The 72,089-nt window shown below is 39.7% G+C and overlaps 1 protein-coding gene across 1 annotated transcript; it reads right to left on the reverse strand.

Moving 5' to 3' along the window:
* Positions 1–2,501: 2,501 nt before the first annotated feature.
* On the reverse strand, positions 2,502–39,762 carry SEC14L1 (SEC14 like lipid binding 1). Its single transcript, XM_083352363.1, has 16 exons — positions 39,588–39,762; positions 36,087–36,176; positions 23,629–23,778; positions 23,415–23,546; positions 22,610–22,738; positions 21,632–21,863; positions 21,161–21,270; positions 18,258–18,447; positions 16,235–16,323; positions 15,217–15,287; positions 13,519–13,690; positions 13,036–13,170; positions 11,422–11,556; positions 9,030–9,284; positions 7,370–7,548; positions 2,502–5,709 (listed from the first exon to the last, which is right to left on the reverse strand). Exons 2-16 carry the CDS (start codon positions 36,147–36,149, stop codon positions 5,604–5,606), a joined length of 2,148 nt encoding a protein of 715 aa, XP_083208489.1. The 5' UTR covers positions 36,150–36,176; positions 39,588–39,762; the 3' UTR covers positions 2,502–5,603.
* Between the last annotated feature and the right edge of the window lie 32,327 nt (positions 39,763–72,089).

The following is a 72,089-nucleotide window of genomic DNA, read 5'->3' on the forward strand; positions in this document are numbered from 1 at the left end:
AATAGAACAGCAGTCAGCTGCTAAAGATTACTTGCATCACCTAGTGGACATTTCTGACTCTGCACCATCTACATTAGCAAGATTACTGAGTCAGTAACGGTCTGAAGAGATGTCACAGGCATATACATCCACACTTCAGGAGAACAGATTGAAGACATAGAAAACCTGCTTGCTTTTCCCAGGGGGGATTTTATAGTCAAATATTCATATTACCATATCACAAGACTAGGTAAGAAATATTCAACAATGGGAATGCTTTTTAAAATGGCAAATTTTAGGCTCGCCTTCTGGATGTTTCTAGATATTTCTATGTATGAAATTGCATCTCTGTCTCCATCAAAGCAGTTTCTCTGACTGCAGACCTCGTCCGCAAAAGTCTTCATCTATCTTTCTGATGTGTTAAATTTCTTGCTTATCAACAACTTTTATAAAATACATAGGTAGGATTGTTTACAAACACAATATGGCAAATCAAAGTGTGCGTTAATCCTGCTGTCACACTATAGGAAGTGCAGGACATTAGGTAGGCCAGATCCCTTTTAGAAAAGGCAAAATGTAAATATTTAGCCAGTTTGGTGTAAAGGCACCAGGCCAAAAACCAGGAGACTTGTGAGTTCTAGTCCTACCTTAGAAAGACAGCTGAATGAGTATGAGGCGATCATTCTCATTCAGCCCTAGGGAGCAGACAATGGCAAACCACTTATAAAATCTTGCTAAAAAAACTGAAGTCAACTGATCTGAAGGCATAAAAAAAGCTATTTATTTAACGTATTAGTTCATATGCTCAAAATTTTCCTGCTGACCTTTCCATTGTGAGCCCTGGTGGTACAGGGGTTAGAATGCAGTACTGCAGGCTAACTCTAACCACTGCCTGGAGTTCGATCCTGACAGGGCTCGAGGTTGATTCAGCTTTCCATTGTTCAAAGATCGGTAGAATGAGGACCCAGATTGTTTGGGGCAATATGCTGACATTGTAACCATTCAGGGTATGCTGTAAAGCACTATGAGGCGATATATATAAATTCAAGGTGCTGGTTATTACCTATAAAGCCCTACATGGCCTGGGTCCGGGGTTGCCAGCATCAAACGCCCTTCGCCCAGTGCGCTCCCACAGGGAGGGTCTGCTCAGGGTTCCGCCGGTAAGAGATTGCCGGCGGGTGACACCCAGGGATAGGGCCTTCTCGGTGGGAGCGCCTGCCCTCTGGAACCAGCTGCCGGTGGAGCTGAGGACTGCCCCCGACCTCCGATCATTCCGCCGGGGCCTGAAGACCTGGCTCTTTGAGCTCTCGGGCCCAGGCTGAGGAGTAAATTATTTTAATTGGGGTTTTTAATAATACAGGGTTGATTTAATATTTTTAAAATTGGTTTTTAACTTTTGTATGCTTGATTTTTAACTCCCTGTAAACCGCCCTGAGTCCTCAGGGAAAGGGCGGTATATAAATGTCCATATATATATATACACACACACACACGTTTTTTACTCTCTTGTGTACTTGTCCATCTCCTTTGGGCTATTGCTATTATTTTTCTACAGGTTATTGAAAGGAGATGGACAAGTACACAAGAGAGTAAAAAACATGTAAATTGTACTTGTGCAAAGTAGTCCCCAAAGCATCTACACTGCCCTGTTAAAGTATGACCAGCAAGTGACATTAATGGAGAACTGGCAAAAATAAATAAATAAGAGTTGGCTGCCACTTCTCTAGAATTGTCAGAACTCATCAAACTTCAAAGCTTAAAAGGAAAAGGTAGCCAGGACTGATTCAGAAAACTGTGATGGTGCACTTGGTACCTCACAGTCTGCCCACAACCACATTGGATCATGTTTTCCCAGCCTATTATGACCTTCTTCAATTCCAATACAACATAAAAATAGATGTAATTGCATGTTCACAGTATATTTTTTTTTATTTCAGTGTATCTTCATTTAGGAAGGTGAAGATTTTGAGGGAGTGCTTGTAATCTGCTCCACTACAATAGCAATAGCCCTAAGACTTATATACCACTTCACAGTGCTTTATAGCCCTCTCTCAGCGGTTTACAGGGTCAGCATATTGCCCCCAACAATCTGGGTTCTCATTTTATTAACCTCAAAAGAAGGCGGAGTCAACTTTGAGCGGGTAAGAATCGAACTGCTGGCAGTTGGCAGAATTAGCTTGCAATACTGCATTCTAACCACTGCACCACCACAGCTCAATAAAAACAAAAAACTAAGGGAACCTGGTAGAACAGCCTGCTTATCCAGAAGTCAATGCCGTGAAGTTTAATTGGGGTTACTCTGTAAGAATATGGAATATTGTAGTCAAAGTGTATTATATACTGTACATACCATTTCTATGAAGTATTTGATAAGTTAATCTTTATTGTTGTTTTTTTACTGTGGGCACAACGGCACACATTAAAAATGAAATTTAGTCTGAATGACAGCATTTCTTTGACACCAAATGCTATCCAACTTCATATAGGATATAAAGGGAGTCCAAAAGAACAAACACTTATCCAATTTTGATCTTTGCTTCATTTATTCCATTAAAAAAAATAAAGTACACAATATGCTTGGGTGAGAAAGTAATCATCCTGTTAAATTCAGTAAATGCCTGCGCTCTTTCAACTATAATAACTGAACCAAATGCTGTTTTTACTGACCCGTGACTCACATCATGGACAAACACCGTCAGTTCAGAAATATCTTTGGGATTTTCTTAGCATGGAAGGAGTTTATATCAGGTTCGGCTACATCTTTTCTACTGGGCTGAGATATGAACTCAGCTGTGGAAAACACTGAAGCTTATAGACTTGCTTTCATGTTTGGAATCATTATTTTTCTGCATGCCCCAGCTGAACATCAGCTTCAGCCGACAGGAAGACGGATTATTTCTGTAGATTTTTGTTATAAAGCAATATTTAAACTTCCTTAAGATAGTCATCTGGGGTTCTTAATATGAGTTTCTGCCAGCCCAAACAGCCTAGCCTGAACAGTTTCCTTTCTAGCTCATCTGCCCATAAAATATTCCTCCAGAAATCTGCAGGGTCTTGACTGCATAGATGGAACCATTAGGAATAGTTTTCTGATCTCCAGATTGATGGGCATCAGTTACATTTCAATGAGGTCTTCAGAAGTATTTTTTGGATGCACAATGGGTGTCTATAAAATCCGTGGTGACACCAGTGACGAGGGGACCCTATGTGAGTGTCATACTGCACACAGACCTAATCATTTAATGAAATAGCCACACAACCATCCCTACACTAAGCACTCTTGTTGTGTCTTGTAGAAAATCACCACTTCTGAAGCATGTTGAGAATAAATCGATTCAGACACTTTTCCCATATCACATTTATTACTGATACAAATAAAAAAAAATCTTTAAAAGACTGTTACCTTATTACCGAGATTGAGGTAATATGTTTAGAAAACATTTACAGAAATCAATATGAAGTTGAGGAATATAGAGAAGGTGGGAGAAAGTTGCTAAATTAAGTTAATAGAAGGGAGGTTTATGAGTTCTGGCAGAACAGAGACAGAATACTACTAGTAAGATCACACACTAAGGAGAAGAGCAAAGGGTTAGTTGGGCCATAGCTGGGAGCTCATGCTTTTTATGAGGGCTAGCAACTCCTCCACTCCATTTTTTTGTGCTTTGAGCTCTGAAATGCACTTTCCTCCCGAAGTCTAGTGTATTGCCCTCCAAGGGACATTGCTGAGCAAGCAGACATCTTAAGATAGGAAACGGTGTTCCAATTGTTAAACATTCTCTTTACAGCTGCCAGCAAAATTGCCATGGGGGGAGGAAACTATCTTTTACAGAACCCCTGTTTTGGAGAGGGAAGACTGTACCATCTTGCAACCAGGCATGGGGGACAATAATTACAAGATGATGAACATGGCACAATGTTTCTGAGGCTGGGTACCATGTTCATGATTACATACCAACAATTAAAAACTGCTACTGAAGATACTAGTGCTCTTAGAAACTTATCACAAAAAAGCAGCAGCTGGGTGAAATATAGCATGGGTGGATCTGTGGAACAAATCTATACTCTTTCAACTCCATTTAACCAGTATTTAGAATGATCATCTAGATTTAATATTTTAAACACGGGTTTTAGTTTTATAATTCATATGACAAGTCCTTTGAATTAGCACATAAATACTCTTGACCTTAAAACAAATTCCTTGACCTTAAAACAAATTAATAAATTAGCAAGTTGCATTCATCATTTACTTTCCTTCCTCCAAAACAGTGTACGTTAACCTCCTAGAAGATATGTAAGCATAGAGTCTTCTCTAAACAAGGGTATAATTATACACTGGAGGTGTGTGTGGTGTCTAGAGCTCTAATTGGGAATGAATGAATCCAGCAGATACTATTTCATCAGCTACTGTCGGCTACATGAACAGATTTGCAATCCTTGTTGTATCAGCAAGACTAGTCTGGCAGCTGGCTGTTTTAGCTCCCAAGGTTTCCGAAAAGCATGCTTCAAATACTAATGAAGCAAGTGCTGGAGAGTTTAAGCAACCTTTAGCAAATTTACTATTACAGAAACATGTGGATGTCTGCAATGAATTATTGCCACAGCCTGGCTGTGCTCTGGTAAGAGGGTAAACATCCTGTCTGTACTGCAGAAGCGCAGGATAATTTCTCTTGGCATTCACAGGGCAGATCAGGAAAGTGGAGAAGGGCACAGGAAGGAAAGGACTCATGCAGCCACTTCTCCAGGAAGGTCTTGGCAGAAAAGACGCCCCTCTTCAAAGGGTATTTGTCGAAGGTGAAAAGAAGCAAACGAGGTACAATCAGGTGCACCTCCGGGAGAAACAAACCTGAGGACTCAAAGGAGGGCCAGCCTTTGGGTTGAATTGAGGGGAGCCTGCTCTGCCCTCTTCCCTCCCACCTTCGGCGCTCAGAAGTGTACGTTCTAGCTTAATGCCCTTCAATGCCCCCCAAAAGGAGTCTGTCCTTAATCATGTGAGCTAGCAGAATGAACTCATGTTAAAAGAGCTGTCTGACAAGGATGAACAGCTCGCCTCCGTCTGTCAGGGCAGCATCTCTCGCTGAGAAAAGGTAGGGGAAAGGGTTCAGCCAGTTCACCAGCTGGCTTTTCACACAAAATGTCGGGTACCCGGCTATTGCACTCCTTAATGCTGGGCCGCAACAGACTCAGGAGAGCAGGAGCAGAAAGTGTGTGTGTGTGGGGGGGGGGAGTGTACTTAAACTTTGAGAAAGTCTCACTGGTAAAAGCTTTAGGACAGACTTCTAATGCGTTACAAATATATCAACAGGAAGTTAAATAAATTCTCAGCCATACAACCATTGATTGAGTCTTCCTTTGCAAAACAGCCCTTACATTTCCCAATGTGTGGATTTGTGCAAGCGTATGTATAAAAAACTATGGCTATTAAGATTGGACACACTCTTTCGGCTCCAATTCAAAACGAAACCAGAATATTTAAATGCACACAGCTACTTTTACTATCTATAAAAAGACCTTCCATTTGTGTGTCTGTTTTTGCAACTGTCACTGATGATTATGCTGTATTGCAGGTGACTGCCATAGACGAGGGTCCCGCCGTCTCATCAGCTGGCTTAATGTAGGCAGCGGCACTACCTGGATATCATGGAGCTGGACTGGGATTGGCTGGAGGAAGTTGTAGCAGCACTGAGCTGAGAAAATCCACTGTGACTTGATTCAAGGCTGCTCATGGATCCCCTGTGGAAAGATGGACTTACGGTAAGGATAAGACACCTTCACATGCTGAGCTGTATGAAAAAAATGTACACCGGGGCGGGGTGGGGAGGGGGAGGGGAAGGAAGGAAGAAAGAAAGAAAGAAAGAGAGATCCCAAATGGAACTGGCAATGTTTACTGATAGCCTTTGCCAGAGGCTCAATGTATAGTGCTGATCATGGAGTCTTTTCATTAGCTTTAGCTTCTACAGCTTCCTGGCCAACCTGAGGAACCATATGGCACACAGCAGGTGGAGAAGGGCTGGTTTATATAGCCGGTAAGCCAAGGAACCAGAACGAACCATCCATGTATATGCCAGCTTTCTAACTTCCCAAAGCAACTCCCAACTATTACAATAAACAGTCAGCCTCAAAGATGCCAAAGCCATCTTTAAAATAAATAAAATAAAAATAAACGGTACTAGTTTGCCATATATCTTTATAGCTAACACCACCATTTAAAAATCAACTATAATACCTTGTTTATGTACCTACAGTTAAGAAAATAAATTGTTCTTCAGGAGTTAATTGAAAGTCTGCAGTGATGGGACACTGACCCACCCCCTACTAACACTGAAGAAAGGAGTACTTCTTACCTTCCAATTCCAATTTCTTATTCAAGAAACTAAAAAAAAAATAAGTTTCTCTAAAAAAAATAAGCATGTAGTATGTGGAATCCAGAAAATTCCTTAAATTGATTCAGATTACAAATGATTAATCTGAGTCCTTTAAGTAATCTTCAAGATTTTATATACTAAAAACGTTCACATAAGCAATTGCCACTTATAACCAAAAAACAGATTTGAAGAGACAAAATGCCAACACCCACACTCGTAGTGAATAGCATCAAAAACAGTCATAAGTTCATTTACAAAAGTATTTGGCTTGTTGTTTTCTTTCTCTTCAAACCAATAAGCAAAGGTTGCCACTGTCTGATGTAACTTACTAGTGTAAGAAAAAATTCTGGAACCACACAGCCACGATTGAACTCTTTACTGTTAAAAAAAAGATCGGTAAAGCTACTTAACTAGTCCAGGATTACTGTAGTTTTTGAGACCTGCACTTATGTTTTCATGATAACAATTTGCCCCTTATCTCTGGTCTAAAAGATGATCTAACTTTTTTCCTCTCTCTCTCTCTCTATTTATCAAACCAATGTTTGTTAGTATCAGTCAAGTGTACTTATTGTTTAAAGACCAGTAGATATATTAGCTACCCCTAGCGATTATCAATTTTCCTATAGGACAGAAACAGTTAAAATCGTTTTCCAACTTGGTGAAACCAGTCACCCAAGGCAAGAAAACTGGACAGCAATATAATATATGCATTTTTGCTGTGCAACCCAGCAAGTAATGTGAAGAATAGAGATAAGAGAAAGCAGTTAAGACAGAGGAACCACAAACATCAGATGAATTACTTTTAACCAAAAGTGTTGTCTAAAGCTCACAGGCGTAGTACTTTTAGGTATCATCTTGATGACTCTAAAGTCTCTAGGAAAACCAACTCATGAAAATGCTGCTGTTCCTGTAACCATTCTGGGTAGCCTTCAACTACTTGCACTTAGGCTTAGTGAATCCTCAGAAATTTTCTCTTTGTGTGTGTGTGTGTAAAAGACTAGCATTTGCAACACTACAGTTAACCTCACCTGAAATCTTCTGAACCAATTACTTCTGTGTAGTACATCACTTTGCACTTGTGAGATGAGACTTGTAGAGATGCCAGTACATCATCAACACGAGGCAGACTGGTGGTAGCGCAGGCAGGCATACTGTGGAACCTCCACTGGAGAATGTAGAAGCCAGGCCATCTAGTCACATGAGACCCCTTAAAGCAAGAGTGGAGGAAATCAAAATAGCCTGAAATGGCCATCAGTGCTAATAAACGACCACTTGGGTATAATATTAGGGCACTTCTTCAATCAGCAGCTGTAGGTCGGCTCTCCCTTTCATGCTCAGCCTACTTGATCTATTCAGGGAGGCTGGTAGGCAAGAACGCAAGAAACATAGTTCGATTAAACCCGATTCGGTTTTCTTGAGTTCATGGCTACTGATCATCATGGCTTATCACAGATATAAGATATGAAAAATAAGGGTTAACTGGCAAGCATGGCATACATAATACCTCAGTACCAGATCCTGACTTGGTGGTAAGTCTCAATGTTTACACCAGGTACAAAGTTGTAACAAATTATGTAGCCTACCATCCTGCAGATGGACCTATGCATAGTTTTGAACATACAAACTTGTTACCATTGTAGAATTTGTATATCACCCTTTTAAAACGCAGAGATGTACTTTTCAGAGATTCTGAAAGTTGGGAGATCTCCCCTAAAAAGCAGCTATTTCCTAGAAGAAGGTTGCAAAATTTTAAGGAGGTGCAGAAACCCAAGAGAGAGGGACCAATCACCAACTAAAGCAGTCCAAGATTGAAAGGTACATCCCCCTGGCAGAGCTTCCTCACTGACGTACAATTGAAGTACATGACTGACTAAAATATCACTTTCCCCTTGCCCTGAAGGAGCAGTTACTTTTAAGGTTTGGTTGGCTGAATTGGTATCCCAGTTTACAGAACTTTAAAATGAGTAATTGGCCAAGTGTTCTGGTGTGAAGCAGAAGGCAAAATAGGTTTAGTGGGTGAAACCAAACTCAAAACTATTTAAGAAGGACTTAAGATCTCTTCCCCTCCTATAGCCACATTAAGGCAACCCATTTTGGAAATGAAAACACGTGAAGAAGCCCTCACTTTCTAAGGATTTCACACTGCTGCGATGATACATTAGGAATTCTATTAAGACTGGCTAATGACATAATAAGGGACGCGGTGGCTCAGTGGGTTAGGACGCTGAGCTTGTCGATCAGAAGGTCGGCAGTTTGGCGGGTCGAATCCCGAGTGCCGCGTAACAGAGTGAGCGCCTGTTACTCTTCCCAGCTTCTGCCAACCTAGCAGTTCGAAAGCCCATAAAAATGCAAGTAGAAAAATAGGGACCACTCCGGTGGGAAGGTAACAGCGTTCCGTGTGCCTTTGGCGTCTAGTCATGCTGGCCATGACCACGGAGACGTCCTCGGACAAACGCTGGCTCTTCAGCTTTGAAACGGAGATGAGCACCGGCCCCTAGAGTCGGAAACGACTAGCACGCATGTGCGGGGGAACCTTTACCTTTAATGACATAATCCCAAAGAAGCAACACAAGAATGCTGCTGTGAGCATTCAAAACATGCTTGAATTAAAAAGTCCATTCTGATACATTCTAAAAGCATTTTGCTAGGAGTCAAAGTAGGGACTGTGTTTAAAAAAAGTGTTCTCACCTGCACGCTTTCCCCTTCCTTGCAGGTGAGTGGTGATTCCACCATACTGTAGTCTCTTCCCAGTTGCCAAGCTTTGTCTATCAACTGTACGTTATTGCCGCCAGGAGAGGTAATGCTATGTGCTCCTACCAAAGAGTCCTTTTTTGGAGGCTGAGGGGCTCTCTTGGAGTGATAGATGTTGAAAACAACATCACCTTTACAAACATCAAAATCCCAGGTGATCACAGAAGAAGATTCCACAATCTGAATGAAAATCTGGAAAGAAAAGCAAGTGGCTATATTAGAAACTCAAGCCACGACAGGTATCTCTACCGGCCAAGGCTCCCCTCTCAGCCTTCTCTCTCTGGTTGGGAGCCTGCTATTTGTATCAGTTACGGTACCAATAAAGGAGAATATTTGTAGCTCGGGGTGGAAACGAGGGGCCCTCTCTGAGCTTTTTTTTTTTGCAGATGTTTCATTACCCAAACAAGGTAACATCATCAATGCTTAGGAAGGAGTGGTGTTTGCTCTCAGTGTCTATTCTACTGGCTTGCCCTGTCAGTGTTTGTGGGGGTGGTCATTTGGTTGGGCTGCTTACCGTTGGCTTGTTTGGCAGTTCCCTGATTGGGGTATTGTTTACTTGATTGTTGGTCTGATTTATTTATTTATTTATTTATTTTATTACATTTATATACCACCCTTTCCCGGAGGATTCAGGGCGGTTTACAGGGTAATTAAAAACCAAAAATACAAAAGTTAAAAACCAAGTTTAAAAAAGATTAAATTTATCCCTGTATAAATAAAACCCCAATTAAAATAAATTAATCCTCAGCCTGGGCCAGAGAGCTCGAAGAGCCAGGTCTTCAGGTCCCGGCGGAATGAACGGAGGTCGGGGGGCCGTCCTCAGCTCCACTGGCAGCTGGTTCCAAAGGGCAGGTGCCCCCACTGAGAAGGCCCTACCCCTGGGTGTCGTCCGCCGGCAATCTCTTACCGGTGGCACCCTGAGAAGACCCTCCCTGTGGGAGCGCACAGGACGAAGGGAACTTGATGCCGGCAGCAGGTGTTCCCTCAGATACCCCGGACCCAAGCCATGTAGGATGATAATCTTGGAGTTAATCTATGGTCACCTGGGTGCAGATTGCTGGTGGGGAGGAGTTTGGGTCTTTTTGTTCCCTTTTTGGTTTGTTGATTGTCTCTTTTGCATAGTATGCAGATATTGTTTATGTCTATTGATGGCCAATTTGTCAGGGTGCCAGGCTTCTAGAAGTTCCCTTAGTGGACTTGCGTTTGGTTTAGGATGGTCACAGCTTCCCAACTGAAACTATGGTTAGGTCTGACCATAGTTACAGTACCTCCCATCAGAAATCAGATTGAAGAGTTCATCGAGCTACAAATGTCCATTAATAGTGTCACATACTCAAAGCAATAAGAGTTTGCTATTGTACAATTTTAATCTTCAAGTTAGATGACTGTTGAAACCTTAACACTGCAAATCAAAATTTGATGCCCCAAAGCCATAAACATAGGCTGTGGTCAGGTGAGACCTATAGTTATTTAAGCAAAAATAACAAAGAACTAGAAACAGAAGCTAGGAAAATGCAGTGAGGCAAGCATTAGCAGAATTGTTAAAAACATTCAGATTACAGAGGGTGAGAACCAAGGAGATTCTGCTCCTCTTCTGTAACCTTTTAATTACAGATGATGGAATGCTGCATCAGTCAAGAGAAAGTGGGGAAGAAAGTCAAGGGCTAGTGTAGGGGTAGGCAACCTTGACTCTTTTATGACTTGTGGACTTCAACTCCCAGAATTCCTGAGCCAGCCATGCTGGCTTAGTTGCCTACCCCTTGGCTAGGGACTTCCCATATTTCACATAAGGTCTCTTTTCCTTAGAAATAAAGCATTACCATTACAAATACATAGATAGGATTTTGAGGCCATTCAGATGATGCTCAAGATAGCATTTTTGCCCAAAATTGTCATGCAAGATTGAAGCACCTAATGGAATGTACAATTTTTTTTAAAAAGGGAAAAGTTTTATGGTATGATTTTTCCTAACTGTGGACACAGAATTTCAGTTTTGAAATCAAAAGAGTATCACTTGAACCAGTTCTGAAAATGAAATTGCTTCCAAAAATCCTCCCCACATCCCTCTTTGGTTACCTTTACCACAGGCTTCCCAGCTAGATAGCAGGCCCGAAGGAAACCTGAACCTGGTTAGTACTCAGAGGACAGCCTACCAGAAAATAGCAAAACTAGAGGCTAGACTAGGAAGTTAAAAAAAAAAGAGCCAGAAAATATCCATGGTAAACCAAACACTGACTTATTCATGAGATCATCGGGAATTGACCTTGATTTGAAGGAGATTATTTTTTAGCAAACACCAGACGGAAAGGGGAAAAATAAAATGATTTACCTCATGGGGAGCTCCTTTGAAGACACTTGCAGACTGATAGATAGTTTCTGTCCACAATTTTATATCTTCATTTTCCAGTTCTTCTGCTGTCCGGTACAAAGATTTGGGAACCAGCCCACCTTCTGGAACTTCACACTAAATAAATTTAATTAAAAAGTGGAGGGAAGAGTCAGCAAAATGGATCTGTTTCTGCTCCAACTGAAAACATCTCGGGAACAATATTCCATAGTTAATTTGAAATAGTGAAAAGCTGTAAACAGATTAATGACTAAAAAGAACTCTCTGTGACTGGGAACATTTTCTCACTGTAGCTTATATCTGCCCTCACAACACACTTCTCAAGCAAGTACTGATGAGGCACAGACTGAGGGTCAATTGGCCTGAAACCCTGGATTCGGCTTGACTTCACTGTAAGACAAGCTAAATTCAAAAACTAGCTCTTCAGCCATAATAGAACATCATCTACGGTGTCACATACAAATGAATGCGTTGGCAGGATTTGAGTTTATTATTATCAATGGTTTATATTTCAGCATATGTTCTAAAGAGGTTACCTAAATAACCTGGTTATGTCATGATGGGGTCTGGGGGAGCCTGCAGATGTGAGGGGCCAGCAAGATGCCTGTATTATCTGTGAGTGGTAGTTACAACTCTCCTACGCCTTTATGTTTTTGATTTATTGTGTTTATTTTGTTTATTTCTTTACACAAGTTTGATTTGTTTATTGTTTTAACTTGAGAATTGCCTAGAATCATGTAAATAAGATGAAGACTGTATTAATTTTAAAACAAAGCAAAACATTTTCTTGAAGCTCTGACTGTGAGGTTTCGAGGTTGGGTGGACAAGGCAACAACACACTCTGTAGGTAGCCATCCTGAAGTTGTCCTCCCAGAATAAGCAGCTCCAGGATAACCTGAAGCCTCTTCTAGAAAGCACCTCAGAGAAGCAAGTGGCATGGAAAAGCATGTTTCACACCACACAACTGTTCCAACTACCTTGCCAACAACTGAGAGAGACCAGCAGCCCAGAAAACCTATTGTTGGCCCTCCCTGATTCCTAGCACCTAGCTGACAGAGGAATGCACTATACAGTAATTCCATTTTCTCATGCTGCTTTCCTTATCCCAATTTCTGGATTCATTGAAGGGACTAGTGGCACAAAAGGATGAATCTTGCTGGAGGCCGAGAAAGCCTTTGGGAGTGCTCTGGAAAAACAGAGAAGAGCCTTCTCCATATGAAGTCCCTTGGAGTTAATTAACTCAAGCAAATGCTGAGACTGCAATATGTACTAAAGGGCCCCAACCGGAGGTGTGTGCCGAAGGACTTTTAGGCTGGGTGGCTTCAACAAAGCCTTTAAGAAATCTCAAAGCAACCCAGCCTAAAAATACTTGATTTCACTTGAGTCCAAAGGGATTCCAAGCCACCCAAACTGCTTTGCTAAATTGAACTGGATGGCCACTCCAGCAAATTATGTCACCTATACAACTCAAATGGCTTCTTGGAAATGTATCTAGGCCTCTCTGCACAGGCTTACACTAGCACAGAGTGAATTATTACAGGTCATTCAACTTGGTTGTCAAACAAACTGAAAGCAATTCTCCTTTTTTCTACCTACCATACATTCTCCACCAAGAAAATCGGGAATAATTTCTTTGTCAATGTAATCCAACAGCCCACCAGGACCCTGGTAATCATTGCCAGCATAAATCAGGAATTTCTTTCGAGTGTTGTCATCAATGAAAGGGCTAACCTACAAACAAAATACTAAAGTAGTAACATTCCCAAGATAAACTCAAGAGAAACACATTATTTCACATGGCCACTTAGGTCTATGCTTTAGCTCACGGGTATCAAACTCGCCGTGTCATGTGATGTGTCGTGACGTATCACAACTTTTTTTGTGTTGCCGGAGCTGGGGTGGACGCGACCTCCATATGATCCAACTGGCCCGTGGGCCGGCAGTTCGACACCCCTGCTCTAGCTGGATTTCTAAGTTGGATTTCTAAATATCAAGCTTGCCAATGTTGCCTATTCCAAAGTGCACACTGACTCCAATTTACAAAACACAAAGTCCCAGAGAACCAACTTAAAGACCTACCAGTGTCCAAAGGACTGGAAACACTCTGGGGGCTCGGAGAATTAGAAGACGTCCTAGCGTTTCTGGATAATTGGCTTCTACCACCTCAATGATTCTCAGCAAGGCCTTGACCCCAGGTCTCCATAGGTGACGCATGTTCAAGCCCTCCAGATCCACCAAGCAAGTCCAAGAGCTGGTTTCCCCCAAAATAAAACATAATCAGCATGTTCAGCTTAAATCAATCAAGCAATTATTTGATTGTGACAGTATACAAATATACTCTGCTACATTAGTTTTGATAGGTTAAAAAGTTTTAAATCATAACCATTAAATCTGAAATATTTGTTAATTTGAGAAAGAGAATAAATTTACTCTACCCTCTTTCAAATCCAGATGCTTATAATTCTTTCAATCTCCTTCCAACTCTTTCAATTTTTGTGTTTAATTGCATTGCTCACTCATGAAGAGCAAGCACTCCCAATTTCATTGATCCTCATTTTCAGCCTTTCCTTGACCTACAATATTTTTATTGTTTACATCCCATCCCATTTTTTCATCCATTGTGGTTTTAGAACATTGTGTATGGAATTCCCAAATAGTCTTGTATTTATACTGATTCAATATACGAGGGCAATTTGGAAATAAACCTCTGTTTGGTTATCAATAACAGACACTCGCAGATACAGAACCTTTATTATACACATTAGAAAACTTCAACATTACATTACTTTTCAACATAATCGCCATTCAAATTGAGGCACTTGTCATAACGTCTTACAAGGTTTGAAATTCTTTAGTTGTAGTCGCTCGGTGCCAAATCTGGGCTACGGGGGTGGTGATTAAAAACATCCCAACGGAGCTGCTTCAAAATTTCTTGGGTCCGTGTAGCAGTGTGCAGGCAAGCATTATCGTGAACCAACACCACACCGCAAGTCAGCATACCCCAACGCTTGTTATGGAAAGCTCGTCTGAGTTTCATAACATTTCACAGTAGACTTCTGAATTGATGGTTGAACCACGCTCCATGACTTCACTAGCAGCACTCCTTTAGCATCTTCATATTTAGCGGTGGTGCCACTTCTGGTGTAGTGTTGGTTCACGATAATGCTCGCCCACACACTGCTAGACGCACCCAAGAACTTTTAAAGCAGTTCCCTTCGGAATGTTTTTCATCAAACCCACCCCCCATAGCCCAGATTTCAATCCTTGTAAGACGTTATGACAAGTGCCTTAATTTGAATGGCGATTATGTCAAAAAGTAATGTAATGTTGTAGTTTTCTAATGTGTATAATAAAGGTTCTGTATTTGTGAGTGTCTGTCATTGACAACCATACAGAGGTTTATTTCCAAATTGCCCTCAAAATTAGCTGAGCTACACCAGAGGGCAGCACTGCCTATTTTCATACTGCTCTTGGGTCTATCATCACTTCTTTACTTATTGCCATCTTTACTTATCTGGATCTACTTTTAGCTCTTACTCTGAAGTATTTGATACTGCTGTTTAGCAGAGTGGGTGAGGTGCCAGAATCCTACAGAATCAACTCTGCCTATGTGTGTGCCATTTTGCATAAATGACCACTGGAATTGTGCTAAAGTGTTCCATTTCTTAACCTAGCAGCTGGTGAAAACACTACACAGCAAAACCTTATCTCAATTAGCACAAACATATCTAAAATTCAGTGAAACAGACTCATGGAATTTTAAGAGAGTTTCTTTACCTAATTGGCCTTCCGAATACTTTTGTATTTTCTTTACACCTCCTCAGTCCTTCTTCATTTATAGATAGAACCTGCACGTAATAAAAAAGATGAGAACGTTGTATTATGTCACTGTAAAATGAGCATGGATAAAATTTCAGCCACAGAGTTACTTTGGGTTCAATTTTATTTCATTTTGTAAGAAATTAAAAAATAAAATAAAGTATCAGAACTATGAAATAATTTGAACATCCAGTTTTGAGGAATCAATATGTACAGATATTTAAAAATGTAAAATACCTCTTACAATTTAAAAATGAATTGCATATACCAGAAGATATTATTTTATATTTATTGGGCCTTTCAAAGAATGTTTAAAAAGAAATTAATACAATTTATATTTATGACATAAGAAATGTGAAAGTTCATACAATCTGCTCTTGTCCATCTACAGCTTTGTTTGAATTTCAAATCACTACATATGTTAATACAATTTGGGGGGAAAATATTACAGCCAAAGATCTCAATGTAATGTTGATTTATTTTCCTAAAACGTGGAATTTGTTATCTCGTTGAGATGTTGGCACTTTGGAGGCTGGATTATGAAAAAGTAGCAATTTTATGGAACTGGAAAAACCATTTCTCTCTTACTTGCCTTCAGAGGCAAGAAGGCTGTTCTGATAACACTTTATTCTCCTATTCAGAAGGGAGCAATCTATAACGGCTCCAGCTTAGCTGGCCAATAGTAAGAGATGCGATATCTCAAGAGCAAAAAGGTGCCCATATGTTTATTCTTGCACAAAAGACAGAAAACCACACTGCTAATTCTAATAAAGCGATATCAAAATGAATAGATTGTCAATGACATTCTAGAGTGTTCATCACTGTAATGTAACCTTTTCCAACTGAGAATACCCTGAAGATATTTTGGACATGGTTACCAGGAACTTCCAGTTATGCTAAACTGATACGAGATAATGAAATGGGGATATAACATTCCCACTAAAAACCATCTGCAAATTGTATCTGAGGCACTTACATAGCGAAGCAGGGCTTCTTCTCCAAGAGCTCGCACCAAACCTTTGGTATCCATCTGGCCTAGTCTCAACACATACAGTGGACGCCCATCTGAACCAAAAGAATAACAGTGGTGATGTTCAAGTTATCTTCTGATAAAGCAAGAAATGGTTAGAAGGCCTTCTGTATTCGTCTCCAAAGCAAACTGGAATGATCAGTACTTGCTTATTAACTTAGTTTCCAACAAGAGTTTTGGCTGCACAAATAAAGATGACACTAAATGAATATGATAAAGATTTAACAATCATTAAACAAACGGTCAATGACTTTTGACCACTTGTTTAATGGCTATTCAAAGTTATGAGGGCCTCAGAAAGGGTGCTTTACAGCCTATACAGTACTTCCAGCGACTGTAAAATGCCACCCACGACCTCATTTGGGATGCTTGGCAACTAGCTTGCATTTACAACTGGTTACCAAGCAACCCATGATCACGTGATCGCATTTTGCAATCTTTTCTGCCAGCTTCTCTGCCAGCAAGCCAATTCTGGTCATAAGGAGAGGGTTACCTACATAGGAACTGCTGGCTTGGAAACATGCTTAATATTATTTTCCTTTTTCTATTATATTATTTCAATTTCTGTGGCTGCCCGCTCATGCATCGCTCATCAACTTTATTGTATTATTACAAGTATTATAAGCAGAAGAGGCAATGGGAATGTAAAAAAAACAACCCTATTATGATAAACAGAATGTTTTCCCCTATATGAACAGGACAACCATGAGTTAAGGACATACTGAGAAGTTATCAATGTAAGTTAGAAGACACTGGTCTGACTCCAGTGACTCTACAGTCATGCCATGACATCTTCCCAATGGGTATTTCTTTTTGTTAGAATCTGAGATCACTTCATTCCAAAATAATTTTGGGTGGCTTAACATTTTAAAACTATACTATGTAATATAAGGGGGGGGGAAGTGCCCAAACAAAGCCACAGAAATAATAACTCCCCAAATCACCAGGGACTCCCTAACCCGAGGCCTGAGAACAGAGGGAGGTTTTCAGAGACTTCTGGAAGGCCAGTATGGGGATCCCAAAGATGCTTTTTCCAAAAGGCAACTGGACTTTGTTTTTCCTTGAAGATGTTTCGCTTCTCGTCCATGAAACTTTTCAGTTGGCTGTAGAACTGAAAAAGCTTCTTGGATGAGAAGCAAAACCTCTTCAAGGAAAAATAAAGTCCAGTTGCCTTTTGGAAAAAGCACCCTTTGGACAACTATGAACTGGATGACTGAGAATCTCCATAGACATAGTATGGGGATGCAGTTCCAAAGATATGCTTCTCTGTTCCCAGGAGATGGCAATTAAATGAAGGAACCTGGAGCTCACCCACTCTGCCTGATCAGAGTGAATGGGCAGAAACTATTGGGAACATGCAGTCCCTCAAATAACCAGGCCCGAAGCCCAGAAAGGCTATAGAAGTGATGAACAGCATCTTGAATTACACCCAGAAGTCAACTGGCAACTAATACAGCTTGTAAAATGGTGATGATACATGGGAGTGACATGAGACACCCATTACAGCCTATGCTCCTGAATTTTGGATCAGCTTTGAATGGTCTTCAATGGCCTCCAAAGGTACAAACTGATTTGATCCCATGGCAGTATTTTGGCCAGCGACTGCTACATGCTGCGTTCATCGAACTCCCAAACTGTGCAAGATTGAAAACCGAGCAGAAATCTGAAGTTGCAGATTGTTGATGTATTTTTTTTATATTGTGTTTTATATTGCTGCCACTTAAGAGTTGGCAACAACTGAAATAGCTTGCATGCCAAATAAATAATAAAGCCAAGTCTTCTCACTCTAATAGGATGCCTTCCACTGTATCAAGATACCTATATCTTCAGATCTTACCTTTTACTCCAACAAAGTATAATAAACTTTGACAATCGGTTTTAAGTACTCTCTTTAGCAAACCATACTGGCAGCATTTCAGAAGACCTAAGGCTTCCCCCTATAAAAACATCTGCATTGCTGTTACAATACCTTTGTCATGATGGTGCCAACCACCTGCATAATAATCCTGCAGTACTTGAGGAGGGTTCCATGTATCCAGGATGTAGTCCACCTGATGCTGTTTGCGCCACGTTAAAGACTGGCACAGGATTTCTCTGGCCTTATCAATGTTGAAATCTCTGGCACGCAAGAACCTTAAGATGTGTTCATCTTTGGGGATCTATGAATGTATAGTAATCACTGGATAAGAACTGTTGAAAGTATATAATGCTCCATTAAAAAATGCCAAGAAGTAAGCTAGTCCCTTTCTGTGTTTAAGCAGCATCCTTTTCTCTATTAGAAAGCTGCCATTTCTTTCTTTCATTAATTCCACAGCAAAATAGTACAATCGGACAAGAAATTTAAAAATTTTATATATCAACTCATTAACTAAATACAGAGAAATAATTAAGACAACCAGAAGTTATTGTATAAACTATAAATTACTCTATAAACGACTACCCAGCTCAGACTTCTGAAAAGAATAAATTCTTGGCTGCAACAGAAAAATACTTTCCAATGCTAAGCAACATATTAAAAGCTCCTTGCCTTTTTTGCTGCTAGTTAACAGAAACTGTAAGTGGCATAAATAGAATGAAATAGATAATTAAATATAACTATCAAATCAAAATCTTTATTATTATTGACCAGCACAAAGTAACTGTCAATGCTGCTAACATCGATTGTTATTGCTTGACAAGAGATGAAGAAGTAGCTATTTCATATGTTAAACCTGTGTATTGCTTTAAGACTTGTGTATTGCTTTAGTTTAAAGTTGGGAGGAGGGAAGAGTAGGAATGCACTTTCATTTCATGCAAGGCCATTTGTCTCTCTAAAGAAGATAAGGCTTTGGTGGTTCTTCTAGCGGAAGGGAAACTGATTCTTTAAATTAATTGGAGAATATGATTAATGACAAAATTAGAAAGGTGGAGAATTGTGTCTTAATATATTGTGCAAGGGGCGGAGATTTCAGATTCCAGCTTCTTTCGAGCAAGCATTTGCTGGTGTATTAGGCTAATAAAGGACTTTTAAGGTAAACAATGCCTCAGAGTCACTTGAAAAGCCCATACGTTGGAAACTTGACATCAAACTGGAATCTGAAATCTCCGCCCCTTGCACAATATATTAAGACACAATTCTCCACCTTTCTAATTTTGTCATTAATCATATTCTAAGAACCACCAAAGCCTTATCTTCTTTAGAGAGACAAATGGCCTTGAAAGTGCATTCCTACTCTTCCCTCCTCCCAACCTTAAACTAAAGCAATACACAAGTCTTAAAGCAATACACAAGTTTAACATATGAAATAGCTACTTCTTCATCTCTTGTCAAGCAATAACAATCCACGTTAGCAGCGTTGACATCAACAACTATCTAACATATCAGCTCTGGAAAACTTAGTTAAAAATAAAAAATTACTGGTATACAAAACTAAGAACTCACTAAAATACTTAAATCTATATAAAACTTATAAAACAGAATATAATTCAAATTAAGACTACCTGCAATGTAATTAATATTTACTTATTAGTTAATTAATTAATGACAAACAACTCATGGTGACAAAAATATGCCACACATCTTCCTCCTCTTATTTTCCCCACAGTAACAACTGAGAGAGTGAGTGACTGGCCAAAGGTTACTCAGCTGGCTTTCATGGCTAAGGCGGGACTTGAACTCATGGTCTCCTGCTTTTCAGCCTGATGCCCTAACCATGATGTTTTAATCAATGCCTATATATTTTGGTAATAGTACAGTAAGCTATCCTATAACTTAAATAATTCTTTGATAAAACATGGCAATGAAGACTGAAAATCTAAGTAACTGGAGTTAATAAATGATAATGTAAATATGGCATAATTTTTGTTCAATCTAACTAGCCTTTTTTAATAGTTCCCCAGCAGCTCTCTTTCCCCTCTCCCTTAACAGGTACCACATACTGCTGCTTTTGAATTCAAACACAGCACTGACAGGATTGAGAAGTTATGGAGGTAAGGGTGGGCAGAGCCATTCAAATTGCAATAATAATAATAATAATAATAAATAATAATAATAATAATAATAATAATAATAATAATAATAATAATAATAATGGTGATGATGATGATGATGATGTTGGAAGGGACCTTGGGGGTCATCTAGTTCAACCCCTTGCTCGGGCAGGGAACCCTATACCATTTCAGACAAATGGCTGTCCAGTCTCTTCTTAAAAACGTCCAGTATTGGTGCATTCACAGCTTCTGGAGGCAGGTTGTTCCACTGGTTAATTGTTCTAACTGTCAGGAAGTTTCTCCTTAGTTCTAGGTTGCTTCTCTGCTTGGTTAGTGTTAGCAGCCCCTCACTATCTTCTCTAAGTCTCTGCCAATAATGTCTTATTCCTGCCCCACACCACATGGTGAAAAAAATGCCTGCTTTGGTCTCATACAAACAATTAAAAACTGATCCATAGACAAAACAGTTCATGAACAGAATGTTTTCCTAAATAAGGATATGCAAAACATTCTGTATGTGAACTGTTTTGCATATCCTTATTTAGGAAAAAAATAGAAATCCAAAGACAAAAAGGATGCCTTATAGCAGAATGGAGAAGTTAGACAGGAAATATAAGAACACAGTCCAGGAAATCTTCAACCACAGTACTAGAAGATCCTAAAAAACATCACAAGATGGAAGTCTTGGAGGAGGGAGAATCACCCAGTTCTGAAATAGAATTAGGAATCTAAATTCTGCACTATGGGAAACTAAAGATTGGAATTTTCTAATTTATAAATAAATACATAAATATTTTTGCACTTTGTTTTTCTTCCTTTGGACACTGACATTCTGCCAGACATTCTTGTACACCATGCACTTTTCTAATGGACAGGAAGCAAAAGAGAGACACATCCTCTTACTTTGCCTTTGTGAGTTTCCTGGAGCCACTGCCGAAGCCTGATGAGGCAGCTTTCCTGAAGTGGGGTCAAGTCGCCCAGATACCTCTTGATATAATCTGCATCTAATTTGTCTGAAAATGATAAGTAGAATTGTTTTCATTGCCCATACTTCCAGTGGAAACCCCTCATTTGCAAACCCTCATTTAAAATGTTCAATTATTTACATAAATTAGCCACTAGTACTTTTGATATTTCCATCAGTTCCATAGGATCTTTGTAACCTCCATGCTACTAACTCCTTCAACATCTATCATCTGAATACCCAGTTGATAAAAAAAAACCTGTGCGCCTACTCGATATTCTTGAGATAAAACTGTGCAACTGCCCGCCTGCATTTTTTTTCTGAATAAATTAATTCAATTCTCTCCTTGTATCCTTACTATGAGGGCATTCATAAAATGGTTATAAAAGAGGACGGGACAAACTACACACCATCAGGTGTTCCAGCCGCCAGTTCTGATGCATTGTTGCATGTGTTCATTTCCTTGGTGCTCAGTCCCTCTTTAACGACAGTTTCTGGTATGTTGATTGGAGGGGACAGTGCCCGTCTAAAGTGAGCTGTGCCTTGTTCGAATGCAAATTTAGCAGGAGGAGTCCAACGAGGAATAAATGCTACACCTTCTTCTTCTAGCTGCTTCAAGTAGTACTCTATTATCTCTTTGCCCTTTCAAAACAAGACAATTCTTACATCAATGCATTGTAGATGCACATGTCTGGTGTGTGTGTGTGTGTGTGTGTGTGTGTGTGTGTGTGTGTGTGTGTGAAGAACCCACGTAATTAGCTCCTGATTGAAGAAAACTGAGTCTGCTGGAATAGCAGGAACCTAGTGTTATGTCATATACTTCAGCATTACAAATCCTCAAATAGAAACTCAAGAAGAGAAGAACAAATATATTCCCATGAATTTCAATACAAAAAAAAGAAAAGAAAAGAAAGAAATGAAAAATATGTCTTCCGGAACTTTTTGTTCAAAAACAGACACAACTGCCTTTTTGAATCGTGAAGATCATTCCAGGTCATGGGTAACCTCATTCCTTCTAAATATAAATTGCAAAGTAGACTATTTTTAGTGGCTTAGTGCTGAAGGGCCAACTTCTTCTAAACTGGTTTATTCTTCAGCAGAACATGATCCCCAATATGTCTGTATTCATTCATTCCTGTTATTGGACAATAATCTCTGATATGATTAAAAGGTGGTAACTGATGGTACTTCTGGATGACCAGAGCCCACCATACTCAGGTCTCTTTCTTGCCAATATAATAGAGTAGAACATGCCTCTAATAGAAGATGAGAGTAAACACAGAGTATGAAGTCATACATGATCAATAAGATCCTTCTCAGGAGCTGAAAATTGTTCCCAGCCTTCAGGAAACAGCAACATTATTTGCGTATAAAACTTAAAGGATTACCTTTTTAATATTGCTGGTATATTGCTTCATAGCAATCTTTTCTACTGTGCTTTCAAAGCCAAAGAAAGATTTAATATCAAGGCTTGCAGACTGCTCAAAACATGTCCAGTCTTCATTGTCTGGGTGCACCTGGAGATTTAAGAAATACAAATCTAGGTGTAAGAAAATCTTAATCCAGTAGCACAAAGACAACTATATCTTAAGCAATAGATAGTGCATTTCCCTTTTTTTTCACTTACCACTTTTTTCTCACCAACATAACAAGAATGCCCAATATGCCCAACATTTGTGTTCCTAAAGATTTTACTAAACGTGTTGTTTGAAAAAATTATCTTCTTAAATCTTAAAAACTGTGGAGCCAATAATTCCTTTGAATGGAATAAAATCTGAGAAAAACTACAAAGCAAATATAAAATCAGCATTAATCCAAGACTTGTGAATTAGATTTTCTTCAGATCAGAATTGCCAACAAAAATGACAAATCCTGAGTATCACATAACAATTTACATCACAAATTGTCTTCAAGTGATCAGGAAAATTTGTCGGGTATATTCTTCTTGCTCCTAAACTCTACTCAGGAGCTACGTTCTCATCACTATGCTTTCAGAAAAGTAAGCAAGAACATCTCTTCAAATAAGTCTTTAAAGTCAAATCAATAATGTTATATGGGTTAACTGTGCTTTTAATTGAAAACAGAACCATAAATAGTTGAAACCATAAATAACAAAGAAAGCTTAATTAGAAGTGGCCAGAGAGATGTTCTTAGAAAGACCATAATGTAAAATTGAAGCTTTCCCTTACTCACCGTATATGAGCATTTTTCAATAATGACAACTCTGTTTGAGAAAGTTTCATTGTGGGCCTCTATGTGTAAAGTGCGGTCTCTTCTATTCAAGGAGTTCTTTTGGATAAAGTAAACATAATCTACCCCAGCAATCTGAGAAGGAGAACAGAGATGAATTTAAGAAGCAGCCCCATATAGACGGTTATTTGGGCAAAGAACCTGACTAGGCGTATACCTTTTTCAGGAGGCGTGGAGCATCCACATCCAGTTTACAACGTCTTTCGGTCACATGGATTGCTTGGTCGTCACTCTTGAATTCACTCACAATATCACTGCCTACAAACATGGGGATAAGAGGGCAAGTGGGAAACCTTTTCTCATATGCCTGTAAGAAAAGAAGAATATAAACATCAACCTCTGTCACAAGGCTCTCAAGGCAGCATTTCACATACTTGCTAAACTAATCACAGATGCCCTCTTCATTTTAATAAATGGCTAAATTCTTTTAAATACTAAAACCCTGGCTTGTATTTCTCACATATCTAACACGAGCAGTGAGTGGCACTGGAGGCGATTGTCTCCAGTTTTCCAAAGTACTTCCTCCAAGCCTAATAAAGATATCGAAAGCTTACTCCTGCCATACTGGTTGTCCACAAGCATATCTATACAAATTCTTCTCAGAACTGGGGCCACCAATTCCCAGCCTGTATTCCTGCAGGCAGTCCTCGACTTATGATGGCAATTGCAATCCCTGCAGTTCTGGTTGCCATCATTAATATGGTTATGAGGTAAGACAGCTTCCTGCAGTCAAAGTTACTGGGGAAGCTGATAAAAGTTGCAAGTCCCCGGCTGGTAGGCAGTTAAGTGGCTGTTGCCAGAAGGGCGTGAGGCATGGAGCAGGAAAGGTGCATGAGGGTGAGGTACGGATTGGACACAAAAGGTTGTGTGAGAGGTCTAACACAAGTTGGGGAGGGTGTACGAGAGGGTTTGTGAGGGCATATTCATTCACAAATCAAATTCTTGTATCAGATCAAATTCTTGTATCAGGTCATTGTGTTTATCTATCCCCACACATTTGCACTGAAACCACCCATTCAGATGATCTGTTTGTGTATGGGTTTTACGCATTTATTAATTGTATCGTGCTTTTAACACCTCAGAATTTCTGCTATTACATCCTATTTTTATTTATTATAGGGGCATACATTTGGGCTGTTAATATTGACATGGCACGCTGCTAACTACAGTATAAGATGGTGATACAATCCAGTTTCAGAATAAACGTTTACTCTAGCATAATATATATTACTACTTTCAGAAAAAAAGATTTCAATTTATTCTATCAAGTTATCCGGGTATTTCCCAACACATTCACTTATTACTAAGATATGAATGTGTAATCTCTCCATCTCTCAGGGGGCATTCAGGAGCTTTTCGGCTATGAATAAAATTGTAAGATTCCTGGCAAATCTTCACATCCCCTGACAACCTAAGTCTGCCAGGGACTCAGTTTTTAAATCCTTCTGAAGTTATTCCTCCATTATACGAAAATTATCAAGCTAATGTTCTTCTCTTCTGACAGAAACCTGGACATTAATAAAAGTAGGTTATTTCCTTTTCTGCCTCTTTATAAAAATTTTAGTTTCAGTGTGAAGGAACATAGTCCTTTACTTTGAACGTAGATTTAACACCTAAGACATAAATATGAATTCTAAGAATCCATTCAGGCACAATAGGGAATCAAACTTTAGAAATCCACCTCTAGTGGTAAAGATTAGAAACATATCTCCAAGGTGGAATATATGAATGGTGGTATGTAGTTTTATAATTCAAAATAAATTGGAAGTAGCCATTTTTGCTAATAGCTTAGAAATCATAGGGAAACTGAGAAGTAAATTCACAAACATCTGACCCATGAAAGAAGCTCTAGATGTCTAGCTTTTCTGCTTAACTGCCTTTCAGCTATTATAGTAACTAAGAATCTTGAAAATGCCTCCCCTCTCCCCAAAATACACATGCTGCACAGGAAACAATTACTAATGCAAACATTCATATCAGATTCAAAATCTGTCCCACCTAGCGCATCTTTTGCTTTGCTCTTTGTGACCTTGGTGGTTTTTGATACTATCAACCATGGTAGCCTTTTGAGCTGGCTTAGGGAGGTGGGGGGGCATTACCTAAATTTGACAAATAAATAAAATTTCCCACATTTGAAGGAGTCAGTTTGCTTAACACCAAATTCTGCAAGGTAGGTCTATTATAGGTAGGTCTAACCTGCATTGATATTAAGCCTTTAAAAATGTAGTGTGCTCAACTAGCCATATTTAGAATGCTTTCATGAAGGAGATGACTAGGCAGGTACTAGTCATTTAATTTTAAAATGCTCAGCACATATGGGTCTTCAACAGAGCTGCATGAAGCCAGCTGCAGTGGCATTTTATTTTCCAAGAACAGTTTTTAGCATTATGTATATGACAAAGTCTGGCATCAGCTGCAACTGAACAAAGCCTTCAGATATTATTTCCCACATACCAGCTTAAAAATCTTAACTCAAACCGTAAGTATGTAGTTGCTTAGCAACTGCAAGGGTTGCAATAGGCTGTTTTTTCCACCAGAACTTAAGCATTCAAGCCATTTCCTTCTTTCATCATTTTATGATATTATTTGCATTAATTTTAAAGATTGTATATAAAAATTCCAGTGATATCTCCAAAGTGAGCCTGAATGAATTACTCTAGATGTATTAAAAGGATAAGTGATTATCCATAACACAGCCATAGCATCCTAAACAGTGTGCTAAAAGCCAAAGCAGTACTAATGTCAGCATGAGGAATATTTCAAAAATCAATTTTCTAAACTCAGTGCTATATTGGGAAAATTAAGGAGATCAAGAAGATAGTGCTAATGGCACTCTATTCCTTTATGCTGGTGGTATAGCTTTCTAAAAATACTACAGGATATGAAAGCCACCTGCTCCCTCGTTTAAAACAAATGTCTGCCAAGAAACCACATGGGAGCTTAAACCCATATAAGTATTGCTAAATGCCATTCACAGGAGAATACTGTCAATTATTTTAATTTGACAATATATATACTCCAAGACAATTAATGTATCAATGTTGTACCTTTTGGGCACAAAGGTTATATCCACTAATTATACATACCAACTTAAAAGTTACCAAGAATTTCCCGTGAAAAATGTGTAGCAGAAATGCTATAAAACACCCATGGATATGGTTGTGCCATTTCCATATTATATTCTATGAACCACAGTAATCACACTGGAAGTATACAAACATTACAGGCATATCGACATTATCAGAAGTATATCAACAGGGTTTGGCAATCTAAATTATAATGCTTTTTTTTAAGTATACCTTCCTCAACCACTTTTTTTCCTTCTAGGTTTGTTAAATTTCTGTTTTATAAATGGACTATTCCACTGTATGCAGAAATTAACTCTTTTGTGTCTTGAAGCATATTGACTATATCCACACTTGCCTCATTACAGTAATGTAGATCCCTCCACCTAATTATCTAACTCAGTGGTTCTCAACCTGCAATGTCGTCACAGCGGATCCGTAAAGACTTGGAAAAATGTTATGATTTAAACCTTAAGTCTTGGGGGTCTGTGGTCATGGTACGTGGCCACAAAAGCTTTTTAAAAGGGGTCCGTGGTGCAGAAAAGGTTGAGAACCACTGATCTAACTCATGCCTCCAATGTGAATAGAGCACCATTCATGATTCAGCAAAATAAAGATCTCATCTTTATTACAACTACTAGTTAGAAAAGCCAATCTTAAATAATCCTAGACATCTCCCCCCCCCTCAAATTTTCTTCCTCAGAATTCAAATTATCAGTTGGTCCTCTGTTGTTATTGTTATGTTTTGCATCCAATATTGATTACAAATAACTTTGCTGTTGTTAAGACAAGGTATTCAGGTCTTGTTTCAAGAGCATATAAGTGTCATTTATTGTTGGCAACCACTTAAAACTTCTAGAAAATCTTGACTGTAGCTCCTAGTAGCAAAATGCATAATCATATAGCATGCAATCTTGACTGCAGTGTGGCTAAGAACATTAAAAGTTAGATGGGACTTCTCTCATACACCATCATCACTACAGGAGCCTTGTGAAGATGACTAAGTTATAAATGACCAGTCCAAAACTGCATAATTGCCTACAAAAAAAAATTGTCAGAAAATATTCTTAAATAATTTTGGTGAAGTATACCTGCTTAAGACATCAAGATATATGGCATTTCCTGTAAGAGGCTGGTAGCAAAATTAACTAGAGATTCATATAAAAATAAACCAAGGTTGAATAATTTCATACATATTTCCTTATAAGATAAATATCTTCTCATACTACCATTCTTTGGGTAGGTAAAGGTAAAGGTTCCCCCGCACATGCGTGCTAGTCGTTTCCGACTCTAGGGGCCAGTGCTCATCTCCGTTTCAAAGCCGAAGAGCCAGCGCTTGTCCAAGGACGTCTCCGTGGTCATGTGGCCAGCGTGACTAGACGCCAAAGGCGCACGGAATGCTGTTACCTTCCCTCTGTAGTGGTCCCTATTTTTCTACTTGCATTTTTACATGCTTTCGAACTGCTAGGTTGGCAGAAGCTGGGACGAGTAACAGGCGCTCACTCTGTTACGCAGCACTCGGGATTCGACCCGCCAAACTGCCAACCTTCTGATCGACAAGCTCAGCGTCCTAATCCCAAAAGCCTGGAAGTGCTGTATTAACAAATGAATCTGAAGGAAGCCATTCACACTCAGTTCTACTCCTCAAAAAAAAAAACACGTTTTACAAAACATGAGAAATTTATTACAGAAATACAAATAGACAATTTAACTTCAAGCCACGTCAGGCAAAACTATTTAAGTAACAAAATAAAACATATTAAATGAACAATTCAAAATTCAGACATGGGACTGAAGGAAGAAAATGTACTAGCAGAGCTAGATAAGTTCTTGAACTGAGTCCAACATTGATGTCACTCACATTTCCCATCACGTGGAGAAACACAATATGTTTTGGAAAAGAAAATAACTCCATCAGGAAGCTCATTACTTATTCTGCTATTGTGGTTCAAACATCTCTGAATGCTGTGACGCTTATTCCCACCGTCTTGCGGGGACTCAGGAAATTTAAGAATATGGCAAACACAACCTTTTAATCATTCAGGGTTCACACATACTCCGGTACTACCAAAGCAAGAGCCTAATAACATATCTGCCTGTGGTTGCAGTGAAATTACAATTTGCATTAAGAAGGGCCATTATGTTAAGGCAGCTTGAACAATGCTGCCTTATTAATTCAACTGCTTACATAATCTGCTTACAATATTTCTGAAAGTTCTAAGATTTCATCTGGATTCTCAAAACTCTCAGATGTTTCCTTATATGGAATATTTCTCCTTTTCATATTTGACATGATGGTGAATATTTTCTAGCAGGAGGTGATCAAGCATTTTAATCCTAATGTGGGTATGCCACACCAATACTGTAACTCTTCTAAAAATGTTCTACCCACAGCTGCAGATGAAGGCATCTCTGTAACACAGCTGATATCCCTTAAACTCATAATCCGCCTAGTTAATTGCCTCTCCCATTATTTCCCAGGATATTATCATCCATTAATCAAAGAATGTAAATGTTACTAGTTTTCTACATTCAATTACTATTAGATAACGTTTCTTTATTGTACTGCTGCTTAGAGATCTTCAAATCATGGGTTAATGAATATTAATCAGTAACATGGCATTTTAACAAATTAGAATGAAAGTGCCGTGCAAAATGGTAAAAAATAAAAAAAGCACTAAAATATACAGAACCGCAAATTCAATGGGAATAGATTCCTACATCAGTTTCGTGATCTGAGTAATAAATGCTCTCTTCTTTCAGTTCCATAATTATTTTAGCTGATCTAAAAAGCTAGTAAGATGAGCCCTGCTTAGATGGGGAACCATCCAGAAAGTCCAGGTTAGATTAGGAAGCTGAAAAAGAGAACGCAGTGAGAAAACATTTCCACCTTATTGCTAAGAAAGCTGCATTAAAGTGTTCCATGTAAATCATCACGAATTGATGCATTATTTGAAGATACTCCTTACATAGTACAAGTAGTCCCTGCTTACCAACAGTATTTGGGACCGTGAGCGACGCAGTCATACAGCACAATGAGACATTTACAAGCTCATTCCCACGGAAACCAGTAATGAAGGATGCAAATGGCAATCACACAGCTGTGGGATGCTGCAACGTTGTAACTACGAGTTGGTTGCAAAGTTGATTACATGACTGTGGGGACAAAGCAATGGCTACAATGGCAAGGATGCATTGTCAAGAAGCTCCTATTCATACTTCCCATCACAACTTTGAATGATCCCTGAACAAGTGGGTACTAAATGAGGAGTACCTACAAGTAGTAGATATCAAAAGGTGGAACAAGAGGATATTGTGAACAAAACAACATCCAGCTTTTTATCTGCTTCCTCTTGTATCTACTGGAGTAGACAGATGAAAGATGCTTTAACAATAGTCAACAATATTGCAAAGTTTCTTATATTTAGTAGAAAAATTCACTACATGAGGGTGCTACATTATTCATAAATGTCACAGGAGAGACATTTAAGACCCGAGGCTCTATTCTGGAATTGAATAATGACAATATAATTGCCAGGAAGTAGTATAGATGAATATTTCTTCTCGTTAAAAGTTTGGTTAATATGGCCTCCTTTTAGCATAGCATGCATGTATAATTTAATTGCTATCCTGCCTGTTTTTCCACTTGACATTCAGGACACGTTAACAAACAGTTCAAATTCATAAAAAAGAATACAAAGAACAATTAAACCAATTTACTCTTAGTTGTATATTATACATGTTTTAATTGCAAGGCCTTCAGAATACTAAATATCAGCACTAAACCCAGGAGGGATAAAAAATGTCTAAGTTCCTTTGCTTGTCTGAATATTTAAATATTTTTGGCATAGATACACCCACAGACATTTAAAAAAAATAAACTAGTTAAAAGTTAATTTATACTTTAAGCCTTGAGTACAATGCCACAATGCGGTTCAGCTGGGCACTCGGTATTTAAACCTTCTTTTCATGACTATCTATGTAGCGGCGCACAGACAGTGCTCTACTTAAGAGCTAAGGATGACTCTCAGTGGCATTAGCAGCGGCAGAAATTTTTCTAATTTTGCTTGCAGAAGAAAACAAACTTCCAAACTGAGGGCTCAGCCAATTTTGACAGATGGTGCTGATGGACTGGAAGTGACTGAGATAGAGATGTCCACTCTCCTTCCAGATGAGAGATGGCAGTGAGGACCTGGCTGTCTATACCTTCAGCTATCCCACAAACCAGGAATGTGGTATGGGTTCATCTGTGTCTGTGTGTGAATGGGAGGGGGTGTTGTTGAGTGACTGGGACCAGAGATTTTGAGAACTAGATTAGCCAACTGGTTATGATGGCTGTGTCGTCTGACTGTTAGCTGGGGTACTTTGACCTGGGAGAGGGATGCCAGAAGATGGAAGGAGAGGAGGTCTGCCAGGAGCAAAGCAGACAATAACATCATGGGAGTGATGGGCAGTGGAAGGTATAAAGGAAAACAGAGCAGGAAATTCTTGGAAAGGCAGCCTTAGTACTTAAACCAATTCCAGATCCCAAGCTCTGCCCCAATACTGGATCCTCAGTGGCCCACATTGCTAAGTGGATAGGGGAACTATCCACTGGCTTTCAAGCCATAGCCTTGTGCAGGAGAAACAGAATGGCCGTAGTCATCTGGGAATCTCTTGGGGTTTTCAAAGGTACTGTTTTACAGATAGCAGAAGGGATATCCTATGTGCAAGGCCTCCTGGGATCAGATGGGATTGCTGCTGCTATGCTAGCCTTCCTCCAACATAGTGACTTTCATGCCTGAACTGCTGGAGCCTGGGACTGGGTTGATGGTGATGTTCCTAAGACTTCAAACTACCTTCCCTGGGTTTAGAGTCAGTGGCTTGGGAGTTTATGGCCACAATGAACTTAACCCAATTCATTAGGACCCAACACATAATCCAGGAGCCTGCAAGCCTGCCTCCTTCTTCAAGATGTCACACATTTGGTTTTTCCCTTAGGCATTAGATGACCCTACTTTAAGGGGTTCATCTAATGATACCTGGAGAGATAATTATAGATAAGGTGGCTAATTGAACTATGGTGCTGGAGAAGACTCCTGCGAGTCCCCTGGACTGCAAGGTGATCAAACCGGTCAGTCCTAGAGGAGATCAACCCTGACTGCTCTTTAGAAGGCCAGATCCTGAAGTTGAAACTCAAATACTTTGGCCACCTAATGAGGAGGAAGGACTCACTGGAGAAGAGCCTAATGCTGGGAAAGGTTGAGGGCAAGAGAAGAAGGGGACGACAGAGAACGAGGTGGCTGGATGGAGTCACTGAAGCAGTAGGCGTGAGCTTAAATGGACTCCAGAAGATGGTAGAGGACAGGAAGGCCTGGAGGAATGTTGTCCTTGGGGTCGCGATGGGTCGGACACGATTTCGCAGCTAACAACAACAAAGGTGGCTAATATTTTTTTAGTTTTTTGCTCTGGTATTTTTGTCTGCTGCTTTTAATCTGATGTTAGCCACTCAGAGGTGCATGTGCTATTTGGCCAGTTATATAAAAGGAAGGAAGGAAGGAAGGAAGGAAGGAAGGAAGGAAGGAAGGAAGGAAGGAAGGAAGGAAGGAAGGAAGGAAGGAAGGAAGGAAGGATTGATTTTTAGAATCACACAGCTAGTCATGATCTATAGGCATTTCGGTCTAAGCATTTTAGACTTCTTATTATTCCATCCCAGATTGTGCCTGAAACTGCAAGTGAACAAAAATCATATTAAATAAGAATTTCAATTAGAATGTTTCAAACTTAAAAAAAATACTAAGCTATAACATAAGGGAACAATAGCTATGACCTATATATTTCAGCCTACAGCAACCAAGTGAAGACTTCACTTCTCTAAGAAAGGAAGAGAACTTTTCTTTAATTACAGACCAATATACTTTAAGCAATCATTGACAAGTACATACTTTTCCTATTTTCAGTTGCAAATAACAATCCTGATTGATCCTGCTCTGTTTTCTACTCTTGAGTGTATTTCAGAATGCTAGAAATCAAAATCAGTCCAATTAATATTGCCAATCTTGTAGCTCATCAAAATTAAATGCATTTTCTTTTCTGAAGTTCCATTTCACTGAATATGTTTGCTTTATTAAAAAGAATCATGCAGAGAAATTCTTTTCATATTTTTTCCTATTTCAGGCTTAGTTATAAGCTTATCCCTGAACAACTCTGACTATAAATCCTTAGGTATGGATTAAGATGTTTTAAATTTTTAATATCCAAAATGGAATTAATAGGTATTTTTAGGACAGGGAACCCAGAATTCAGTATTTAGGAGCCCTATATATATTTCACAGAATTATTTACTTTATCCGTTTTTTCAGGACGCATTAAATAAAAAAAAACATTTTCTCCAATGTATCTGCTAAGCAGAATTCTGTATGCTTTATATTGTAAGACTAAAAAATCCATTGCATTATTTGCATAAAGAACTGCTCAAAACGGCTTTGAAAAACCTATTTGGCCATTAGCGTTTGACATTTGGCATACATAAACTATGAATGCAGATATTCTTACAAAGTTTTAAAGCCATCTGCAAACCACTTCAATGTTTAGGAAAGTGTGGAATTCATTCATTTGATACATATAGTGTATTTTTCTGAATTCTATTCACATGTACAGTGGAAATGTAACAAAATTACTGATCAGAGCAATCACCGAAAGAGATGTATTTGAGATAACAGAAAGCTTATTGAACAGTTGCTAATAATGAAGAACACAATAGACAATTTGCACATCGAGACAAATTGTACCAGAACAGGACTTTACAAGAGAAACTGTAATTTATATAGAATCACTGAATATAGTGATTTATAGCCTTTATAGCTCATCTAATCTTGGCCCATTGTTAATACAAGAATCCACTAAACCACCTCCAGCATAAAGCTCCTCTTTCAAATGGAGGTTTTAAAAGCTTCACTTCAAGGAAAAGCAACCTTTATTGTTAGGAATTTTCCTCCAGTGTTCAAATCTTTCTTGTACTTTAGCCCACTGAACCTTGTCCTGCTCTTGGTTTCAACAGAGAATAGATACCTCTCCCACGATAGTTTGTTCGATATTTGTGGATTGTTGTCATGTAGCTTTTTTTTTTTTGAAAGCTAAACATGCCCAGGTCTTTTAGGTAATCCATATAGGTCTTGGTTTTCAGAATCCTTATCAACTCCATAACGCATGTTCCCTCTGTTTCAGGTTCCTTTCACATTACCCCCAGAACTGAATACAGTACTTTAAATATGGTCTAACTCAGACATGTCAAACACAAGGCCCGGGGGCCAGATCTGGCCCGCAAAGTGGTTTCATGCGGCCCGTGAAGCCATCCTGGAAACAGTGAGGGAACGGCCCCGACTGCCTTGGCCCTGGCCCAGAGACCCTCCTTCTGCCAGAGACCCTCAGATCTGTCCCACTTCTGCCCAGGCCCCCACAGGCACCCTTGATGCGAACGATGTAGAGCTGGCCACGCCCACCCAGTAGGCCATATGCACTGTAGCCATGCCCACCCAGTAGGCCACGCCCACCCTGGCCACACCCACCCGGCCCCCTGAGGGCAAACGCAATGCTGATGCGGCCCTCAATGAAATTGAGTTTGACACCCCTGGTCTAACTAGTGTAGATTACAACAGAACTATCATCTTCTGTCATCTGTATGGAACCCTTCTTTATCCACTGCATCACATCGCTATTTTGTGTTCATCTAAAAGTCCACTAGTATTCCTAGAAACTAGTCACATACAATGCTTCCAAAACCAGATATTTTTCTGTCCTGCACCTTATTTTTCCTAGCCAAATATATCACTTTACACCTGTCACAGAAATAGTATTTCAGTGCATTTGACCCAACGTTCAACTTTTTGATGGTGATATACTTGAGTGTTTCAATGAGAATCTTCTAGAGGGCAAATTTGTACTAGAGACAAACTCTAAATATGTACTGGAGATAAACTCCTTGTGTATCTAATCACTTGCCCAAATAAAGTATTCAATTCAATTTGATTCAATGTTAATCGAATCAAATATTTCATGGTTAAGTTAACTCTAGATATGTACTGGAGACAAATTCCTTGTGTATCTAATCACTTGCCCAAATAAAGTATTCAATTCAATTTGATTCAATGTTAATCGAATCAAATATTTCATGGTTGAGTTAATGGCCATAGTAGAAGGCAGTGGTACCCAAGAACTGTTAGCATAACCCTCAATTTTTGGTTCAATTTTGTCTCTCAGCGCTCAGTTATCTTGAGGAACGGGGGTGGGAAGAAGCTCTTTTTAAGTTTTTTGTTATATCTTGTGAATTTCTCCTATATATATGATCAGCTTCCGATGGACAAAAATAAATGAAAGTATTTCAGTGTTCTTTGACTCATGCTTTTTAAACAGTTAACCAAATCTCAATTTCTGTATTTTTCAGCCCTATTTGCAAGCATTAATATACTATCCCTACAAAAGGTATTCAGAAAATAAATACAGTAATTTTATAAACCAGTAAAACAAAAAGATGAGTTAGAGGGGCAACAGCTGAAAAGTTCCAATATGGCCAATGGTGAGGGATGCTTTGAACAACTGTAAGGCCAGAAGTACCAGTCCCCTCCTAATAATGGATTAATAACACAGTCAACCCAGAGTGAGTATCCAAGTTAATCTACATACATTATTTTAATAACATCTTTTAAGTCTTCTTTCTGTTGCTAAACTTTAGTTTTTAAGGTTTTGTAACCAATGATATATTACAAAACATTTAATGATATATTAAATACTGATATCATTTTATCAGTATTTCCTTGGCACAAAGTAACTGTTTTACATAGCACACTGTGCCTATTTGCTATTGCCAACGCCTTCAGATATGCTGTTCCTCCTACAACAATTCTGCCAATAATATTGCTGGTTTAGTAGCAAAAGATTTTTAAATGGTACAGGATTTTTTCCCCTCTCCTACAAGTGAAGAGGGAGGAATTTTTCAAACTAAACCAGAAAAAAGTAAGCAATTTTACAATCTCAGAACCAGATGCTCCAGAATAGCTATATCACACATCACTTAACCATTGTATACCAAATATTTTTTTACAATCCAAAACTATGATATGCAGAACATGTCTCTGGATTCTAAAAAAATACAGCAACATAAAATATGATTTTACAGCACCCTGTCTGTTTCTGTTTTCATCAGCAGATAGCAATCTGTCTAAAGCCAAGCAGTCAAAAGTAATATAAGATATTATGCCAAACCAAGTTAATTTTCTTGCAAATGCTTTTCTATAATAGCATAAATTAATCAACCAACTTCCTCAATAGTGATGTATTGTATATTATTCCAATCTTGTTCATGGTATTTGTTTCAAGTCATCTATTCATGTCAAAGAACAGAAATGAACATGCCATCTTGAATATATATTACTGGAACTAGTTACAAACACCAACTTCTTTACAGCAACTATGTTCAAGCCAGTTATATTTATTAATCTTTTCTTAATTAACCAATCAAGCATTAAACAGAGCCAATACAATTCATGATTATATTACCCAAACAGATACTTACAGCCATAATTAGCTCAAAGGGGTGTTTATACACCCTCACGGGAGACTGGTATTTCTGCACCATGGTTACCAATAATTTGTGCTATAAGATCTAAAACAAAAAAACAAAAAACAGTTATAGGTATATTGAAGCTGAAACAATAATACTCACCAAGAGGTTGTAGATCATGTAGTTAGCACCCTAGTTTCTTACTCCACTGATATAAGCAAAGAGATCTTAAAAACTGAAAATAAGAATTCACTGGGAATATTTTATCTTCAGTAGCTTTCCATTTTGTTAAAACATGTCATGTGTTTAGAGGCACCATCCATTTTTCCACCATTATTTAGCTGGAAGAGATATACGGTAGTTACTCTATTTTAAATGTTTAAAACATGCAAAATGCTTACTATGTGTGCATGGGTGTACATATAAAATTACCAGAAGAAAGAAGTTCAATGCAGTATTTATACATGAAATCAATACAACTGGAGTTTCATGTTACTAACATAAAAATATATTTAAGTACAGATGGCTATAAGATAGAAATACTACAATTCTTAAAAAGCTGAGCTTCAGATACTTGCACATAGCCATTTTATCATTTTAAACATGATTGTTTTATAGCTTTTCTATTTATGGTTTTAGAACATTTAAGTTATAAGTAACTCGATTACTTGGATTATTAAAAGTAGAGGAAATTATCAATTTCCCAGTTCATGTAAATGGGAAGATATAGTAAATTGTAATTTCTTAGCTAGTTTTGCTGCTTGCAATTAAGAGGATAATATTTTGAACAAACAAGATGTTAGACAGTAAGAGATATAGCCCTCAGCATTTAAGAAGAACTATGAACCGCTGAGATATGTTTCAAAGAAAAAAGAGAATTACTACCATCTATTCTAAAACAAGCAATGCTTTTACACTATTACTAATATATTTATAGATTCCGTTTCAGTTGAGAAATAAAATGATTAGGTTTATTTACAAAATCACAACAAGATTTTTACTAAATCAGATGGGATACACACAAACACACACACACACACATATATATGACTGTTCTTACTCTCTAATGTTTGTAAAATTTCTTAAAGTGATTCTGAACAATATGCTTATATAGCCCTTGGAATTCTGAGTACAAATTTGAAGACATTGCCAAAAAAATATACAAAGTGAGCTACTCTCTAAATCAAATAGCTAATTTTGTGACCTGAACAAAATTATTAAATTTCTAGCTCATTCTGTCGTGGGCCTCAAGATTGGTATCTATCATTTTAATAAACAAGTTTATTTTAAAGTCATTAAAATAAGCACAATAAAGACAATGTCACACAATAGTTTCCATCCATACATTTTATGTATTTCAGGTATTTTCACGGATCCGCTTCTGTGCTGATAAATACATACAGAAAGCTGATACTAAAAATAAGTATCACACAGCACAACATCCTTAAGGAATGTGTGGAACTGAGTTATTACTGCATATTGACATATAGGTTTTTCAGAAATGAAAGCTATAGTTTTATTCTTCAAAGAATATATAAAACTACCTTCCTACATTAATACAACGGGCAAATAAACATTTTAAAAGCAATAAAAATTTATAAAAAAATCAAAGAGAAATTAATAAGGAACACTTTCTGAAGCTGCAAGAGGGACTCTCTTTAAACAGGGGACTACTTCTTTAAATCCGTTGGCAATCTGAAGTTAACATAGACTTCTATAAACAACTAAGGAGAAGAACATTGAAGAAAAGTGAGCTCCTTTCAAATACCACAATTGTCTATTTGTCAGCAAGCCATAAACAAATTATTTATAGTCAGATATCCAAGTTGCGGGGGAACCTTTACCTTTTTATCCAAGCAGAACTATCAGACTAAATCATAAGCCATTCTTGAAAAGCAACAGTTCTTTTCTCTTCCTATTTATGCACAACAGACAATTGTTTATTATTGCTCCTCTATTATTAAAAAGCAAATAAAACATGGAATCTATTTACTATTTACTATGACAAAGAAAGATGACAAGATAAATTTTGAACTGAACACCGGGACTCAGCCCTGTTCCCCAGTACTTGTGAATACAATACAAAAAAAAAGTTTAACATGCAAAGGAAGCTAGACATCATGCCAACTCGAAATGCCCGACTGCAAAATAGCTAGGAATTTCAGGAACCGTTTAGAAAATCCAAAGCAAGGAAAACAAATAATACAGAAGAGTGGGGTAGCAGTTTAGAGAGTGAAGTAAAAAGAGGCATAAAATGAGACTTCCGAGATAAAGCAAGGATGTGAAAATACATTGTTTGAGTTCGTGTTCTACAAAAAAAAAAAAATAGAAAGGAAAAGAAAGATGCATTCCAGGGCAAGGGTGAGTAGAGTTCAGCAGGAAAGAAGCCAGAGAATCAAGGGTACACAGGAACTAAGAAGAGATTGTACAACCATTTGTCTGAAATGATATAGGCTTTCCTGCCTGAGCAGGGGGTTAGACTAGAAGACCTCCAAGGTCCCTTCCAGCTCTGTTATTTGGTTCTGTTATTCTGCTGTTGCCAATTAGATGGAACATAGGAAGATGATTTTAGATGATTTAGTTGGTCAGGAGGGCCAGAACAGAGGCTCCTTCCAGTTAATGGTGCAAGAACAAAATGGAAAAAAGGAAGAGTCTGCGAAAGGACTCTAAAAGGATGGGAAGAAGTAGATGCGGAGAAGGGGGGGGAGAGAGAGAGAGAGAGAGGGAGAGAGAGAGGAGAGAGAGAGAGAGAGAGAGGGAGGGAGAGGGAGAGGAGAGAGAGGGAGAGAGAGAGGGAGGGAGAGAGGGAGGGAGAGAGAGAGGAGAGAGGAGGGAGAGAGAGGGAGGGAGGGAAAGGGAGGGAGGGAGGGAGAGAGAGAGAGAGAGAGGAGAGAGAGAGGGAGGGAGGGAGGGAGGGAGAGAGAGAGAGGAGGGAGAGAGAGGGAGGGAGGGAGAGAAAGGGAGGGAGGGAGGGAGAGAGAGAGAGAGAGAGAGAGAGAGAGCTCAAGACCAAGTGACTCTGACGTGGAGAAAGGCGCTTCGCAATATTTAGGGTCAAACTGGCGAGTTCAATCGTGCGTTGCGGGGAGTAGTAACCCTGAGAAAAGAGCGAATCGGGAGACGCAAGACGGGTATGCGAGTAAAGGACCGGGGTGGGGTGGGGTGGGGTGGGGTGGGGGAGGGAAATGCCTTCCCAAGGCAAGGTCAGAGGAGGGAAGGTGAATGAAGACGGACGAAAGGAAGGCAAAGCAGGAGCAGCAGGTGAGTATCCTTCCCGCAACTTAGGGGCTCGGAGTACAGCTCCCAACCGCCCAGCCAGCAGATCCAGGACGAGCCAGATGTGAAGTCCCATTAAACCCGCAGACATCGGGCTGGGGAGCCAGAGGAAGACCCCGGAGGGCACGAGCTGGAAGGAAACAGCGATGGGGGCGGGGGGGGGGGAGAGGTGGGAGAAAGTGGTGGGAACAGCCGGGGAGGAAGAAGCCCACCGAGGTGGGCGAGGCGGAAACCCACCTTCTATCGCCAAGGCCGGCAGCTCTCCTGCCTCATGTCGGCTCCCCGTCCTTTTGATGCCGCTGGCGATGGAGGGGCCCCTCCTGAGTGGTGCTAGCCCTGCCGGTTCTGGGAAGCGACAAAGAGGAGGAGGCGGAGAAAGCCGACAGTGGCAAACCAGAGGAGGAGGAGGAGGAGGGGCCCTGTCGCCCGGCCGCTTGTGCGCCCGCGCACTCTGAAGAACGGCTACGCTCCCCCACCTCCGCAGGGAATGAGCTCGTTCTGCGCATGCTCCCTGCAGCCCGCTTCTGCGCAGAAGCTGGAGTGAGCCTGCGTGGGATTTTTTCCATGATATGTTTCTCAAAAAAAAATAAATAAATAAAAAAACTCCCCTCTTTTAAATAGGAGGCTTAATTTTTTCACGTTGGGGTGAAAAATTGGTTTGTAAGAAGAGTTGATGTTGTTTCGTGGAATTTTTGACAAAGGCAGTTAGTGACGTGGTAGGTTAGGAGCCAATACGGTTTAGCCCTTGATGAGCGATTATTTGGGGCTTTAGCCCAAAGCAAGCGAATAAATAACAAGAAAAAGAGTTGAGTATCTATGCTTATTTAACTAACCTTAATAATAAAGATAAACTTTCCAGGAACCCACTGTTTAGTCATTCAGTCATTTCCTTCTCTGATTCTAAGGAAAAAATAGCGGGGGGAAATGATTCTCTCGAAGTTTTACGTAGCTTTTGTGGAATAGTTCAGTAGCTCATACAGAATATTGTATTTTAGGACTGCATTTTTAGGATGCCTGAAAATAATCAGATGTCCAAGAGGACGTGCATAACTGTAGGGCTTTTAAGGGATGAAGCTCGATGAAACATAGTTTGTTTGCTGTATAGAATGTTTTCATACAAAGGAAGAAACAAAGCAATAATTGGAGGTTTTCAAGTTTATACACTAGATTATAGCTGGGTTTAACAGATACACATGCAAGATATGTTTGCTCAGGAAAGATTTGTTGTTGTTAGCTGCGAAGTCGTGTCTGACCCATCACGACCCTATGGACAACGTTCCTCCAGGCTTTTCTGTCCTCTACCATCTTCTGGAGTCCATTTAAGCTCACGCCTACTGCTTCAGTGACTCCATCCAGCCACCTCATTCTCTGTCGTCCCCTTCTTCTGTTGCCCTCAATCTTTCCCAGCATTAGGCTCTTCTCCAGTGAGTCCTTCCTTCTCATTAGGTGGCCAAAGTATTTGAGTTTTAGCTTCAGGATCTGGCCTTCTAAAGAGCAGTCAGGGTTGATCTCCTCTAGGACTGACCGGTTTGATCGCCTTGCAATCCAAGAGACTCGCAGGAGTCTTCTCCAGTACCATAGTTCAAAGGCCTTGTTTCTTTGACTCTCAGCCTGTTTTATGGTCCAACTTTCACTGCCATACATTGCAACTGGGAAGACCATAGCCTTGACTATATGCACTTTTGTTGACAGGGTGATGTCTCTGCTTTTTAGTGTGCTGTCTAGATTTGCCATGGCTTTCCTCCTGAGGAACAAGTGTCTTTTAATTTCTTGGCTACAGTCCCTATCTGCAGTGATCTTGGACCCCAGGAAAATAAAATCTGTCACTACCTCCATTTCTTCCCCATCTATTTGCCCGGAATTGAGAGGGCCGGATGCCATGATCTTGGTTTTCTTAATGTTAAGTTTCAACACAACTTTTGCACTCTCCTCCTTCACCCGCAACAAGAGGCTCTTTAGTTCTTCTTCACTCTCTGCCATTAGAGTGGTATCATCTGCATATCTTAGGTTGTTGATGTTTCTTCCGTCAATCTTAATTCCAACTTTTGATTCATCTAGCCCTGCCTTTCTCATGATGTGCTCTGCATATAAGTTAAATAGGCAGGGCGACAGTATACAGCCTTGCCGGACTCCTTTCCCAATTTTGAACCAATCGGAGGTTCCGTGTCCAGTTCTCACTGTTGCTTCTTGACCCGCATATAGGTTTCTCAAGAGACGAATAAGATGGTCTGGTACGCCCATCTCTTTAAGAACTTGCCACAGTTTGTTATGATCCACACAATCAAAGGCTTTAGCATAATCAATGAAGCAGAAGTAGATGTTTTTCTGGAACTCTCTAGCTTTCTCCATGATCCAGCGTATGTTGGCAATTTGATCTCTAGTTCCTCTGCCTCTTCGAAATCCTGCCTGTACTTCTGGTAATTCTCGATCCACATACTGCTGGAGTCTAGCTTGTAGGATTTTAAGCATAACATTACTAGTATGAGAAATGAGTGCAATGGTGCGATAGTTTGAACATTGTTTGGCACTGCCTTTCTTTGGAATTGGAATGTACACTGATCTTTTCCAATCCTGTGGCCACTGTTGAGTTTTCCAAATTTGCTGGCAAATTGAGTGTAGTACTTTTACTGCATCATCTTTTAAGATTTTGAATAGCTTAGCTGGAATACTGTCACCTTCACTAGCTTTGTTGTTGCTCAGCTTTTCTAAGGCCACTTCACTTCACATTCTAGGATGTCTGGTTCGAGGTCAGTGACCACCTCATTGTGATTATCAGGGACGTTAAGCTCATTCTTGTATAGTTCTTCTGTGTAATTTTGCCACCTCTTCTTAATCTCTTCTGCCTCTGTTAGGTCCCTGCCATTTTGGTCCTTTATCGTGCCCATTTTTGCATGAAATGTTCCCTTCATCTGTCCAATTTTCTTGAAAAGATCGCTGGTCCTCCCTATTCTATTGTTTTCTTCTATTTGTTTGTACTGTTCATTTAAGAAGGCATTCTTATCTCTTCTAGCTATTCTCTGGAATTCTGCATTCAATTGCACGTATCTTTCTTTTTCTCCCTTGCCTTTCGCTTCTCTCCTTTCCTCAGCTATTTGCAAAGCTTCCTCAGACAGCCATTCTGCTTTCTTGCATTTCTTTTTCTTTGGGATGGTTTTAGTTGCTACCTGTTGTACAATGTTGCGAACCTCTGTCCATAGTTCTTCAGGCACTCTGTCTATCAGATCTAATTCCTTAAATCTATTTGTCACCTCTACTGTATATTCAACAGGGATATGATTTAATTCATACCTCAGTGGCCTAGTGCTTTTCCCTACTTTCTTCAGTTTAAGCCTAAACTTTGCAATGAGAAGCTCATGGTCTGAGCCACAGTCAGCTCCTGGTCTTGTTTTTACTGACTGTATAGAGCTTCTCCATCTTTGGCTGCAGAGCATATAGTCAATCTGATTTCTGTGTTGACCGTCTGGTGATGTCCATGTGTAGAGCCGTCTCTTGGGTTGTTGGAAAAGAGTGTTTGCTGTGACCATCGTATTCTCTTGACAAAATTTTATCAGTCTGTGCCCTGCTTCATTTTGTACTCCAAGGCCAAACTTGCCTGTTATTCCAGTTATCTTTTGGCTTCCTACTTTAGGATTCCAATCCCCCATGATGATAAGGACATCATTTTTTGGTGTTAGTTCTGTAAGGTGCTGTAGGGCTTCATAGAACCGGTCAATTTCATCCTCTTCAGCACTGGTGGTTGGGGCCTAGACTTGGACTACTGTGATATTGAATGGTTTGCCTTGGATTCGAACTGAGATCATTCTGTCATTTTGGGGATTGTATCCCAGTATTGCTTTTTCTACTCTTTTATTGACTATGAAGGCTACTCCATTTCTTCTGAGGGATTCTTGCCCGCAGTAGTATACCTGGTGGTCATCTGAATTAAATTCACCCATTCCTGTCCATTTCAGTTCGCTGATACCTAGGATGTCGATGTTCAGTCTTGTCATCTCTTGTTTGACCACGTCCAGCTTTCCTTGATTCATGGATCTTACATTCGAGGTTCCTATGGAGAAAAAATCTTTACAGCATCAGACTTTCCTTTCACCACCAGACACATCCACACTGAGTATCCTTTCGGCTTTGGCCCAGTCGCTTCATTCTTTCTGGCGCTACTCTTACTAGCCCTCTGCTCTTCCCCAGTAGCATATTGGACGCCTTCCGACCTGAGGGGCTCATCTTCCAGCGTCATATCGTTTTGCCTTTTGGTACTGTCCATAGGGTTTTCATGGCAAAGATACTGGAGTGGGCTGCCATTTCCTTCTCCAGTGGATCACGTTTTGTCAGAACTCTCTGCTATGACCTGTCCGTCTTGGGTGGCCCTGCACGGCATAGCTCATAGCTTCATTGAATTACGCAAGCCCCTTCGCCACGACAAGGCAGTAATCCATGAAGTGGTCAGGAAAGATACAACCATTTATTTTTCTGGAATAACTTTAAGAACAGTTTGTGGAGACGTTTTGTCTTATACAAGTAATCTTTGATTTACAACTATTTGTTTAGTGACTGTTTGAAGTTACAGTGGCACTGAAAAATGACATGACTGCTTTTCACACTTATGATCATTGCAGTACCACTATGGTCATATGATTAAAATTCAGATGCTTAGCTTCTGGCTCATTTTTAAGACAGTTGCAATGTCCTGGGGTCATGTGATCACCTTTTGCAACATTCTTACAATCAAAATCAATGGGGAAGCCAGATTCATTGAGTTACTAACTTAACATCTGCATTGATTCACTTAACAACTGTGGTAAGAAAGATTATAAAATGGGGCAAAACTCACTTAACAACTCTCTTGCTTAGCAACAGAAATGTTGTTAAACTTTGTCAGAAGATGGCAAAAGGTGATCACATGACCACAGGACACTGTAACCATCATAAATACATGCTAGTTGCCAAGTGTCCTCATTTTGATCGTGTGACCACAGGGATGCTGTGATGGTCGCAGGTATGAAAACTGGTCATAAGTCATTTTTCTGAGTGCCATTGTAACTTCAAACAGTCACTAAACAGTTGTAAGTCAAGGACTACCTGTACTCATGTAAATTATTTAATTATTTAGCTGGTTTTTATATCCTGTGTTAATAGTTGGTTTTATTATATGTCACCCAGAATCACCTTGTGTGAGATGGGCAGCCATATAAATATGAGAAATAAATTAGTAAATGTACTTCCTTTTATATCTCTCCATAGTATAAAGCACTGCTGCATTATGATTAATAAAAGCGGGTTTAGAATGAGGATTGAATAAAAAGGAATGCCTCCAATGTTATAGGTCACTAGTAAATAGCAATACTGATGTATTGGAAGCTCTGACGTGTTTAATAGTACTGTCTATTCTTTTATTTCAATAGCCATGAAATTACTGTGAGAAAAGGTTGTATTGTTATTGTTCATGAAATGGAAGCCTGCAGTGAGTACTCAACAGTGTGCTTTAAACAAAGGTCCGTGATTGAATTTTTGACTGCCAAAGGAGTCCCTCCAATTGAAATGCATTACCGTATGCAGGTTGTTTCTGGTGATGACTGTATTGATGTAAGTACTGGGCATCTCTGGGCTAAAAAATGTAAAGATGATAAACCAGGAGTTGATTTGTATGATAAAGAATGAAGTGGACAACCTGTGATTATAGCCAAGGAGCTTCACATGAGAAGGTTGATAAACTGCTCAAGAACTGTCAGCAGAGCACTCAAAGGGAAGTTGCTGTATTTTACCAAAAGCTTGACACTTTACAAGAACCTGTGGGTCAGGTTCTTCAATATCTGAAGGTTTATGCAGCATGAGCTCCTTGTAAATTAGAGACTCAGAAAAGTAAGCTGGAGGAAGAAAATAAAGCAGGGTTGCCACTGATCTGTGCTCCTAAAACAAAGATCAAGAGATTTTTCACTTGCTACTATATGATGAAACTTTGTTAAAGAACAGCTGATAAAAAGTTTAAAAGTATTCTTCCTTTTGACTTTGCACAGTTGAACCATGAATAAATTTCTGTCTCAGGAAACTTAACATCTGCAACATTTTATGATGTCTCCTAGTTCCTAAGATTATTGAAATATTTTTTAGCATGCCAAATAAATTTATGATTTTGTATGCATGGCAATGTGAATTGAGCCGATGGCCTAGTGTTGAGGATGCTCACCTCCCATTCGGAAGTTTGAGAGTTCAATCCTAAGTAGTGGCAGATGTTTCTTTCCTAGAACTCAAAGAAAAAATATTTGCTCCACATAGGCGTCAGAAGGGGAATCCAGCCAGTCGCCTCAATTCTGCCCTGAATAGGGACTACAGCAGGGGTGTCAAACTGCCGGCCCATGGGTCAGATGCATCACACTGAAATCGTGCCCACCCCATTGCCAGCAATGGGGAAAAAGTTCCGATGCGTCACGTGACGTCACATGATGTCATGAGTTTGACATGTCTGGACTAGAGGGTTGTAAAAAGGAGAGTTCGCATGACTGTGAATGTCAGGACTATTTTTTGCAGGTAGTCCTTGACTTATGACCATTCATTTAACCGACCATATAAAGTTACGATGCTAAAAAAGTGATCTAATCACTAAGTGAATGTGACATGTTCAAAAGGCCAGTTTTGGAAGATAGATACAGAGTCAGAAAACAATATATTTCCACATAACATTTTCAAAAACTTAAAAAAATGCTGCCCTTATTATCTAGTGTAGACAACACTACCATCAACTACACTGTGACCACCATCACGTTTGATTAACAAAACAGCTAGGGGAAAAAGCATCTGGAATAAACAAGTATTCAGATTTAACATTTCAGGGAAACTTCCCTGCCTCCCTTAATAATTAATCATTTCAAAACCTCACTATGTTGTGAAAACAGTTGTACTGTGTAACGAAGTTCATGTTGCAAGCCAAGATTCTCAGGACATTGTCACTGCCTAAAAATAGATCACATTTTCTGAAATGGGTGTTTCTTCTAATCAGCAGTTTATGAACTGGTGCCAGAGCACTACTTTGCATCATTCAGCAGAGAAGCTTTCTCAGACTTGATGCCCTTCCGATTCATTAAGACTCCCACCCAAGGGCAATGTTCCCAGAACAACTTCTTTGGCCAAACAAATCTTAAACCTCACTAAGACCAGCTGAGGAAAATGACAGAGAGGCACATTCACTGCCGTATAGAGTCTCCAAACCAATCCTTCCATTGCCTTACCCTGGCAGAGCTAATGAAAGCTGTAGTGGCAGCCCCACAAGGCTGCCTTCTAGTCTTTTCAGCCTTTTACTTAGGATCCACAGACTGATACTCTGGGCTTCATTATTTGTAGTCTCTTCTAATGCAGTATACATAATGGCTTCCTGGGTGAGGGTTCTGGCTGCAAGGGGACAATAGTGACCTCTATCTCAGTTCCTCACATCCAGTCAGTATAACCGTGGTATGGTGTTTCGTCTTTGTCCAGTAGCTGTCCTTTCTTCTTCAATAGGAATCCACTCCAGACTTTTCTATTTTCTGACAGATTCCACCTTTTCACATCTCAGTTCCTTTGCCCTTGTCATTCTTCCAAATCATATACTTTAGTTCTTTCCATCCAATTCCTCTGTCTTCATTCAATAGGATTCAATAAGATGTCGTGTTTTTCCCCCCTCTCTAGCTTGCATCCACTCACTTCCTCATTTTATCCTTCCCATGCCTTCATCATGCTGTCAATTTCTTTCTTATTCTTCTCATAGCATCTCTGGTTACTGTTTTCCTAACTGGGCAATATGCAAAGAAATGGGATTACTGATACAAACTTCACTGCCTAGTATGGTAAATTTCTCCCCCGCACTCCTTATGGGTGCTTGTTCTTCGTACAAAAAAAGGAAAAACTACTTGCACCCTCCCTCCCCACCCCCCAGAAATGCAACCCAGAAACCTGCAACAGTCTCTTATCATGAGGACCAAAATCCTGCAGTAGTATTAACAACAACAAAAATCCCAATCAAATTTCTTCCTGCAGATAAGTCTTGAGATAGTGTATGTCAATTATCTATTATAGTCAAATAAAAGAAATCAAAATATGGTAAATGCTTCTCTAGAATATTTGGATTCGTGTGAGTTACCAGGAACGGGGTGGGATCCAATGTGCAAAAGTGGAAATAGATTTGAAAAGAAAAGGAAAAACAAATTGGACACCGTAAAAGTACTGTGAGTACTGACTGCCTTCTAAGAAAAACTTGAGGTGAATGTAATGATGGTTACTTCCGTTATTACCTGTTTTGCAATGTTCAACCTGTACCATTTGTAAATAAGTACAAATATTGACATTTTAGGAATAGGCCTTCCAAAGGAATCCATCTGAGATAAACATTGGACTATTAACCTTCACTTCTTATGAAAGTACAATATGCCTGCCTCCTGATGGCCTTTTTGGACTCCCAGTGAATGGGCCATAGGTAGAAACTTGCCCCAGTGCTTAAACATTGTCATAAATTAATTTTTATTTTAAGTTGCCGCCAATGTCATATAAAGGAGGGGGTCAGTGAAAGATAGTTATGGCTATTTTCAGATTATTTATAAAATCTGCATCACTGTTTCCACCTTTTCTCTACTAAGATCTTACTAGCACCATCAGAAGTACTTACTTACTTTAAGTGTCTTAATTGTTTGAGTGGCCATTTTCTCTTTCTTCCTCCAGGGACTCTTTAAGATTGGACAGCCAGGAGTGCCCATAACACTCCAAATGTGGCTGGTATCAAAGATTTAAATAGTATATGGGATGCGGTGGCTCAGTGGGTTAGGACGCTGAGCTTGTTGATCAGATGGTCGGCAGTTTGGCGGGTCGAATCCCGAGTGCCGCGTAACAGAGTTACTCGTCCCAGCTTCTGCCAACCTAACAGTTCGAAAGCACGTAAAAGTGCAAGTAGAAAAATAGGGACCACTATGGTGGGAAGGTAACAGCGCTCCGTGCGCCTTTGGCGTCTAGTCATGCCGGCCACATGACCACGGAGAAATACTCAGACAAGCGCTGGCTCTTCGGCGGCCGGCCCCTAGAGTTGGAAACGACTAGCATGCATGTGTGGGGGAACCGTTACCTTTACCTTTTTTATAGTGACATTTGTTTATCATTTTTAGTCTTCGGTAACAATCTATAACACTGAATCTGTTTTTTCTCCCTGCTTTTACATAGTCAGCACTTGTGCATTCTTTTAAAATAAATAACCAGGAAATTCAAAATGGAGTATTAGGCCAAAAAGTTGGCCTTCACTGCATCATTGCTTAAGATGTATGCAGACTAACATTAGTATGTACCTTCCTGAAAACCAGACATGATTCATGGAAATTTTAGGAGGGAAAGGTCATATGATTTGCAATAGGTTTGGTAGCCATCACCCTCTTTCACGGCATTTCATGCCAAGCTTTCTGTATACATACAGAACTGAGTGCCAGCATCTATCATCATCATAAGTGTCAGTGTTCTTACCAACCCCTGGTTCCCACAGAAAACAAGTGGTAGACGTCAAGGTGGCTGGCAAAAAAAGCAGAACAGTCTGACAAGCGTTTAATCACAGCAAACAAAGTTAGTGCTGGGAGTGATTTTCTCCCAGCGCCTTACATACATTCCTCCCCACCAGCTCCACACCCCACCCACCTAACCAGCATTCAGTGGCTAGTGTTAAGAACAGCGGGCCTCTAGCCCTCTTCTCTGTTTGGCTGTTCAGTACACACTGCCGGGTGACGATCCTGCGCAGATCAGCTGTTCGTCGGACGCACGGCTGCTCAGCTCTTCAGCGGCTCTGCATTTAGTAACACTTCAGGTCAGGCTGCCCCTGGCTTCTTCCCGGGCGTCGTCCTTGCCGCTGGCCTCTGCTGGCCTCCTCCCTAATGTCTCCCCGCTGGCTTCCTCCCGGCAGTCGTACTTGCCACTGTACTCCTCCCTAAGGCCTTCCCGTACCAAACAGCTGTCTGGCGGCGCAGCCGAGGAACCGCTCAGCCATTCGGCGACATCGCTGGCCTCCTCCCAGGTATTGTCATCTCCCTCCCCGCTCCCGTCAATGTCGAGCCCACGCGGCTTGACAATAAGGTCAATGAAGCAAACTGGAAAACAAAACAGGAAGTTTGATCTATCCTATCCTAAGGGAATCACAATCTTTAAAAGCAGATAATCATGGTCCTGTGCATAAATTAGACAAATTGTCATCACAGACATTCATTTTTTGGGGTGGGGGTTGGACATTGGTATGCTTAAATTCTGGAATCAAGTCTTGATGGATAATTTTAAGGCAAGAAGATTAAGTATCAAACTGGTTAGGAAAAATCAAAGATACAAGTACAGATGAGACAAGACCTGGCTTAAAAACAGCAGCTCTGAGAGAGACCTTGGAGTCCTAGTGGATGATCCCTTGACCATGAGCCAGCAGTGTGCAGCAGCCGCCATAACAGCTAATACAATCCTGAGTTGTATAAACAGAGGCATAGAATCAAGATCATGTGAAGTATTAGCATCGCTTTATAAAACCCTAGTAAGACCACACATAGAATACTGCAGCCAATTTTTGTCACCATATCACAAAAAAAATGTTGAGAGTTTGGAAAAAATTCAGAGAAGAGCAACTAAGATGATCAAAGGCCTGGAGACTAAAACATACGAAGAATGGCTGCAGGACTTGGGTTTGGTTAGTCTAAAGAAAAGAAGAAATAGGGGAGACATGATAGCAGTGTTCCAGGATCCGAGGGGCTGCCACAAGGCAGAGGGGGCCAGGTTGTTCACCAAAACACCAAAGGGCAGGACAAGAAGCAAAGGTTGGAAACTGATGAAAGAGAGAAGCAACCTGGAATTAAGGAGAAACTTCCTGACAGTGAGGACAATTAACCAGTGGAACAGCTTGCCCCCAGAAATTGTGGGGGCTTCATCACTGGAGATTTTAAAAAAGAGGCTAGACAGTCACTTGTCTGAGATGGTATAGGTTCTTTTGCTTGATTAGAGGGCTGGACAAGAAAACCTTCAAGGTCCCTTCCAGCTCCTATTCTATTCTATTCTATTCTATTCTATTCTATTCTATTCTATTCTATTCTATTCTATTCTATTAAATTCTATTCTATTCTATTCTATTCTATTCTATTCCATTCTATTCCATTCCATTCCATTCCATTCCATTCCATTCCATTCCATTCTATTCTATTCTATTCTATTCCATTCCATTCCATTCCATTCCATTCCATTCTATTCTAATTCTATTCCATTCCATTCCATTCCATTCCATTCCATTCTATTCTATTAAATTCCATTCCATTCCATTCCATTCCATTCCATTCTATTCTATTCTATTCTATTAAATTCCATTCCATTCCATTCCATTCCATTCTATTCTATTCTATTCTATTCTATTCTATTCTATTCTATTCTATTCCATTCCATTCCATTCCATTCCATTCCATTCCATTCCATTCCATTCCATTCCATTAAATTCTATTCTATTCTATTCTATTCTATTCTATTCTATTCTATTCTATTCTATTCTATTCTATTCCATTCCATTCCATTCCATTCCATTCCATTCCATTCCATTCCATTCCATTCCATTCCATTCTATTCTATTCTATTCTATTCTATTCTATTCTATTCTATTAAATTCCATTCTATTCTATTCTATTCTATTCTATTCTATTCTATTCTATTCTATTCTATTCTATTCTATTCTATTCTATTCTATTCTATTCTATTCTATTCTATTCTATTCTATTCCATTCCATTCCATTCCATTCCATTCCATTCTAATTCTATTCCATTCCATTCCATTCCATTCCATTCCATTCCATTCCATTCCATTCCATTCCATTCCATTCCATTCCATTCCATTCCATTCCATTCTATTCTATTCTATTCTATTCTATTCTATTGTAATTCTATTCTGTGTTCCATGTATTCATGCTATCTTTACTGGTAGCACAACAATGATGGGGATGAGAAGTGAGTTCTCCAGAATACTCTCCCCTTCATAAGGAGGGTTGCTTTTCACCATATAAAAAGCCTTTTGAATCCAATATTTTTAAGGCATGGTGTTTCTCTGCCCTGTCCCAATCTATGTACAGTAACTGGCAATAATAGGGGAATTGACAAAGTGGCTATTGCATGTGGTCACTACTCTAAAACGCACAGGCTGTGATTCATTGGAAGCTGCAAAATAAATCCTGCCCATTAAATAGGAAGAGCCTTTTAGAACCTTAGAATGGAAGCAGATGTGCACCAATCAGAGCAGGAGCTCAGCATGGTTTACAATGTTAACTGGCAACAGCTTGCCAGAATACAAGGTGTGGGGAGAAGAGTAAGATGCCAAGGATTTCTCTGGGGATTTTCTGCATACTAAGTACATAATCTATCTCTAAACTGTATTTCCCTTTCCATCCCTTTTAAGGTCTCAATTCTGTACTATATAGTGTTTAGTCTACAACATAGTCTGAACAACTGTATGAACCACACAAGTGGAAAGCATGGGGGGGGGGGAAATGGAAGTGATGTGTAAATACAGTCACATGAAATATGGCAGCTCCAGGCAAAGCTAGCATGAAAGCAATTGCTTTCTACATCTCAGCCCATCATAATGGAAATATCTCTGTAGCACTGTACAGGACCAGATAACTGGTAAAGGAGCAGTGGGAGGAAGAGGGAAGAGTTGGGGAAGAGAGAGAGCAATTTTCTAAAACATTTTTTTTAAATGTATGTCTTGAAAAGTAATATATATGAAATTATTCCTGTCTTTAAATGATCCTATTAAGCATTATTATTGCAACCCAAAGAATTTCTTTATGAAATTCATTAAGGATAGCTGTAAAAAAAAGCGCACATTAAGAATGGAAAGAAATTGAATAAAATTTTATGAATTTTGTTCTAAATCTGAAAAGCTTAGATGGAAGAATACTTGTAGGAGGATAACGGCATTTGGACTGAAGAGTTCCAGCAATGGAGTTCTGTGTTCTTTTCTCAGTTGCTAGTTAAACAAGCTCCTACAGTAAAACATCTGTGGCTGTAGGATAAAATTTGTTGTCTTATGTCTTGACTTATGTGGGTGGCTCCACTGGAACACAATGACCCAGGCAAGCTTTTTCAAGTCATAGATGTTTCCAAAATTGGGAGAAGGAAGGAAAATATGGTCAACTTCATCGCTTGATCTCCATCCTAGGTGGGCCTTTCCCCAACGGCAGCTAACCACGGTATCAAAATATCCTGGCATCTTCTTTTTCCACTATAACTCTCTGATGCAACCTTCATCTCATCCATAGACCATGAGTGAGAGTGAGCCCTGAGTCATCCTTAGCCATATTGATGTTAAAGTATTATTTCCTTCCTTATTTTGACACCATCCAAGGGCAGCCTTGAACTATACAAAGTCCCACTAAGTCCAGCCTGGCAGCAGCTGGAAACAGACTATAGAAGCAGGGCCAGGGATAAGCAATGGGGACAGCCAAAGTCATGCTGATATATTTTCCTGAAGGAGTACTTTGGATTAGCATTGGTGAAAGACCCAACAAACCCCAGATCCAACAACACACGTGCCTCTTGCATGAGCAAAAAGACAGGGCTTGCACTGCAACACTGCAACCACCATCTTGTCTATCTTTTTCTTTCTTTATTTTATTTATTTAATTAAATTTCTATACCGCCCTATTCCCGAAGGACTCAGGGCGGTTTACAGGGCAGCATAAAATACAATATAAAAATAATATAGAATTAAAATACATTAAATTAATTAAGCCCAATTAAAACAACATTTAAAAAAGCTAAACCCCCTTCAGTCCAGGCCTGATAGATTGAAAAACCAGGTTTTCAGGTCCCGGTGAAACGAACGCAAATCGGGGGCGGTCCTAAATTCCACGGGTAAATCATTCCAGAGGGCAGGCGCGCCCACAGAGAATGCTCTTCCCCTAGGAATAACCCGCCGGCATTCCCTAACCAGCAGTATCCTGAGAAGGCCCTCCCTGTGGGAGCGCACGGGACGAAGGGAGCTTGATGCCAGCAGCAGGTGTTCCCTCAGATAACCCGGACCCAAGCCATATAGGGCTTTATAGGTCATTACCAGCACGTTGAATCTCACCCGGAGGGCAACCGGAAGCCAATGCAGCTCGCGGAGTAGAGGTGTTACATGGGAGTATCGGGAAGCCCCCATCACAACTTGAGTGGCCGCATTCTGCACCAGTTGAAGCCTCTGAGTGGTCCTCAAGGGCAGCCCCATGTAGAGAGCGTTGCAGTAGTCTAAACGGGAGGTCACGAGCGCATGAGTGACTGTGCGTAGGGCATCTCGGTCCAGATAAGGTCGCAACTGGCTCACCAGGCGAACCTGGGATAAACCCCCCTGGTCACGGCTCCTATATGATCTTCTAAACTGAGCCGTGAATCCAGGAGGACGCCCAAGTTGCAAGCCCTATCAACGAATTTTTTTTATCACACCTTTACTGTTTTGGTAAATAACTCAAGGCAACAAACACACACAATACTCTTTCCTCCTCTTATTTTCTCCACAACAGTAACCTTGTGAAGTGAGGTGAGTTGAGAGAGAGTGATTGGCCTAAAGTCATCAGCCTGGTGTCTTAATTACTAGACTGAACTGACCAAACCCTGTTTCTTGAGGTACTGCGGTCTGGATCTGATGGATACTGTACTAGTATCAAAATCACCAATATCTGCAGCCCCTGGTTAAAATAATGATTCTTTATTTAAAATAAACCTTCCCTAGCCTAGAAGATCTGCATGAAGCAACACTGGAGGCGATCGCCTGAATAGCTGAACTGGGCATCCAGTTCTGAGGTATCAAACCCTTGTAGAAATTTTGTATATAATTATGTGGATTGTGTGTATTTGTTTACTTCTGTCATGTTCTCATCATATGCTAGATAATAAATAATATTGAATTGAAAAGGGGAATAAAATGTGGCATTTTTGTATAATAACAGTAATAGACCGATTTTGTTTTTGCAATATTTATTCAGCTTCTGTAACCAGGGAGAAAGCACTGAAGTCCCTCCTGTGCATTGGAAGTACCGTCACCAACACACCTCCCCCATTTCACCCCTGAGACCTCACAGGACTCACAGTTTCCAAAGGGTAATTATATAGTCTACAAACCCAAAAGTTGATATCCTTGAGAGAGCAGCGGGGAGTCTCACGAAACCTAAATAAATGTCCCGCCCAAGAGCACATTCCATTTCCCCCCCCTATGCTCTGAAATCTTTCCAGCCCTAAAGGTTAAAGCATGTCTAGCAAGCTTACAGCAAACAGAGTAGCAGTCACTGAAGTGGGTGGAGGTTATTAAAATAAATCATTTTATGTAAAAAGAAAATCTTAAAATACATACCAACTGAAGGCAGATTATGAGACATTAAAAGACGAAAGCACTATGTCAATTGCAGTTAAAATGATAGCAACAAAACAGATGGAGTAGCAGAGAATATCAGTTAATTTTAACAAAACATGAGAGGAAGATTTTGTTGTCTGATTAAAAAAAGAAAACACACACACACACACACACACACACACACACACATGCACTTCAGGGTCAGGGAGCTAAAATGGCAGAAATATCTGTTTTTGTATTTCTATCTACCTTCATCTTTTTAGGCCTGGGGTTGGAATTAGGTTGAGTATGTGAGAACGGGTCTCAAAGTTGGAATAATATTCACAAATAAAATGTTCTTCCAGGCTGTCTCAGAGATTTGAAAAGACTGGGGATATTGCCAAGATTTTGAGATTCTCGGTAATTTTAAAAACAAAATGATAACATGCAATGTGCTGCATTTGAACTCCTCTTCTTCCAAATGGGTCTCCTACCTCCTCACAATCCACTTGTGTTCCCTTCATACAGGAAGAGAGGAACTAAGTAAAAAAAATCTACTGTATGTTGGATATTAATTCCTAACCTAAGCTTCTAACAACAAATGTTACTAGTCAGATCCTTGGGCAACCATTATGGGATATTGTTAGTGTTGGAGGACCTTTACTTGCAATGTTTTTTTTCCCCAAGTTAGCCAAATAGCATTCAAGATTATTTGGCATGGAAATTATGTTGAAGCAACTACAGAACTCACTATATAATTAAGCCAATGACAGGAGATATTACAAGGTTTTGGACTGAGTCGGTATATGCTAGTCACAGGCAGTTGAGAATTTGCCAATCAAGCAAATGAATTTGAGTCCGGGAACTTTGATGGATTGAATGAGATTTCAAAACCTGAAACCAAGAGTAAACAAGCTATATATTAGATGTTATGGTGTGTGGGGTGTGTGGTTAATATTAAACTCTTATCAATTGACCATCTACCATTCAGCTGGTTGAATGAATTTTAATGCTTACAGCCCTAAAAATAGTGCTCCATGGGCCGAAGATGGAATACAAATTATAGAAATAAGTAACAAAAGAATTAAACTTATGAAAACGAATTACTGTTCTTAGTAGCTTTTTTTTAAGGACATAAAAGGAATCATCAAAAGCTGGCTTCAAGGGGAATTCTTTTCTTTTTGTTTTCTTGCTCCTGACCTTTGATTTGCAGCTAGAGTTACAGAGCTTCAGATTCATGGAATGTAAAAACCTTCATTGGTCACAATGGAAACTCTAGGAGAGAGGAAAAAAAACCTGACAAAATACTTCTTGTCTCTGAAAAATCTAGCACCATTAATGGAGAATTGGCGGATTTAAATTTTCTCCCTTACTTTAGCTTATTTAGAAGATATCTGGCAACAACCCAGAAACAACTGATGAATACAAATCTGCAATTATTGGTAGTTAAAGGGAGTCTTAGTGAAATATAATTAAGAATTATTCTGTTGTGCAAAATGGAGTATTGGAAAGATAGATAGATAGATAGATAGATAGATAGATAGATAGATAGATAGATAGATAGATAGATAGATAGATGATAGATAGATAGATAGATAGATAGATAGATAGATAGATTAGATAGATAGATAGATAGATGATAGATAGATAGATAGATAGATAGATAGATAGATAGATAGAGATAGATAGATAGATAGATAGATAGATAGATAGATAGATAGATAGATAGAGATAGAGATATATAGATATAGATATAGATAGATATAGATAGATATAGATACCGTAGATAGATTGCAGTGGCTACGTGTACGACTGAGTTTTAAAATTAGAATTCTCAAATCCTACGTCAAGTCTAGAATCTCCAGTGCAAATATTACTAATCGGGTTGGTATGGCACAGTGAGAGCAAGCAGTAACATTGCAGTCTTTACAAGAGCTGACAGAAGGTTCTTGGATCGGGCCTACTTTATATAGATGCTATATTCAGTGGTACATTCCATTTATATCCCACATTCTTATGTTAGATACAGTGCTGGTGTTATTGGACATTTGTCCTCAAGGGAGTGACGAAAGCAAGTGCTTATTCAAGGGAAATTAACTCTCAGTGCTTCTGCATCTAGTGTATTCTGCACTGATAAGCACATTTGTAGTTTTCATTTTTTAAAGTCAAGGAGAGAGAAGGAAATCAGATCAGATGAGGCTTTGTTAATAGAACACTTTTTATAATTTCTGCTGATAAAGGCACTCTGAAAAGCAGCAAGCAACCTTGGTTGAATTCTTGGCAGTCGAGCCTACTCACCCTCCAATTAAATTGCAGCAAGTGCAGTAGAATTTAGGTCACTTTTAGCTCTGTAGAATTTATTCTGAACACTTCTTTAAATATTTAAGACACGGCTGCCTAATTAAGTCTGGCCATTTAAAAAGAAAAAATGGCATTGTGTTCATTGAAAAATAGTTCATGATTATGTTTGCTCTCCTTTCATATTTTTAACATTAAAAATACTGTATAAATCTGCATGCAGCAGCATAAAAGAAGCTGTTTAACTATACCTAGAGGCTTTCCCTCTTTGGACTGCTTTTAACAGAGACTTGTAATGTTTCTCCAAAGCAGTGTTTTATCAATGTAAAGATTAGTGGAGTGATAAAAGATGCTACCTGATTTGCTTTCATACACAGCTGATTTGTGTGCGATAATGGCAGTAAAGAGGTTAAACCCAAGAGTCTCTGTTGTATGCCACCTAGAATCACTTGTCTTGAAATGAATGCTATATAAATTGGTTGAATAAAAATAAATAAAAACTAATCAATTCACTTCTTATAATATTGTGTTTACATTGACTCATCAGCAGCTACATTTGTTTAATCACAGTTTGTAGACCAAAGCACAGCAAGCTGGGCTCATGAACCCGCTAAGCCAGGGGTGTCAAACTGCTGGCCTGCAGGCCGGTTGCATCATACGGAGGCCGTGCCCACCCCAGCTCTGGCACTGCAAAAAAAGTCACAATACTTCACAACATGTCACATGATGCAGCGAGTTTGACACCCGTGTGCTAAGCCATCAACCAGTGTTAATAAAACCAATGGCTAGACATAGATTCTGAACTTAAGAAACCATACTATTACAGTATCCACTTAGCACTAATGTGAATTCAGGGGAAAAAAATAGAATTCTCCAAATAGTTCACTGCTCTGTTTATACAGTATATAACAGAGGCAGCATTTGTATGCCTAAACAAATTATCTGTTGATAACACAATCACAGTGCCTTACTACTACCTTACATTTGAATATCAGGATCATTAGAAGCTTCTTTATGTTGTTGATCAGCTTACTGTAGCTCTCATTGTCAATAGCACACTCCCCTATCTGGGCACATTTCAGAAACAATATATTGCAATGAACTATTTTAATTATCTTTTCAGCAACTTTCCAAGGTTAGACTGACTCATCAGTGGCTACGTTTGCTTAAGCATAGTTTGTAGACTGAAGGTTTTTCCAATTTTGTTTGAAGATGTTGGAGATTAAAGCTGGTATGTTTTTGAAAGCAAAACATGGACTCTACTGCTGAACCACTTCCTTCTTATGGAGTCTTTACAGATGTAACCAAATATGTTGGTACCCCTCCATTTTTGCAAAATGTCTGCTTCATGGACCACGGAATAAAGAATGTTAGATGCCATTTACTTGTGGCAGTTTCAACTTATTTCATAGCAAGTTGGGATTCTTCGGGAAAAAAGTGAAGGGGTACCAATATTGTGGCCACATCTGTGTACTGTATTATTTTGCTGATACAGCAGCCTTTCCTGAACCAAATGACCTGCAAAATGTATTCGTTAAATTTATTTTTGCTTTTTTTCAGAATGGAATGATTATTATTTATGCTTTTTATAATGACAGTCCTGTACGGTAGGCTGACTTAGACACAATCCAGTAAGCTTCTATGATTGAGAATAAATTTGAATGTGGACTTCAGATCTAGCCAGCACCTTAACCAGCAGGCTGCATACATTAGTCTTTCATAATTCCCAGCCAACACAACCAATGATCACAGTAGCTAGTGATTATGGGAGATGGCTCCCCCCAGCTGAAAGACAGGGCTCGCTGAGATAAATAGAAGATGCCTCTGGAGCTTGAATATTGCCTAGGTTGCCTCATAACACTAAAAGGTAATGTTGGTCATTGTTAATAGCTTAATGCAGTGCATGACTCTAGCTCTATGATTTAATTAGCTAACCATGATTTTTTAAAAAAATTGTGGCCACTACATTATGGAAACCCAGATGCCCACAGATGCTGAATTCACACACAGCAGCATTGTTGCCCCCCCCCCACTCAGTCGAGTCAATGTCATGAAGGAACTATAGCTTTGGATCCTTTACTTTGCCAATATGTTTTCCTCATATTGCTTAAACTGTGGTGAATGGAATTATATTGCCCTGCTTGTCACACCTCATCGCTAGCATCAAAAGGACTCCTTTCTTCACAGCATTATATAAGCCACGGCCTGATTCACTTATTTTATATTGGGGGAAAAAAGGTCACAGATTTCAAGCTATGTTCCTGGTGGACACAAAGGGAAGTTGCATGAGGCATACTGATAGCTGCAAAACCCACAATGTCTATACCCCTGCTGTCATTTGCTACTTTTTCCACACAAACCATGATTACGGAAGTATTTCTACCTATACTTTATCTATACAATGTAATTCACAAATCATTGTGTCAGAAGCTATGTTGCCATTGCAGTCAATTGGGGTTTTTTTTTTGTGAACAATTTGCATCTATCAGTAATTACTAGTTACCAGTTGAGCATTTCGTTCTTTTCCTATTTAGCCTTCTGTTTTGTGACATTTTATGAAATAGTATCCACTGTTCTTTTAAACTGGCATAGCAGGAAGTACAAGAACATCTTGTACAAAAGCTCTGTCTTGCTGGACTGGTACAAGTTAAACGGGTTCTGTCAGTTACAAAATAATCTGCAACAGCTCAAAATCACCATTCTCTTTAGATATTCATCTAATCAGATTTTGTCCTGATTATTTCATAAAGTAACTTTTATGGCAGTTTTAATTGTGCAAGGAAATGTCCCTGATCCAGACTGTTTTCTATAGGATAGCAACAGAAGCGTTGAGGTTTTTGCAACAGAACTTTGTTTTCATAAATACCTATACAACACACTCGATTTGTGATTATCTTTGAAGCATTAAAAACACATTGACATCTCTGAAACTTTATAAAAGAATTTAGTTGCAGTTGTTAAGTATGGAGGATAACAACCTGTTGCTGAACAATAAGCTACATTATGTTATGAATCTGAGAAATCTGTGTAAACGTAATGTAAATATAAATGTAATATTTATTCAGTGAATGACCAGCAACATAAAACAGACAAAAGGAATATTCCAATATTTGAGGGGCTCCTACGAAGATGAGAGGGGTCAAACTATTTTCCAAACCACCAAAAGACAACACAAGAAACAATGGATGGAAACTAACCAAGGAGAGAAGCAACCTAGATCTACGGAGAACATTCCTAATGGAGAGAGCAATCAACCAAAGGAACAGTTTGCCTTCAGAAGTTGGGGGATGCTTCATCGTTGGAGGCTTTTAAAAAGAGACTGGACAACTATTTGTCTGAAATGGTATAGGGTCTCCTGGTCGAGCAGGGGGTTGGACTAGATGATCTCCGAATTTCCTTCCCACTCTATTATTCTGTGTTTCATGAATGGAAGATAACAAGTAAAATCATAATCAGAATGAGGCAAATGAATACAACTGCATATTGGCTAGTGTAAGTAAATCAAATACAGGGTACCGTACTTTAAACACCCCTATTACAACAATATCATATTTGTTCACCTAGTGTGAAGTCTCTAAAAAGATTCCTTACATCAGAGTTCTAAATTCTGGAATGAAAAGTCTCTCCCTCTGTATATTTGGGCAGATTTTAAAGGCTATGAAAGTATACAAGATGCAATGATACTGGAGGAGTAGCTTGCAAGGATTGAAAGAATGTAAAGAAGAGCATTTTCATCCATTAATACAAACTTATATAGATCCACTTTTTCCCTTAGACATTTTCTCTGTAATAATGAGGAAGAGAAACAACCACCACCACCAATTAGCAGAACAATGAAATTCTGAAAAGTTTTTGCACGCAGCACAGTATCCAAAAGAGAATGCATTCTATGGGAAATAACTGCCACTCTCCTGCCTAATATTTTTTTTAATCCCATTTATATCCCGCCCTTCTCCAAAGACTCAGGGCGGCTTACAATCTAAAGCACAATGTGCTTAGCAGTACCCTTCATTCTATGTATATACCTGCTTATTAGGGCTTTCGCCCCCCCCCCAGCGGCATTTTTACAAAGTCAGCTTATCGCCCCCAACAATCTGGGTCCTAATTTTACCTACCTCTGAAGGATGGAAGGCTGAATCAACCTTGAGCCTGGTGGGATGCGAACCTGCACTAATTGCAGGCAGCTGGTGTTACTTAAGAAGGCATTAGCCCACTGCTCCACCAAGGCTCTATTCCCAGTGTCAAAGCATCCTTCCCCATTTCATGAATGGGAGTGTTCTTAATTCTACCCAGGGCTTATACAGGCTGTTCTCCAACAAACTTTGTGCAGCTCAACAGCCAAGAATAGCTGCCCACTAGAACATTTGATTCATGCAATGTCTCTTACATGCTGCAGAGGCTGAAGAAATTACCATATTGTGTCTTGACCCTGTAGCTTAGATAGCTGGGAATATAGCAATTTTAATGCAATTGCAAATTGTTCCCCTCAGGAAAAGGTCATACAAAGTGCAAAATCTCTTTGGATGCAAGACTGTAATGTGCAACATTTTGCCTAATCATCTTGTTCTTTCAACAGGACTTGAAGACAGATTCCCTGAAGTATTAAGACAGTTCTGCTAAACTGGTTTCATCATAAGTGCATCTTTTGTAAGCAAGAACATCTCCCCAGAGTAGAAGCAAAGTTTCCTTCTTTAACCAGGTCCTTTGAGTCAGATTAATAATGATTTGACTTTTTAAAAGCTGGTTTCAATGGGGTTGTTTTTCATATCTAGATTCAGCTGTTACTGCACTGATTGTACTGTAAGCTCTTTTGAATGAGAGATGTAAGATGTAAAAATGGACTATTTATAGTATAAGCTGAAATATATATACCGTATATTTTTTAAAAAAGAATAAGATAGGCCAGTGTACTCCTCTCCCAAAATTGAAAGAATAGTATCCTGCTGAAGATTATCTAATGATTTCACAAAGGAGGCAATATTTTAACTAGGGCAAAAATAAGAAAGAAAATTGATTTCAAAGCTTACATCTTTTCCCTCTTTCCCTTACATAATCCAGATAAAGTGATTAATGGAGAAAAACCAAGTCATGTTGTAATATATTTTAGTTCTTGGGAGGAGACATTTCAAAGTAAAAGGCTAGGTCTCTTGCAAGGGCAGCTTTGAGAATCTCTTGGTCACTGTGTTCTCTTTCAGAGTAAAGTCTGGGGACTCAATTGGAACTCAATAGAACTAGCAAATACCACATTTGAGATGCTTCAAGTACAGGTAGGCCTCACATTACGATTGGTCACTTACCAACTGCTCAAAGTTACAACAAATTCCCCCAAAGATACTTAGGATCCGGTTCCAAAGGTCTGACAGCCACTTCCCCCTCAGCCACACGACCACATTTCAGGTGCTTGGTAACCAAATTTATGGGTGTTTACAGCATGACTGCAATCTACAATAGTTTTTGGCAAAAATGTTCCATAGCAAACAATTGGTTCATTTAATGACCATGATGTTTGCTTAATGACTGCCACCAAAAAGACTCCTAGGTCAGAAGTTCTCATACTGGAGATTGTTCATGCCTATCAAGTTCAGGCCTTACATTTCAACTTATTGTTATATCACATTACAAAAGTTTTGAAAAAGCTATTTCAATTGGCAAACTCATACAGGGGAGAAGTGAAAGTTCCAAATTCTCTAGAAATTCTCTAGAAATTCAAACAGAGGCAAAGCATGCCACCAGTTATGAAAGGAAAACTTCCTACTCTAGAGAGTAACAATAACAACAGGAACTGATGGTGGGCCCATGTAACAGAGATATGACATAATTTCCCATTAAACAGTTTATCTTTCTAAGTGCACATCTCACTACAAATAACTAGATGTCCATAGATTTTTTTTTAAAAAAAATGTGCTGGCTAAGAAGCTTTAAAACCAGATTTCTTGAGTGTTGCAGAAGCAAAATACATTCCCAGCCTTTGGTGGCTAAGAAGGGAGCAGTCATTCTCATAGAATTTAATCTCTTATACTTAGAACGATACTATATTATTTCAGCTATTTGAAATGACTACAATAATTTTTTAATAGATATTTTATTAGTTTTTAACTATAACAGTCTCCACTGCCTGGTGTACAGTGTGTTGTCTTGGTTTATATATTAACAAGAAATAAAGACAATATAATTAATTAACAATAATAAGTTTGATAATTCCATAATTAATATATTAATTAATGATACACTTCTTTGATCTTCCCTTCTCCTGTTTGTATTCTCCGTCTTCAACCATAGCCAAAATATAATTCTTAATATTTTCAATATATAAATGATTAGATATAGGCATTTTTTATATTTATACAAATAATAATAATCTCTCTATATAACATTTTTTCCAGTTTATATTATTCTCGTAATCATCATCTCATTAATTCAGCAAACACCCTATTTTTATAATTTTTGTTCACTTAAATTCCCTTTTATTCAATCCAATTCTTATCAGTCGTAATTTCTTCATATTAATCATCTGTCCAAATTTTCTCATTTAGGTACATCCTCCCAATATTGTATATCATGCATTATAAAAATACTATACTTTTTATCTATCTTATAATATCTAGATATAACATCCTTTTTAATCAGTTTATGTTTCACTTATATATTAATAAAAGTTACATCAACCTACTATTTTAACATTTCATATACCTATATTATAAAACATACTATATTACTTAAATCTCTTATCCTTGTTATAAGGCCCCTTTGTGTTCAAAATATTCTGTTCTTGAAATGACTAAAATAATTTTTATTAAATTCTACAGCAGCTTTCCTCAAAACAGGTACATATCAGAATAATTCTCTCTTTAGCCCTGAGGATTGCAACAGACACTAGATTAAGAGTCACTAATACATAGATACAATATCATTTTCCTGTTCTCCCTTTGACTGTGCTTATGCTTCCTGTTTCATGGCTGCCGCAAGCAACTAGACTTCCGGAGAAAAAAGGAGGAACCTGTCCCACTTTACATCGAGGAGGACTGTGTAGAGAGAGTTTCCTCATTTAAATTTCTGGGAGTCTACCTCTGTGAAGATCTGACCTGGAAAGTTAATACAACCCAGGTGGCCAGAAAGGCCCAAAAGAGGCTTCACTTTCTTAGGGTCTTGCGGAAGAACAGGGTAGAACAACGGCTAATGACCCTCTTTTACCGGTCTACTATAGAGAGCGTCCTCTCATATGGTATTGTGGTTTGGTATGCTGGTCTGACAGCCGCAGATAGGAAGGCATTACAGAGGGTAGTGAGCACAGCACAAGACATTGTGGGCTGTTCCCTGACACCACTGGATGACATCGCCAGGGCTCGTTGCCTTGGAAGAGTGAGGAAGATTCTCAGGGATGACTCACACCCTGGACGGTATCTCTTTACTCTCCTACCATCCGGTAGGAGATATAGGAATATAGCCAGCCGTACCAACAGGCTGAAAAATAGCTTTTATCTGTGGGCTGTTAGGCTTTTAAATGGGACATAATTTCTGTGAACGTATGCAGAATTGACTTGGGAGGCCGGTGTGTGGTGTAGTTGGTTCACATGGTGTGGTAGGATGGAGGGTTTGTTGTCACTGTGTGTTGGGGGGAGAGAGCACGGTGGGAGGCTCAGCTAATCTCAATGTACACATGTTATACTTTGACAATAAAGGTTTATTATTAGAAATGCTGTAAGCAGATCTGTAAGAAAGAGGAAATTTTGCTAATTTCCCTCTTTTTCAATATGACAAACCCCAATTTTGTGGTATGCAAACAGTGCTCCTTAAAGTAGAAGTCTGAATAGGCAGAATTTATAGTGTGTGTTCCAAAAATGTTACCCCATATTGTACAGAATACTGTATAACAGAGTTGGAAGGGACCTTGGAGTTCTTCTACCCCCAGCTCAAGCAGGAGACCCTATACCAGTGGTGGCAAACCTATGGCACGGGTGCCAGAGGCGACACTCAGAGCAATCTCTGTGGGCACCCGCGCCATGTCCCAGAGGTGGCAACTGTCCCTCTTCAACCAGCCGCCTGCTAATTCACCGAGGTCCCATGTGGCTGAATGCATCCTGGCATGGCTGGTTTCCCTCCCCCCCATCCCGTCCCTCCTGGCCTCCCATGCTCTCCTTGTCCCAGGCATAACCCACTGCATCACCTCCTCAGCTGTTGGCCGACCATCTATCTCGGAGGCAGCTTGTTTGAACTGTTGGCGACAGGCTGCGGTGCCCCAGAGTGCGCCTGTCGAGGGGCCGGCAGGCTATGGCTACTGACGGACACCATTGGCCCCCATGCGCTTGGTGGCCTCTGTGTGCGGAGGCCGATGGTGTCAGGCAGCAGCTGCCCCAGCCCTTGCCTTGCCCCATGGCAATGGCACCCCCACCCTGCCTCGCCTCAACCCACAGGATGAGTCTCTTGCCTACCGCCCCACCTGCCAGAGACCTGGAGCTCCCCCACCCCTGCCCACCCCCCACAGGTGTCCTTCCCCACGAGCAACATTGAGATGACCCCACCCACCTTGGCCACACCCACCCAATCTTCCATGATCACCACAGCCACACCCACCCAACTTGGCCACACTCACCTGGCACCCAGCGATAAATAAGTGGGTTTGGGGTTGCAGTTTGGGCACTCGGTCTCTAAAAGGTTTGCCACTGCTGCCAGCAGGAATTCTGGGAGTTGAAGTCCACGAGTCATAAAAGAGCCAAGGTTGCCTACCCCTGGTCTAGACAAATGGCTGTCTATCTCTTCTTGAAAACCTCCAGGGATGGAGCACCCACAATTTCTGGAGGTAAGCCTTTCCACTGATTAACTGTAATATCTTGAATATCTTACTATCTTGTAGAAAAGTATAGATTACATATAGTGGACACATAAGAAAGAATTGTGGCTGACTTTAGTTCCATACGACCAGATTATGGGCTGTAGAGTCACCTAAATAGTTGTCTGAGAGATTTCTTATTCTGAAAATAAAAAAAATGTTCTTATTCTCAAGGCAATGAAATTAGAATCCCACAAGTCCAAATATTTTTGTTGCCATTGAATAAGGCATAATTTAAGTTCTGTTGAAAGTTTGGACATTGATGTCATTATCTCTTCTGTAGCCCAGAATTTCTATTGTAAATCATGATGGTGGTAAGTTGAGGCACTTTTTTGGTGGCAGCCATTAAACAAATCAATGTATTATTATGGATATTTTTTGCTGGAAATTAGCCAAAAAGGCCCCAAACCAGCAAAAATCATTGCAAATTGCTATGACCACTGCAGCTGGTCATAAAGGTGAGCATCTGAAATGCAATTATATGACCACAGGGGCATGTGCAGGCATTGGAACTCCAGAACTGAGCCATAAGTAGTTTTGGGGGAGTCCTTCACAACTTTGATTGGTTGTAAAGCAACCGGTCATAGCTTTTGGCAATCCTTTAAAAGTCTGAATGGTCGCTAAGCCACTGGTAGTAAGTGGAGCACTACCTGTATAAAGAATAAAGGAGTTCCTGTGGATTTTACTCCACTAGTCGTAACCAACTATAGGGAGCATGTTCATCTCCGTTTCAAGGCCATTGAGCCAGCTCTATCCAAAGGCATTTCCACGGGCATGTGGCCAGCATGACGTCACAGAGTGCTATTACCTTCCCATCAAAGTGGTATCTATTTATCTACTTTCAAACTGCTAGGTAGGCAGGAGCTGGGGCAAGAATGGGAGCTCATCCCATCATGTGGTGCTGGGGTCTCAAACCTGCGGTGTTGACTTTCCAGTGAACAAGTCTACTGTCTTAACCATTGAGCCATCTTGCCACCTCTGTATAAAGAATAGGCTTGAGTAAACTATTATGTTGTTGGAAAGGCAATCAGATTACGGCTTCACTCAAGCTTACCTTTCTACAGTTTCCTATCGTTGTTCTGTTTTGGGAGGAAGCTATTACATGTGTTAACTTTGAGATAAGTTTTAATATTCTCCGATATTCATATTTTTTTGAACTGTATTTTTACTGCATAGAAATTGCTATGTGTACAAGGACACTGGTTTCTGTGACCAACTTACAGCTAAAATGTTTATTCTTCAGTTTTGGAAAAATGAATATATCGTCTCAACTACTCAATCGGCAGAAATGTTACAAGATCAACCTATGAACCAATCTATCTATATAGATTTCACTAAGTTGGACAAGCTTCAGTAAGAAGTGCAATTTACTGAAAGACTTACAAAGAATGTTTGTATGTGTAAAAACCTATTTGTATATGAAAGTTTGTATAGTATATGTATTTACAAATATTTGTCTTTTAAGTTTTTGTACTTTTAGTTTTCTTTTGTTGTGTTCATTTTCCTTTCTTTATACCTTTCTATACTGTTTAGGTTTTTTCGTGCTGGTTTTTTATATTCAATTACAGTAATTAAATTGAAACTTCCATCTGGTGCATTGCTGGTGAGAAAATAGAGAGGCCATGGCTTATGTCTTCAAAGCCCTATAATGCTGCAAGTTGTTTCTACTGCAAACCCCTTCTGCATTCTAGCCATAATGGGTTGCAATAAGACAACAGACTAGAAAGTTTGGTGGGAAATCTGACATGCCATGAGAAAGCAGAAGATCTTCTGAGAGTACTCCATTGTTGGAATGAGCCTGAGATATGACTAAGATGTATGGCCATCGCCAAAGATAAGCAGCAGCATGAGAAGTTTGTGTCAGAGTCTCCTTACTGGCAAAATGTTCTGAAAAGATGCACTGCCATTGTGAGCATGCTGCCTAAATTGCAACCTAACACTTTATGGGACTTCAAATCAGCTGCCTGTGCCGAACAGTGTAAGCTTTCTTAAAACTGTGGAGCTGATTGTTGAGTTTGAGGCTATTCTTTGGCAGCATTTAAGGTGAGTCATCATCACCCAAAATATTTACACAAAACCCTGCCATGGAAAACAATTTAAAATGAGATCACAACTTCTTGGCATTGAAGTAGATTCTGGCAGATTAGAAGTGAGCAAAGAATTGTTCTGTTTTTCTGTTCTGCACACCTAATATCAGGCATACAAAGTAAATTAATGGTGCATTTTCTAACAAGAAAAGCTAGGGAAAATGTTTCTGCACTAGTGAGCACCAAAGAATATTTTTAGGCAAGATGGAAGGGAAGAGGGAAGTACAAAATGGAGAAATGGATCTGAGAGTTGAATCCTCCATAAGTTTTCATCCTGTCCATTCTCATTCAGTGATTGCAATGATCGGATGCTTTTTTTTTTAACTGAGGGACTATGGAGTCCTAGTGGATGATCCCTTGACTATGAGCCAGCAGTGTGCAGCCGCCGCCAAAACAGCTAATACAATCCTGGGTTGTATAAACAGAGGCATAGAATCAAGATCACGCAAAGTATTAGTACCGCTTTATAAAACCCTAGTGAGACCACACCTGGAATACTGCAACCAGTTTTGGTCACCATACCTCAAAAAAGATGTTGAGACTTTGGAAAAAGTACAGAGAAGAGCAACTAAGATGAGCAAAGGCCTGGAGATTAAAACATATAAAGAATAACTGCAGGACTTGGGTTTGGCTGGTCTAAAGAAAAGAAGAAATAGGGGTGACATGACAGCAGTATTCCAATATTTGAGGGGCTGCCACAAAGAAGAGAGGGTCAAATTATTGTTCAAAGCACCAGAGGTCAGGACAAGAAACAATGGTTGGAAACTGATGAAAGAGAGAAGCAACCTGGAATTAAGGAGAAACTTCCTAACAGTGAGGACAATTAACCAGTGGAACAGCTTGCCCCCAGAAATTGTGGGTGCTCCATCACTGGAGGTTTTTAAGAAGAGACTGGACAGTTACTTGTCCGAGATGGTATAGGTTCTCCCGCTTGAGCAGGGGGCTGGACTAGAAGACCTCCAAGGTCCCTTCTAGCTCTATTCTATTATAGCATTTATGCGTTTTTTTCTCTAAATTGAGGAATTTTTGAATGGTAAATTTTGAGGCAACATCTGAGGACATTTATTTATTTATTTATTTAATTGGATTTATATACCGCCCTTTCCCGCAGGACTCAGGGCGGTTTACAGGGTATTTAAAACAAGAAATACAAAAGTCAAAAACAATTAAAAATAATTACAACAGTCCCTGAAAAAGTAAAAAACCCCAATTAAAATTAAAATTAAAATTCTCAGCCTGGGCCAGAGAGCTCGAAGAGCCAGGTCTTCAGGTCCCGGCGGAATGAACGGAGGTCGGGGACAGTCCTAAGCTCCGCGGGCATTAACTCTGATAGTGAAATTAGTGAGGGTCACATGATGGAAAGTTGAATGGAGGTGATAAATCTTATTAAAAACCACAATGGGAAGATAAACAATTCCACAATTGATTTTAAAGAGGATAATACTATGACAAGTGAAAGAATATAAGATGAAATCACCACAAACATACACAATTTCAAATTTCTATGTGGGTTTACATTGTTGTAAATATGGCAAGCAAGAGACTTCAAGTGTAGATTCATGTCAAGTGGTAGAGCAACTGGACAAAGCACCCACACACATATTTTATCCATTCAGTTATCCATGACAAACAATTTGAAGGCCAATATAATTTGAAATTTGGAAAAGCAAGTCTGTCTTTTTTTCAATGCTTTTGTTGATCTGCATGTACTCCTAAAACCTCCTCTTCCCAGTAGAGAAAGCAGCTTCCCCAAACTGTAGTTAATAAAAGCACAACTTTATACCGTAATAACACAGGAAAAGTTGGTTGCCTAAATCAAGACAACATAAGCTGGCCAAAACTGGTCCTTCAGGAAGCAGTTCAGATCAAGCTAGCCTGGAAAGTACCCTCATAATTATTTAAACAGATAAAAATCCCAGTGTTTACTATGCAGACAATCAAAGTTATATTTGTTCTTCTGTCAGTTGAAATTTACTTGATGTTTTTTTTAAACAAAACAATGTTAAGTATTACGTCTCCATTATTGAGATACGTAAGTGTTTAGTCATGGGCTCTGGTGAGCAGGAATGAAGACACGAGGCTGAGTACAGAGAAACTCATTCTTTATTCTCGATGGAACTGTACTTGAGCTTGAGCTGCACCCGGCCACAATATATATAGCCTAGCCCTACGGAAGCAGCCAATAGGATTAAACCCGTGCTTGCCGCCTGGGCTGAACAATTGAAGGACCGGAGATGGCCTGTCTAGGTAGCTGGGGAGCTCTTAGCACTCCAGCAACGCACGTGGTGATGATACCACAAGCCCAATACATAACACCCCTCCCTTCTAAGATCAGACTATAAACCCCTTAATAAGTTTGACAACAGTCAAGACTTAAGAATCACTCCCAACAACCAAAATACATATAAAAAATACAAAATAATAAGTAATAATGCTTTTAAGTTGAAGGTGGCTAGAATAACATTACGCGACCTCCGAGCTTCCTGGTTCCTCCTTGGAATCAACTGCTGCATTGAAGGTGAAACCCTGGTGGTTCTGGTGTGGTGTGGCTTGGGTACCAGTTTGAGGACCTCGGGAGGGACTTATGCTACTGTCCTCACTTAGTGACTGTTCTGGAAACTGCTTCCTTAGCTGGTCAATATGTTTTCTGACCAGTCACCCTCCCTCCAACCCCACTTCATAAGACAGGGGGCCGGATGCTTTGGTTACTTGACCAGGAACCCATACATTCCCTGGCCCATAGTTTCTGGCCCAAACCAAATCACCCATTTGCAGCCCCCTTGGGGGTTTTGGTCTAGAGGCTTCTGATGCCACTCTGTCTGGATGCAACCTGTCCAGTTTAGTAACTAAACGTCTTCCCCAACGTAGCTCAGCAGGACTTTTACCTGTAGCAATGCAGGGCATAGAATGCTGACAGAGCAAAAAATCTACCAGTCTGTGATGCCAGTCACCTGTGATAATACGCCTGAGTGCCTCCTTTGTTGTCCTCACCATGTGTTCGGCTTGTTCATTCGAAGAAGGATGAAATGGTGCAGACGTAGCATGTCTGATGAGGTTAGCCCTCAGAAAACCCTGAAACTCAGCAGCAGTGAATTGAGCCCCATTATCAGAGACTAAAACATCAGGCAACCCATGTGTTGCAAAGAACTTTCTCAGCACCTGGATGGTCCTAGCAGTAGTCATATTAGGAACTGGAACTACTTCCAGCCATTTTGAGTGGCTATCCACAACTATCAGGAAAAGCTGTCCTTGGAAAGGCCCAGTGTAATCTATGTGAACCCAGGACCAGGGAGTATGCATTTCTTCCCACCTGTGAACTGGGGCCTGAGGCATTTCCGGCCTCGATTTCTGGCAGGTATAGAAACCATGAACTTGATCCTCTACAGCTTTATCCAGGACAGGCCACCAAAGGTAGCTTCTAGCTAAGGCTTTCATTCGTACAATGCCTGGATGGCCTTCAGGTAAAGAGTGCAAAACTCTGTCCCTCAATGAAGTGGGAATTATAACTCTGTTGCCCCATAATATGCAGCCCTTGTGTGTAGACAACTCATGTCTCCTGACAAAATAACTGAAACTCAGACCCAGGGCTTTTTTCCAACCAACCCGTGTATACCCATGACAACACTCTGCTCAGAATTTTATCTGTGGCAGTTTCAGCAGCAATATCACCTGCATGGAGAGGAAACTCAGCTAAATCCTGAATGGACAATATTTTAGCAGCAGGAGCAGGGTCAGGATCCATTAGTGGCAGTGGTAGTCTGCTGAGGCCATCTGCATGGCCCATTTCCTTCCCTTGTTTATGGATTAACTTAAAACTGTATGCAGACAAAAATATAGACCATCTCAGCATTCTGGGGGAAAGTATGCGGGGAGTTTGTTTGTCTGTTGTGAACAACCCTAAAGAGGTTTGTGATCAGTGTAGACAGTAAAATCCCTGCCATATAAATAATCATGAAATTTGTTGACTCCAGCCACTATGGCCAAGGCTTCTTTATCTATCTGTGTATAATTGTGTTCAGCAGAAGATAAAGTCCTAGAATAAAAGGCAATAGGAACCTGTTTCCCATTTTTCTCTATGTGGCTTAAAACTACCCCCACTCCATAGGGAGATGCATCACATGCAAGACATACAGGTTTAGATTCAATATAATGAGTTACTGTTGACTTTTATGAAAGAAGGCTTTTCAGATCCTGGAAACTTTTTGTGTGCAAGTTAG

This window comes from Vipera ursinii, assembly GCF_947247035.1.
Source record: "Vipera ursinii genome assembly, chromosome: 2".
NCBI classification, from domain to species: Eukaryota; Metazoa; Chordata; class Lepidosauria; order Squamata; family Viperidae; genus Vipera; species Vipera ursinii.

Excerpts from the sequence above, each read along its gene's own strand:
- SEC14L1 (XM_083352363.1), bottom strand. The coding sequence starts at position 36,149 with ATGGTGCAGAAATACCAGTCTCCCGTGAGGGTGTATAAACACCCCTTT. Across the intron at positions 23,779-36,086 it reads CCTTTGAGCTAATTATGGCT|GCATATGAGAAAAGGTTTCC; the intron begins GTAAGTATCTGT and ends CTTTTCTTACAG. Across the intron at positions 13,171-13,518 it reads TTCCAGTCCTTTGGACACTG|GTTAGCCCTTTCATTGATGA; the intron begins GTAGGTCTTTAA and ends TTTTGTTTGTAG.